Source organism: Triticum urartu, chromosome 3, assembly GCF_003073215.2.
Source record: "Triticum urartu cultivar G1812 chromosome 3, Tu2.1, whole genome shotgun sequence".
Taxonomy (NCBI): Eukaryota; Viridiplantae; Streptophyta; class Magnoliopsida; order Poales; family Poaceae; genus Triticum; species Triticum urartu.
Window position 1 is genome coordinate 71410762 of NC_053024.1, and position 72089 is coordinate 71482850.

The window sequence follows — 72089 nt, forward strand, 5'->3', positions numbered from 1 at the left end:
GGAGCGCCCCCTAGCTCGTGGGCACCTCGTGTGCTCTCCGGACTCCATTTTCTTACACGACACGTATTTTGGTCGGTAAAAATTCTTATATAATCTCCCAGAGGTTTTGACTCATGTATCACGCAAAAATCTCATGTCTTTGTTTCGAGCTGTTTTCTGACAGATCCAGGTCGTCATGTCGTCTTCAAGTGCCCCCAAGGACCAGTTCTTCGAGAAGGTCATCAACCCCTACCTTGCGGAAGTGCTGCAACACCCTCAAATCATGAGATGCGTGAGGGGTTGTTGCACATCCGTGATGTTGAGGGACCAAGGAAGACCGGAAACACGGAGGCAAGGCTTGAGGCATTGGAACAAGAAGTTTTCAGGTGTCAGGAGATGGTGGAGCATGGACTCGATTCCAATCACATTATGATCACGGAGTTCACCAACAACCACAAGCTGGACGTCAAGGACATTGGGGAGGCCATCTTCAAGCTTCATGAGAAAATCGAGCAACTCCAAGCCCAGATCTATGACCTGCAAAATCAAAACTATGAGTATGAATATAGATTCAAGTGGATGAGTTTGGCTACAGACTTGAGGTTTCAGGAGACTCGGTCATCCTTCTATGATGGTGAGCCTATGCCTTGGAAGAAGGACGACAAGCCTACGCCACCAACTAAACCATCAACTTCTTCACCAACAAAGGAGACATAATCACATGGGTATGGGCACTCCCCTTGGCAACTGCCAAGCTAGGGGGAGTGCCCCGGTATCGTATCACCATCACTTCTATCTTTACCGTTTTTCTTAGTTCGATCCTTTTGGTAATATATTGATCTAGTAGAATAAAAGCTTTTAGTATGATCTAGTTGTGAGTTTTGCTTTATGATCCTTCTATGTAATCGAGTCCGTGAGCTATATATAATAAAGATTAGTGTTGAGTCAAGGGCTTGACTATTTTTCCATGATCTTGAGGGAATATAATAAAAGAGATAGAATAAAAAGAAACAAAGAGATCATATGGATCTTATGGAGAGTAATGAGCTCACATAGTAAAAGTATGATGAATAAAAGTTGTTGAGAGTTGACAAACATAGTTTTGGTCATCGTTGCAATTAACAGGAAGTAATAAAGAAAGAGAGGTCTTCACATATAAATATACTATCTTGGACATCTTTTACGATTGTGAGCACTCATTAAAATATGACATGCTAAAGAGTTGACATTGGACAAGGAAGACAACGTAATGGGTTATGTTTTCTTACATCTCAGATAAATTATATTGTCTTGGTTCATCCAACATGGTTGAGCTTGCCTTTCCCCCTCATGCTAGCCAAATTCATTGCACCAAGTAGAGATACTACTTGTTCTTCCAAACACCCTTTAACCAGTTTTGCCATGAGAGTCCACCATACCTACCTATGGATTGTATAAGATCCTTCAAGTTGTCATCGGTGCAAAGAAATAAAAATTGCTCTCTAAATATGTATGACTTATTAGTGTGGGAGAAAATAAGCTTTACGATCGTGTGATATGGAAGAAATAAAAGCGACAGACTGCATAATAAAGGTCCATATCACAAGTGGCAATATAAAGTGACATTCTTTCGCATTAAGATTTTGTGCATCCAACCATAAAAGTGCATGACAACCTCTGCTTCCCTCTGCGAAGGGCCTATCTTTTACTTTTATCTCCTACCTTGCATAAGAGTCATGGTGATCTTCACCCTTCCTTTTTACATTTTATCCTTTGGCAAGCACAACATTTTGGAAAGATCCTGGTATATATGGCTAATTGGATGTGAGTTTTCATGAACTATTATTGTTGACATTACCCTTGAGGTGAAATGTTGCGAGGCAAAACTATAAGCCCCTTTCTTTCTCTATCTCCGAGTAAAACTTCATACCCATAAGTATTGTGTGAGTGTTAGCAATTGTGAAAGACTATATGATAGTTGAGTATGTGGACTTGCTGAAAAGCTCTTATATTGACTCTTTCCTATGTTATGATAAATTGCAATTGCTCCGATGACTGAGATTATAGTTTGTTAGTTTTCAATGAAGGTTATGATTCATACTTGAAATTGTGATTGAATTATTACTCTAGCATAAGATATCATATGACAAAAATTATATAAGTTGTTGTTCTAAAAATGATCATGATGCCCTCATGTCCGTATTTTATTTTTATCGACACCTCTATCTCTAAACATGTGGACATATTTTTCGATTTTGGCTTTCGCTTGAGGACAAGCGAGGTCTAAGCTTGGGGGAGTTGAAACGTCCATTTTGCATCATGCTTTTATATCGATATTTATTGCATTATGGGCTGTTATTACACATTATGTCACAATACTTATGCCTATTCTCTCTTATTTTACAAGGTTTACATAAAGAGGGAGAATGCCGGCAGTTGGGATTCTCGGCTGGAAAAGGAGAAAATATTAGAGACCTATTTTGCACAGCTCCAAAAGTCCTAAAACTTCACGGAAGTCAATTTCAGAATATATAAAAATACTGAACACAAGAAGTTCACCAGAGAGGACACACCCTGCCCACGAGGGTGGGAGGCACGCCCTACCCCCCTGGGCGCGCCCCCTACCTCGTGGGCCCCCTGGTGGCCCTCCGGTGGCCATCTTCTGCTATATGGAGTGTTTCCATGAGAAAAAAATCATAAGCCATCTTTCCGGACGAGACTCCGCCGCCACGAGGCGGAACCTTGGCGGAACCAATCTAGGGCTCCGGCAGAGGTGTTCTGCCGGGGAAACATCCCTCTGGGAGGGGGAAATCATCACCATCGTCATCACCAAGGCTCCTCATTGGGAGAGGGCAATCTCCATCAACATCTTCACCAGCACAATCTCCTCTCAAACCCTAGTTCATCTCTTGTATACAATTCTTGTCTCTAAGTCTGTGATTGGTACCTGTGGGTTGCTAGTAGTGTTGATTACTCCTTGTAGTTGATGCTAGTTGGTTTATTTGGTGGAAGATCATATGCTCAGATCTTATATGCATATTAATACCCCTCTGATTATGAACATGAATATGCTTTGTGAGTAGTTACGTTTGTTCCCGAGGACATGGGAGAAGTCTTGCTATTAGTAGTCATGTGAATTTGGTATTCGTTCGATATTTTGATGAGATGTATGTTGTCTCTCCTCTAGTGGTGTTATGTGAACGTCGACTACATGACACTTCACCATTATTTGGGCCTATAGGAAGGCATTGGGAAGTAATAAGTAGATGATGGGTTGCCAGAGTGACAGAAGCTTAAACCCTAGTTTATGCGTTGCTTCGTAAGGGGCTGATTTGGATCCATATGTTTCATGCTATGGTTAGGTTTACCTTAATACTTTTGTTGTAGTTGCGGATGCTTGTAATAGAGGTTAATCATAAGTGGGATGCTTGTCCAAGTAAGGACAGCAGCCAAGCACTGGTCCACCCACATACCAAATTATTAAAGTACCGGACTCAAATCATATGATCGTGATGAAAACTAGCTTGACGATATTCCCATGTGTCCTCGGGAGCGCTTTTCTCTATATAAAAGTTTGTCCAGGCTTGTCCTTTGCTGCAAAAAGGATTGGGCCACGTTGCTGCACTTTATTTACTTTTGTTACTTATTGCTCGTTACCAATTATCTTATCACAAAACTATCTGTTACCTATAATTTCAGTGCTTGCAGAGAATACCTTGCTGAAAACCGCTTATCATTTCCTTCTGCTCCTTGTTGGGTTCGACAATCTTATCAAAAGGACTACGATAGATCCCCTATACCTGTGGGTCATCACCCGGCTGGGATGGTGCGGACGGCTTCCACCTCTGCCCATTTGGTGAACTTGTCGATGGCGACGTAGAGGTAGCGGTGGCCCCCAGGCACTCGCGGGAATGGACCCACGATGTCTAGCCCCTAGACCATGAATGGCCATGAGAGCGGGATGGTATGGAGGCCCTGGGCCGGCTGGTGCATTTGCTTGGCATGGAACTGGAAGGCCTCGCAGGACCTTACCAGCTCGGTCGCGTCATTGAGTGCCGTCGGCCAGTAGAACCCGCCGCGGAACGCCTTGCCAACTAGGGTACGCAACGATGAGTGGCGCCCGAAGTAAACACCATGTATGTCAGGCAGCAGCTTGTTCCCCTGCTCCCTGGAGACGCATCTCAAGGAAACATCATTTGGTCGTTTTTTGTACAGCTCACCGTCCTGGATGCAGTATGCCGTAGCCTACCGGGCCACACGCTCCGCGTCCTCCTCCTTCTCCGGTAGCATCCCATGCACCAGATATTCCTCGAACTCCTTGGTGCAGCACCCCTCCTAAGGCTCAAGCACCAGGAGCAGACGTCCTCCCGAGGTCGGACAGCAAGTAGGGGCTCCCGAGGCTGGTGGCTGGGGGAGTTCCTCTCGAGATGATGTAGTCTCGGCGGCCGCAGGGGTCACCGAAGGCTTGAAGAGTTGCTCTTCGAAGACACCTGGTTCTTGGGGTAGACGCCTTGATGCCCTCTTGGCGATCTCGTCGGCCTCCTTGTTTGTGCCACGTGGCACATGCTATAGCTCTAGGCCTAGGAATTGCTTCTCCATCTTGCGCACCTCCGCGAGGTACGCCTCCATATGCTCGTCCCTTCGTTCGTACACCTTGTTGGAGAAGTTGACAAGGAGCTGCGAGTCACCCTTGATGGTGAGACGCTTCACCCCCAAGGCTGCGGCTGCCTTGAGGCCGGTGATCAACCCCTCGTATTCCAAGATGTTGTTGGAGACCTTCTCTCCCCACTGGAAGCAGAGCTGCACGGCATAGTATAGCTTGTCTTGGGTGGGCGAGATGAGCACAGTGCCAGCCCCCGCACCTTGTCGTGCGAAAGCGCCATCGAAGTACATGACCCAGCCATCCAGTGCTTCATTTCCCGACGAGAGGGATCGGCTCTCGCCCGCTTAGGGATCCGAAGCGTCGGTCCATTCTGCAACGAAGTCGGCAAGCGCGGCTCCCTTGATAACCCTGGTCATGCTGAACTCCAACTGAAACGCTTATAGTTCAATGTTCCATTCAGCGACACTCCCCACGGCATTGGGGCTCCGGAGCACCCTCTCCAGGGGGTAGGCTGAGACGACCTTGATTGGGTGGCCTAGGAAATAATGGCGTAGCTTGTCTGAGGCCACCAGGAGCACGAGTAAGAGCTTCTACGGCATTGGGTATCGTGCTCTTATGTCCCATAGCACAGTGCTGACGAAATATATTAGGTGCTCGACGTGGGCGGGACCGTCAGTGGAGCTTGTGTCCTCTGGAGGTTGTGGTGCCTCCTGAGGTGGGGGGACCTCAGGAGCCTAGTCGCCCATAGGGGCCTCCGCGGGCGTAGGAGCACCGCCTTGCAAGGCCTGACCATCAGCCGATGTCGTTGTGGCTCGGGTGGCGCTGTCTTGGTGGCGCATCGTCCCCTTCAAGGGTGCGGCATTGCACAGCGGGCTCTTGGCTTAGCGTTCCTCTCGGACGGCCACCAGCGCCACACTGGCGGAGTGAGGGGTAGCGGCCAGATAAAGCACCAGAGGCTCGAGGGGACGCGGCGCTCCCATTACTGGAGGGCTGGTCAAGTATCTCTTGAGGTCTTGAAATGCCAAATCTGCCTCTGGGGTCCATTTGAACGGGCCCTTCTTCTTCATCAGCTTGAAGAATGGCAGGACGCACTCCCCCAGCTTGGAGATGAAGCGCCCCAACAAGGTCAGGCAGCCCGCGAGCTTCTGCATTTTCTTGTGAGTTTGCGGCAGGCTCATGTTGTCTATCGCCTTGACCTTTACTGGGATTGCCTCGATCCCCCTGTGAGACATGAGGAAACCCAGTAGCTTGCCGGAGGGGACACCGAACACGCACTTCTTTGGGTTGAACCGCAAATCTACCTGGCACGGGCTAGTGAAGGTCTCCTACAGGTCCTGAATCAGGGTTCTTGCCTCCCGAGATTTTACCATGATGTCATCGACGCAGGCTTCAGCGTTTCTCCCGAGCTGCTCACCCAGGGCGATGTGCATCAGCCGCTGGAAGGCCGCCCCAACGTTGCGCAGTCCGAACAGCATGCAGGTGTAGCAGTACACCCCGCACGGGGTCAGGAAAGCGGTCTTCTCCACAACCTCCACTGCCATCTTGATTTGGTGGTAGCCCGAGAACACGTCCAGGAAACACAGCAGGTCGCACTCGGCGGTGGAGTCGACGATCTGGTCGATGCGCAGAAGACGGAACGGGTCTTGGGGACGGGCCTTGTTGAGTTTGGTGAAGTCGACACACATGCGTTCCTTCCCGCCTTTTTTTGGCACGACGACGGGGTTCGCCAGCCACTCCGGGTATCGGACCTTGCGAATGACACTTGCCGCCTCCAGCTTGTGAGTTTCCTGGACGATGAAGGACTACTTCTTCGTGGATTGTCGCCGTGCCTTCTGCTTCACAGGGCGCACATTGGGGCACACCCTTAAGTGATGCTCGATTACCCCCCTTGGGACCCCTACTAGTTGCTTGGGTTCCCAGGCGAATACCTCCTTGTTCGTGCGCAAGAACTTCACCAATGCCCCATCTTGATCCGGTCGAGGTTGGCGCCTGTAACACCCCGGATGTAACTTTCCCAATTTGTACTCCAACTCTTGCCGTTTCCGGCGTTAAGTTAATTTATTTCCTTGGGTTCGGGTTCTTTGTCTCCGTGTGTTTTTGTCGTTGTCATGCATCTCATATCATGTAATCATGTGCATTGCATTTGCGTACGTGTTCATCCCATGCATTCGAGCATTTTCCCCGTTGTCGGTTTTGCATTCCGGCGCTTCATTCTCCTCCGGTGGTCATTTCTAGCTTTATTTCATGTGTGGGGATTAAACATTTCCGGATTGGACTGAGACTTGCCAAGCGGCCTTGGTTTACTACCGGTAGACCATCTGTCAAGTTTCATACCATTTGGACTTCGTTTGATACTCCAACGGTTAACCGAGGGACCGAAAAGGCCTCGTGTGTGTTGCAGCCCAACACCCTGCCAATTTGACCCAAAACCCACATAACTCTGCTCCATCATCTAGAGCGTTCGATCACGATCGCGTGGCCGAAAACTGCACCTCATTTGGACTCTCCTAGCTCCCTCTATGGCTATAAATAGACCCCTCTCGAAAAATCCGGATCCTCCTTCGTCCTAACCCTAAAAATCCACCGCGCCGCACCGGACTTTGTCCGCCCTGATCCGGACACCGCCGCCGTCCTCTCCGACGCCGCCATGTGTTCCGCGGGACAACTTCCCCGCCGCCTCGCCCGCGCGGCCCGGGAGGCCCAGGGAGGGCCCCCGCGGCCCGTTCGCCGCCCCGCGCAGCCTAGGCGCCCCGCTGCACGAGCGCCGCCTCCCTCCTCGCGGCCGGCCACCCGGGGCCATCGGCGACGCCGCCCGCCATCGTCGCCGGCCGGCGCCTCGCGCCGCGACCCCGTCGTCCGCCGGCGCGCCCGCCGCCGCCCGACCCCGCCGCGGCCACCGCCGAGCGCTGCCACCGTCGTCCGGCCACTCCGGCGACCGGATCCGGTCAGCCCCGGCCTCCTCCGACCTCCCCGGCGCCGCCCCGCGTCCCCCTCCGGTGAACTCCGGCCAGATCCCGGCGATCCTCGACTTCCGTGCCAAAGTCAACCCTAGATCCGGTGGTAAATTTCGTCAAAGTCCCTAAGATTCCAGATCCATGTGCCCTTCTTCCTGGCCCCGTAACTTTGCATCCATCGCTCCGATTCATGCATATAGCATATCAAAATGTTCATCTCAGAGAGCTCATGTTGATGCCCGAAATACTGTTAGAAGAGGGCTACTTGAGTTAATTGTCAGATCTGCTACTCCATTTTGCTTTTTGTCATTTTTGCCATGATTATTGTGTGCATGCTATGCTCATGTGCTCTACATATGTTTTGTTAAGGGTTTTGTCATCTTTCCAGAGGTGCAACCCATGTACTTTTGTGATGTGTGTGGTGACTTGTGCAAGCTTGCAAAGTGGTGCACTTGCTAATTCTGTTTTCAGGGACTTAGCAATTCCACTAAGTCCTTGATCTGTTTATCTCATGTTGCCATATGTTCATGTTGTTTCCTAGTGATCCGTGCCTATTTTGAGGATGATCAGTAAGGATGTTTTGTTAATCTTGTAGTGCTTTATCTATCCATGTCTTTGTTTGTAATTATGGAGCATCCTAGCTTGAGTCAATCGAGCTCTACTTTTGCTACTTTGTGAATCTGGACAGATTGTCAACTTGTTTGCAATTTTGCCGGTGATGTTGTAGTTGATCCATGCATGCTATGCTATTGTTCTTGCCATGTCTAGCTTTCATTTTGTGCCTTCTTTATGGATGTTTGCTTGTATTTCCATGACTTGCACCGTAGTGAGTGCATCGAGCTCGTAAACATGCCTACTTGAGATATGTTTCAGCATGTGCCAGTTTTTCACTAAGTCTGAAAACTGATTATGTTTTTGCCATGTTCACATGCTTGCAATTGTATTTTCTGATTCCTTTTGGCTCAAGGTCACTAAGGGACTTTTGTTAAAAACTTTGAGTAGCTCCATGCCATGCTTTACTTTGCCTTGTTCAGGTCCTGTAGCATGTAGTTTTGTTGCTCCGAAGAGGGCTACCTGATCTGAAATTCCAGACAAGTGTTAATTTCACTAAGTCTGAGATCTGTTTGCCATATGCATTTTTGCCATGCTTGTTTGAACCTGTTAATGGATGAATTGGCCGTAGCACAGTGCTAGACTTCTATTAAGAATCTTGTATGCATCCCTGCCATGTATTTTGTTGTCATGTTTGGGTTCTGTAGCATGTTCATCTCATTGCATTTAGATGGCTACTTGCTGTAAATCGCAGACTGGTGTCATTTTTGAATCGCTTGCCATTTCCAAACCGTAACTCCGATTCCGGTGTTCTTTATATCATTTTCAAGCGATTTCATCTCATTTTTCCAGTGGAACACTTTGAATTCCAAGTTGAGGCCAGGTTCATGCATTTCCGGTCATATCTTTCATTTTGCAACCCGCATCGCATCCCGCATAGCATATCATCATTGCATCATATTGTTTGATCCTTGTACGTGGTTGATTGTATCCTTGTTGCTTGTTTGTCTTCTTTGGGTAGAGCCGGGAGAAAAGTTCGCTAACGAGGAGCCCGTTGATTTTGCTTTCGAGGATCCAGTCAACTCTGACAGCTGTGCAGGCAAGATGATCATACCCTCGAAATCACTACTATCTTTGCTATGCTAGTTTGCTCGCTCTTTTGCTATGCCAATGCTACGATGCCTACCACTTGCTTGCAAGTCTCCTAAATTGCCATGTCAAACCTCTAACCCTCCATTGTCCGTGCAAACCGTTGTTTGGCTATGTTACCACTTTGCTCAGCCCCTCTTATAGTGTTACTAGTTGCAGGTGAAGATCGGAGGCCGTTCCTTATTGGAATATTTATTTTCTTGTTGGGATATCATTATATTATCTTGTTATCTTAATGCACCTATATACTTGGTAAAGGGTGGAAGGCTTGGCCTCTCGCCTAGTGTTTTGTTCCACTCTTGCCGCCCTAGTTTCCGTCATATCGGTGTTATGTTCTCGGATTTTGCGTTCCTTACGCGGTTGGGTTATAATGGGAACCCCTTGATAGTTCGCCTTGATTAAAGCTTTTCCAGCAATGCCCAACCTTGGTTTTACCATTCACCACCTAGCCTCTTTTTCCCTTGGGTTTCCGGAGCCCGAGGGTCATCTTATTTTAAACCCCCCCCCCCCGGGCCAGTGCTCCCTCTGAGTGTTGGTCCGAACCGGGCAGCCTGTGGGGCAACCTCGGGGAAACTTGAGGGTTGGTTTTACTGGTAGCTTGACCTATCTGAGTGTGCCCTGAGAACGAGATATGTGCAGCTCCTATCGGGATTTGTCGGCACATTCGGGCGGTGTTGCTGGTCTTGTTTTAACCTGTCAAAGTGTCTTGAAGAACCGAGATACCGAGTCTGATCGGAACATCTTGGGAGGAGGTCTATTCCTTTGTTGACCGTGAGAGCTTGTCATGGGCTAAGTTGGGACTCCCCTGCAGGGATTTGAACTTTCGAAAGCCGTGCCCGCGGTTATGGGCAGATGGGAATTTGTTAATGTTCGGTTGTAGTTAACTTGAACCTTAACTTAATTAAAATGAATCAACTGAGTGTGTTACCGTGATGGCCTCTTCTCGGCGGGGTCCGAGAAGTGGACACGGTGTTGGAGTAATGTTTGCGCAGGTTGCTCTCTAGTTTCTCGCTCGCGCTTTGCCTCCTCTTCTCGCACTCTTTTGCGTATAAGCTAGCGACCATACTTGCTAGTCGCTTGCTGCAGCTCCACTCATATTTTACCTTGCCTTACCTATAAGCTTAAATAGTCTTGATCGCGAGGGTGCGAGATTGCTGAGTCCCTGTGGCTCACAGATTACTATTACACCAGATGCAGGGCCTAATGATTCCGCTCCAGGAGACGCACTTGAGCTCAAGTGGGAGTTCGACGAAGACTCTCAACGTTACTATGTTTCCTTTCCCGATGATCAGTAGTGGTGCCTAGTTGGGGGTGAACGGGAACATGTCGCATGTTTGGTTCTCTTTTATTTTGGCGCCGTAGTCAGGCCATGAGTGTTTGGATGATGTAATGTTATTTATGTACTTGATTGACGTGGCGAGTGTAAGCCAACTATGTTATCTCCCCTTTTATTATTATATTACATGGGATGTTTGTGAAGATTGCCTAACTTGCGACATATGCCTTCAATGCGATTATGTCTCTAAGTCGTGCCTCGACACGTGGGAGCTATAGTCGCATCGACGGTGTTATAGCCCCTATCTTTCTCTATGTCCCAGTAAAACTTCATACCCATAAGTATTGTGTGAGTGTTAGCAATTGTGAAAGACTATATGATAGTTGAGTATGTGGACTTGCTGAAAAGCTCTTATATTGACTCTTTCCTATGTTATGATAAATTGCAATTGCTCCGATGACTGAGATTATAGTTTGTTAGTTTTCAATGAAGGTTATGATTCATACTTGAAATTGTGATTGAATTATTACTCTAGCATAAGATATCATATGACAAAAATTATATAAGTTGTTGTTCTAAAAATGATCATGATGCCCTCATGTCCATATTTTAATTTTATCGACACCTCTATCTCTAAACATGTGGACATATTTTTCGATTTTGGCTTTCGCTTGAGGAAAAGCGAGGTCTAAGCTTGGGGGAGTTGATACGTCCATTTTGCATCATGCTTTTATATCGATATTTATTGCATTATGGGCTGTTATTACACATTATGTCACAATACTTATGCCTATTCTCTCTTATTTTACAAGGTTTACATAAAGAGGGAGAATGCCGGTAGTTGGGATTCTTGGCTGGAAAAGGAGCAAATATTAGAGACCTATTTTGCACAGCTCCAAAAGTCCTGAAACTTCATGGAAGTCAATTTCGGAATATATAAAAATACTGAGCGCAAGAAGTTCACTAGAGGGGCCACACCCTGCCCACGAGGGTGGGAGGCGCGCCCTACCCCCCTGGGCGCGCCCCCTACCTCGTGCGCCCCCTGGTGGCCCTCCGGTGGCCATCTTCTGCTATATGGAGTCTTTCCATGAGAAAAAAATCATAAGCCATCTTTCCGGACGAGACTCCGCCGCCATGAGGCGGAACCTTGGCGGAACCAATCTAGGGCTCCGGCAGAGGTGTTCTGCCGGGGAAACATCCCTCTGGGAGGGGGAAATCATCACCATCGTCATCACCAAGGCTCCTCATTGGGAGAGGGCAATCTCCATCAACATCTTCACCAGCACAATCTCCTCTCAAACCCTAGTTCATCTCTTGTATCCAATTCTTGTCTCTAAGTCTGTGATTGGTACCTGTGGGTTGCTAGTAGGGTTGATTACTCCTTGTAGTTGATGCTAGTTGGTTTATTTGGTGGAAGATCATATGCTCAGATCTTATATGCATATTAATACCCCTCTGATTATGAACATGAATATGCTTTGTGAGTAGTTACGTTTGTTCCCGAGGACATGGGAGAAGTCTTGCTATTAGTAGTCATGTGAATTTGGTATTCGTTCGATATTTTGATGAGATGTATGTTGTCTCTCCTCTAGTGGTGTTATGTGAACGTCGACTACATGACACTTCACCATTATTTGGGCCTAGAGGAAGGCATTGGGAAGTAATAAGTAGATGATGGGTTGCCAGAGTGACAGAAGTTTAAACCCTAGTTTATGCGTTGCTTCGTAAGCGGCTGATTTGGATCCATATGTTTCATGCTATGGTTAGGTTTACCTTAATACTTTTGTTGTAGTAGCGGATGCTTGCAATAGAGGTTAATCATAAGTGGGATGCTTTTCAAAGTAAGGACAGCACCCAAGCACTGGTCCACCCACATACCAAATTATTAAAGTACCGGACGCAAATCATATGATCGTGATGAAAACTAGCTTGACGATATTCCCATGTGTCCTCGGGAGCGCTTTTCTCTATATAAAAGTTTGTCCAGGCTTGTCCTTTGCTGCAAAAAGGATTGGGCCACCTTGCTGCACTTTATTTACTTTTGTTACTTATTGCTCGTTACCAATTATCTTATCACAAAACTATCTGTTACCTATAATTTCAGTGCTTGCAGAGAATACCTTGCTGAAAACCGCTTATCATTTCCTTCTGCTCCTCGTTGGGTTCGACACTCTTATCAAAAGGACTACGATAGATCCCCTATACCTGTGGGTCATCACCCGGCTGGGATGGTGCGGACGGCTTCCACCTCTGCCCATTTGGTGAACTTGTCGATGGCGACGTAGAGGTAGCGGTGGCCCCCAGGCGCTCGCGGGAATGGACCCAGGATGTCTAGCCCCCAGACCGTGAATGGCCATGAGAGCGGGATAGTATGGAGGCCCTAGGCCGGCTGGTGGATTTGCTTGGCATGGAACTGGCAGGCCTCGCAGGACCTTACCAGCTCGGTCGCGTCGTTGAGTGTCGTCGGCCAATAGAACCCGCTGCGGAACGCCTTGCCAACCAGGGTACGCGACGATGAGTGGTGCCCGCAGTCTCCACCATGTATGTCAGGCAGCAGCTTGTTCCCCTGCTCCCTGGAGATGCATCTCAAGGAAACATCATTTGGTCGTTTTTTGTACAGCTCACCGTCTTGGATGCAGTATGTCGTAGCCTACCAGGCCACACGCTCTGCGTCCTCCTCCTTCTCCTATAGCATCCCATGCACCAGATATTCCTCGAACTCCTTGGTCCAGCACCCCTCCTAAGGCTCGAGCACCAGGAGCAGACGTCCTCCTGAGGTCGGACAGCAAGTTGGGGCTCCCGAGGCTGGTGGCTGGGGGAGTTCCTCTTGAGATGATGTAGTCTCGGCGGCCGCAGGGGTCACCGAAGGCTTGAAGAGTTGCTCTTCGAAGACACCTAGTTCTTCGGGTAGATGCCTTGATGCCCTCTTGGCGATCTCGTCGGCCTCCTTGTTGGTGCCACGTGGCACATGCTATAGCTCTAGGCCTAGGAATTGCTTCTCCATCTTGCGCACCTCCGCGAGGTACGCCTCCATATTCTCGTCCCTTGGTTCGTACACCTTGTTGGAGAAGTTGACGAGGAGCTGCGAGTCACCCTTGATGGTGAGACGCTTCACCCCTAAGGCTACGGCTGCCTTGAGGCCAGTGATCAACCCCTCGTATTCCAAGATGTTGTTGGAGACCTTCTCTCCCCGCTGGAAGCAGAGCTGCACGGCATAGTATAGCTTGTCTTGGGTGGGCGAGATGAGCACACTGCCATCCCCCGCACCTTGTCGTGCGAAAGCGCCATCGAAGTACATGACCCAGCCATCCAGTGCTTCATTTCCCGACGAGAGGGATCGGCTCTCGCCCGCTTAGGGCTCCGGAGCGTCGGTCCATTCTGCAACGAAGCCGGCAAGCGCGGCTCCCTTGATAACCCTGGTCATGCTGAACTCCAACTGAAACGCTTGCAGTTCAATGTTCCATTCAACGACTCTCCCCACGGCATTGGGGCTCTGGAGCACCCTCTCCAGGGGGTAGGCTGAGACAACCTTGATTTGGTGGCCTAGGAAATAATGGCGTAGCATGTGTGAGACCACCAGGAGCACGAGTAAGAGCTTCTACGGCATTGGGTATCATGCTCTTACGTCCCGTAGCACAGTGCTGACGATGTATATTAGGTGCTCGATGAGGGCGGGAGCGTCAGTGGAGCTTGTGTCCTCCGGAGGTTGTGGTGCCTCCTGAGGTGGGGGGACCTCAGGAGCCTAGTTGCCCATCGGGGCCTCCGCGGGCGTAGGAGCACCGCCTTGCAAGGCCTGACCATCAGCCGATGTCGTTGTGGCTCGGGTGGCGCCGTCTTGGTGGCGCATCGTCCCCATCAAGGGTGCGGCATTGCACAGTGGGCTCTTGGCTTAGCGTTCCTCTCAGACGGCCACCAGCGCCGCACTGGCGGAGTGAGGGGTAGCGGCCAGATAAAGCACCAGAGGCTCGAGGGGACGCGGCGCTCCCATTACTGGAGGGCTGGTCAAGTATCTCTTGAGGTCTTGAAATGCCAAATCTGCCTCTGGGGTCCATTTGAATGGGCCCTTCTTCTTCATCAGCTTCAAGAACGGCAGGACGCACTCCCCTAGCTTGGAGATGAAGCGCCCCAACAAGGTCAGGCAGCCCGCGAGCTTCTGCATTTTCTTGCGAGTTTGCGGCAGGCTCATGTTGTCTATCGCCTTGACCTTTACTGGGATTGCCTCGATCCCCCTGTGAGACACGAGGAAACCCAGTAGCTTGCCGGAGGGGACAGCGAACACGCACTTCTTTGGGTTGAGCCGCAAATCTACCTGGCACAGGCTAGTGAAGGTCTCCTCCAGGTCCTGAATCAGGGTTCTTGCCTCCCGATATTTTACCATGATGTCGTCGACGTAGGCTTCATCATTTTTCCCGAGCTGCTCACCCAGGGCGATGTGCATCAGCCGCTGGAAGGCCGCCCCAACATTGCGCAGTCCGAACAGCATGCAGGTGTAGCAGTACACCCCGCACGGGGTCAGGAAAGCGGTCTTCTCCACAACCTCCACTGCCATCTTGATTTGGTGGTAGCCCGAGAACACGTCCAGGAAACATAGCAGGTCGCACTCGGCGGTGGAGTCGACGATCTGGTCAATGCGCAGAAGAGGGAACGGGTCTTGGGGACAGGCCTTGTTGAGTTTGGTGAAGTCGACACACATGCGTTCCTTCCCGCCTTTTTTTGGCACGACGACGGGGTTCGCCAGCCACTCCGGGTATCGGACCTTGCGAATGACACTTGCCGCCTCCAGCTTGTGAGTTTCCTGGACGATGAAGGACTGCTTCTTCGTGGATTGTCGCCGCGCCTTCTGCTTTACAGGGCGCACATTGGGGCACACCCTTAAGTGATGCTCGATTACCCCCCTTGGGACCCCTACTAGTTGCTTGGGTTCCCAGGCGAATACCTCCTTGTTCGTGCGCAAGAACTTCACCAATGCCTCATCTTGATCCGGGTCGAGGTTGGCGCCTGTAACACCCCGGATGTAACTTTCCCAATCTGTACTCCAACTCTTGCCGTTTCCGGCGTTAAGTTAATTTATTTCCTCGGGTTCGGGTTCTTTGTCTCCGTGTGTAGTTGTCGTTGTCATGCATCTCATATCATGTCATCATGTGCATTGCATTTGCATACGTGTTCATCTCATGCATTCGAGCATTTTCCCCGTTGTCCGTTTTGCATTCCGGCGCTTCGTTCTCCTCCGGTGGTCATTTCTAGCTTTCTTTCGTGTGTGGGGATTAAACATTTCCGGATTGGACCGAGACAAGCCAAGCGGCCTTGGTTTACTACTGGTAGACCGTCTGTCAAGTTTCATACCATTTGGACTTCGTTTGATACTCCAACGGTTAACCGAGGGACCGAAAAGGCCTAATGTGTGTTGCAGCCCAACACCCCTCCAATTTGGCCCAAAACCCAACTAACTCTACTCCATCATCTAGAGCGTTCGATCACGATCGCGTGGCCGAAAACCGCACCTCATTTGGACTCTCCTAGCTCCCTCTATGGCTATAAATAGACGCCTCTCGAAAAATCCGGATCCTCCTCCGTCCCAACCCTAAAAATCCACCGCGCCGCACCGGACTTTGTCCGCCCTGCGCCGGACACCGCCGCCGTCCTCTCCGCCGCCGCCACGTGTCCCGCGGGACCACTTCCCCGCCGCCTCGCCCGCGCGGCCCGCGAGGCCCAAGGAGGGCCCCCGCGGCCTGTTCGCCGCCCCGCGCCGCCTGGGCGCCCTGCTGCCCGAGCGCCGCCTCCCTCCTCGCGGCCGGCCACCCGTGGCCATCGGCGCCGCCGCCTGCCATCGTCGCCGGCCGGCGCCTCACGCCGCGACCCGTCGTCCGCCGGCGCGCTCGCCGCCGCCCGACCCCGGCGCGGCCACCGCCGAGCGCCGCCACCGTCGTCCGGCCACTCCGGCGACCGGATCCGGTCAGCCCCGGCCTCCTCCGACCTCCCCGGTGCTGCCCCACGTCCCCCTCCGGCGAACTCCGGCCAGATCCCGGCGATCCTCGACTTCCGTGCCAAAGTCAACCCTAGATCCGGTGGTAAATTTCGTCTAAGTCCCTAAGATTCCAGATCCATGTGCCCTTCTTCCTGGCCCCGTAACTTTGCATCCGTAGCTCCGGTTCATGCATATAGCATATCAAAATGTTCATCTCAGAGGGTACATCATTTCATTCCATTGCATCATTTTCATTTGAGCTCATGTTGATGCCCGAAATACTGTTAGAAGAGGTCTACTTGAGTTAATTGTCAGATCTGCTACTCCATTTAGCTTTTTGTCATTTTTGCCATGATTATTGTGTGCATGCTATGCCCATGTGCTCTACATATGTTTTGTTAAGGGTTTTTTCATCTTTCCAGAGATGCAACCCATGTATTTTTGTGATGTGTGTGGTGACTTGTGCAAGCTTTCGAAGTGATGCACTTGCTAATTCTGTTTTCAGGGACTTAGCAATTCCACCAAGTCCTTGATCTGTTTATCTCATGTTGCCATATGTTCATGTTGTTTCCTAGTGATCCGTGCCTCTTTTGAGGATGATCAGTAAGTATGTTTTGTTAACCTTGTAGTGTTCTATCCATCCATGTCTTTGTTTGTAATTATGGAGTATCCTAGCTTGAGTCAATCGAGCTCTACTTTTGCTACTTTGTGAATCTGGGCAGATTGTCAACTTGTTTGCAATTTTGCCGGTGATGTTGTAGTTGATCTGTGCATACTATGCTATTGTTCTTGCCATGTCTAGCTTTCATTTTGTTCCTTCTTGATGGATGTTTGCTTGTCTTGCCATGACTTGCACCATAGTGAGTGCATCGAGCTCGTAAACATGCCTACTTGAGATATGTTTCAGCATGTGCCAGTTTTTCACCAAGTCTGAAAACTGATTATGTTTTTGCCATGTTCACATGCTTGCAATTGTATTTTATGATCCCTTTTGGCTCAAGGTCACTAAGGGACTTTTGTTAAGCTCTTTGAGTAGCTCCATGCCATGCTTTACTTTGCCTTGTTTAGGTCCTGTAGCATGTAGTTTTGTTGCTCCGAAGAGGGCTACCTGATCTGAAATTCCAGACAAGTGTTAATTTCACTAAGTCTGAGATCTGTTTGCCATATGCATTTTTGCCATGCTTGTTTGAACCTGTTAATGGATGAATTGTCCGTAGCTCAGTGCTAGACTTCTGTTAAGCATCTTGTATGCATCCCTGCCATGTATTTTTTTGTCATGTTTGGGTGCTGTAGCATGTTCATCTCATTGCATTTAGATGGCTACTTGCTGTAAATCGCAGACCGGTGTCATTTTTGAATCGCTTGCCATTTTCAAACCGTAACTCCGATTCTGGTGTTCTTTATATTGTTTTCAAGGTATTTCATCTCATCTTTCCAGTGGCACACTTGGAATTCCAGGTTGAGCCCAGGTTCATGCATTTCTGGTCATTTCTTTCATTTTGCAACCCGCATCGCATCCCGCATAGCATATCATCATTGCATCATATTGTTTGATCCTTGCACGTGGTTGATTGTATCCTTGTTGCTTGTTTGTCTTGTTTGGGTAGAGCCGGGAGACGAGTTCGCTAATGAGGAGCCCGTTGAGTTTGCTTTCGAGGATCCAGTCAACTTTGACAGCTGTGCAGGCAAGATGATCATACCCTCGAAATCACTACTATCTTTGCTATGCTAGTTTGCTCGCTCTTTTGCTATGCCAATGCTACGATGCCTACCACTTGCTTGTAAGCCTCATAAATTGCCATGTCAAACCTCTAACCCTCCATTGTGCTAGCAAACCGTTGTTTGGCTATGTTACCGCTTTGGTCAGCCCCTCTTATAGTGTTACTAGTTGCAGGTGAAGATCGGAGGCCGTTCCTTATTGGAATATTTATTTTCTTGTTGAGATATCCTTATATTATCTTGTTATCTTAGTGCACCTATATACTTGGTAAAGGGTGGAAGGCTTGGCCTCTCGCCTAGTGTTTTGTTCCACTCTTGCCGCCCTAGTTTCCGTCATATCGGTGTTATGTTCCCGGATTTTGCGTTCCTTACGCGGTTGGGTTTTAATGGGAACCCCTTGATAGTTTGCCTTGATTAAAGCTTTTCCAGCAATGCCCAACCTTGGTTTTACCATTCGCCACCTAGCCTCTATTTCCCTTGGGTTTCCGGAGCCCGAGGGTCATCTTATTTTAAACCCCCCCCCCCCCGGGCCAGTGCTCCCTCTGAGTGTTGGTCCGAACCGGGCAGCCTGTGGGGCAACCTCGGGGAAACTTGAGGGTTGGTTTTACTCGTAGCTTGAGATATCTGAGTGTGCCCTGAGAACGAGATATGTGCAGCTCCTATCGTGATTTGTCGGCACATTCGGGCGGTGTTGCTGGTCTTGTTTTAACCTGTCGAAGTGTCTTGAAGAACCAAGATACCGAGTCTGATCGAAACGTCTTGGGAGGAGGTCTATTCCTTTGTTGACCGTGAGAGCTTGTCATGGGCTAAGTTGGGACTCCCCTACAGGGATTTGAACTTTCAAAAGCCGTGCCCGCGGTTATGGGCAGATGGGAATTTGTTAATGTCCGGTTGTAGATAACTTGAACCTTAACTTAATTAAAATGAATCAACTGAGTGTGTTACCGTGATGGCCTCTTCTCGGCGGGGTCCGTGAAGTGGACACGGTGTTGGAGTAATGTTTGCGCAGGTTGCTCTCTAGTTTCTCGCTCGCGCTTTGCCTCCTCTTCTCGCTCTCTTTTGCGTATAAGCTAGCCACCATACTTGCTAGTCGCTTGCTGCAGCTCCACTCATATTTTACCTTGCCTTACCTATAAGCTTAAATAGTCTTGATCGCGAGGGTGCGAGATTGCTGAGTCCCTGTGGCTCACAGATTACTATTACACCAGATGTAGGGCCTGATGATTCCGCCCCAGGAGACGCACTTGAGCTCAAGTGGGAGTTCGACGAAGACTCTCAATGTTACCATGTTTCCTTTCCCGATGATCAGTAGTGGTGCCTAGTTGGGGGTGAACGGGACCATGTCGCATGTTGGGTTCTCTTTTATTTTGGCGCCGTAGTCGGGCCATGAGTGTTTGGATGATGTAATATTATTTATGTACTTGATTGACATGGCGAGTGTAAGCCAACTATGTTATCTCCCCTTTTATTATTATATTACATGGGATGTTTCTGAAGATTGCCTAACTTGCGACATATGCCTTCAATGCGATTATGTCTCTAAGTCGTGCCTTGACACGTGGGAGCTATAGTCGCATCGAGGGTGTTACAAGTTGGTATCAGAGCCTTCCCCGACCTTAGGAGCCCCATTGCTTGATCGTTTTTAGTGGCCGAGTTGTGTGTAGAAAAATGTTTTGAGTCTTTTAGGAACTATATATCGGAGAGTTTAGGAATTCTTTTTACCTCCCAGTCTCCTCATCGCTCTGGTAAGGCATCCTGACGTACAGTTTTGACTCTTCTCTTCTCAAATTTCACTAAAGAAAATTTTAGGATCACGCGGGTATCTTGGAATCGTTCCGATGGTTTTATGTTGAGAACATTGTCTTGGTGCCTCCTATCAGGGGTTTAGTGGAAGTGTCCCGGGGAGTTGAGCTCTGAGGTGTTGTCATCATAATTTTATCATTGCAGTTCTGGAATACCTGAGTTTAGTACGCCAACATCGAAAATCTCTTTTATGCAGTTCGTTGGTGAGATAACCTCGACGCCGCCCAGTACTGGGGCGGGAGTTCGGGAGTATCGCCATAACTTGTATAACGGATGCTTTTCGAAGGTTGAGGTAGATGGTTTCCGAAGGTTTCTTGGTTATGTGTTGAAGGATGGATACAGCTGGATGTAGGATTTGCTAGACTTGGGTGAGATATTATGCTTCCCCTGTATCCCCAACACCTGATTGCATAACCGGAAAGGTTCGGAAGTTTCATAGGTGGGAATTCTTGTAGCTCTAGTTCTTCTTCCACGGATATTGGTTTGAGATTGGGATTTCTTACCGATTATTCGTTCTTGATCCGTACCTTGTTGATTTATTTCTCTACCTTAATTCTACGTGGCTTCTCAATTTATGGATATGTGACCATTTCAAGAGGAATGCATTCGTTCATTTTGTTCGGATGTGAAGACTATATGTTGCAATTTTCATTCCCTTGGATTCAGCTTCAATATTTATCTATCAATGTGCTAATGGTGGTCAACCTCTTAAGGATGGCTCCTCCAACGCGCACGACTCCGAATCCTGATCCGCCACCACCTCCACCTCCTCTAGAGGCATGGCAAGCTGTGATGGCTGCAACTAATGCAAACACACAGTTGATCATGCAAATTCTTCAAGAGCGCAATCAAGGCAACCAAGGGAATCAAGGCAGCAATCAGAATCACTTTGCTTCACTCAACCAGTTCCTTGCTAACGGGCCAAAGACTTTCAGCAATTGTGTTGAGGCAACCGATGCTGACGATTGGCTTGTGGATCTGTGCAAGCATTTCGAGTGCAGTAACGTCAGGCCTGAGGACTTTGTTAAGTTCGCTTCCTTCCAACTCAAAGATCAAGCTGCAGAATGGTTCCAGCAGTACAAGGATTCCTGAGGTGGACGTGTTATCACTTGGGATGATTTCCGTCGAGATTTCCGAGCTCATCATATTCCTTAGAGCATGGTTGAAAGCAAGCGTGAGGAATTCCGCAACCTGAAGCAAGGCTCTTTGTCTGTCTATGACTACAACAAGTTGTTCTAGAAGCTCGCCCGCTTTGCCAAGCAGGACGTACCTGATGAGAAGAGCATGATATACCAGTTCAGGGGTGGTCTCAGAGAAGAAATTCAGCTAGCTCTTGTCCTCTTTGAGCCCTTGAGGTACGATGAGTTCTACAACATGGCACTGAAGCAAGAGGCTGCTCAGTTGAGGTGTGATGCTTCCAAGAAGCGAGCCAGAGATGTTACTTCTTCTTCCTCTACTCAAGTGGCCAAGCAGCAGAAGTTTTGGCTTCCTCCTCCTCCGTTCCGTCAGCCGTATCAGCAGAAGAGAAAAGGTGGCAATGGTTCTTCCCACCCACCCAATCCTGGCTTTCAGAACAAGACTTCGTCTCAAGCTCCAAGATCGAGTGCTCCATACCACCGTCCGCTTTCAGAGGTCACGTGCAACAAGTGCCAACAGAAGGGTCACTATGCCAACAAGTGTCTCAACCAGAGGCGTCTTCCTCCTCCTCCTCCTGTCAGATCGGCAAGTACAGCTGTGGTCAAGCATAACCCCAAGCACGCCAAGGTCAACTTGATGAATGCAGCTCAGGCAGAGGATTCGTCAGATGTGATCATGGGTAACCTTCCTGTTAATGATATTCCTGCAAGAGTTCTTTTTTACACGGGTGCATCGCATTGTTTTATGTCAAAGCCATTTTTTACCAAGCATGAGTTCGTTTCTTCTCATTTGGGTAAACAAATGGATATCGTTTCTCCTGGCAAACGTTTGAGTGCTAGTCTGGAGGTGCCATATGTTACTATCACATTGGGCGACTACAAGTTCCTTTCTTCCCCAATGGTTCTTGGTAACTCGGATATTGATCTTATTCTCGGAATGGATTGGCTTTCTAAGCACAAGGCTCAACTTGATTGTGCAGCCAGGCAGATCCAATTGACTCGTTCGTCTGAGGATGTAATTGTCTTTGCCGCTTGTGATGATACCATCCGTCTATTTTCTCTCAATGAGAAGGGTGAATTGGATGCTATCTCTCAAATTCCAGTCATTTGCGAATATCAAGACGTCTTTCCAGAAGAGCTTCCAGGAATGCCTCCGCACCGGCCTGTTGAATTCGTTATTGATCTTGAGCCTAGCACGGAACCTGTGTGCAAGTGTCCCTACAAGCTCGGACCTGAAGAGTTGAAGGAGCTGAAGAAGCAACTCGATATTCAAGAGAAAATCGGTCTCATCCGGCCTAGTTCTTCTCCGTGGGGTTGTGGTGTTCTTTTTGTGAAGAAGAAGGATGGAACGGGCCGACTTTGTGTTGATTACCGTCCAGTGAACAAGAAGACCATCAAGAACAAATACCCACTTCCCAACATCAATGAGCTGTTCGAACAACTCAAAGGTGCTCAAGTATTCTCCAAGCTTGATCTCCGTATGGGTTATCATCAGATTCGAATTCGTGAGCAAGATATTCCCAAGACGGCTTTCAGGACAAGCTTTGGTTCATATGAATACACTGTCATGTCTTTTGGCCTCGTCAACGCTCCTCCGACGTTCTCTCGCATGATGAACTTCATCTTCAATGCCTACACCAATGACTTCGTTTTGGTCTATCTCGACGACATTCTAGTTTTCTTGAAGAACAAGGAAGATCATGCCAAGCACTTGCGTTTGGTTCTTGATAATCTCAGAGAACACAAGTTCTACGCCAAGTTCTCCAAGTGTGAATTTTGGCTCAATGAGGTTTTTGTCTTGGCCATATCATCTCTACCAAGGGCATTGCCGTGAATCCTGAGAAGGTGTCTGCAATTGTGAATTGGGAACCTCCTCAGAACGTGAAGCAACTCCGAAGTTTTCTCGGTCTCGCAAGCTATTGCCGAAGATTCGTTGAAAATTTTTCTAAGATTGCGAAGCCTCTCTCTAATCTTCTCCAGAGCACGTCAAGTACGTTTGGTCTCCGGAGTGTGATATTGCTTTCAACACTTTGAAAGAGAAATTGATCACTGCTCCAGTTCTGACTCCGCCTGATGAATCCAAGCCGTACGAGGTCTTTTGTGATGCCTCTCTCCAAGGTCTTGGCGCAATATTGGTGCAAGAGACGAAAGTTGTTGCTTATACCTCTCGCCAGTTGAAGCCTAATGAGAAGAACTACCCCACTCATGATCTCAAGTTGGCGGCAGTTGTACATGCTCTTTTGACTTGGAGACATCTTCTATTGGGAAGAAAAGTGGACATTTTCACTGATCACAAGAGTCTCAAGTACATCTTCACTCAGCCTAATCTCAACCTCAGGAAAACTCGATGGGTCGAAATGATTCAAGAGTATAATCCGAGTATTGAGTATACTCCAGGCAAGGCTAATGTGATTGCCGACGCATTAAGAAGAAAGGCTTACAGCAACAGTCTTATTCTCAAGCCTTATCAACCCGAGCTTTGTGAAGCTTTCCGCAAACTTAATCTGCAAGTTGTTCCTCAAGGTTTCCTCGCCAATCTTCTAGTCTCTCCTACATTAGAAGACTAGATTCGCCAAGCCCAGCTTCTTGATGCTATGGTGAAAAAGGTGAAGATTGGGATTGCCAAGAGCCAGTCCAAGTACAAGTGCTACTGCCTTGATGACATGGATACTCTTTTCTTCGAGGATCGTATTGTGGTACCCAAAGGTGACCTCCGTAAAGTGATCTTGAACGAGGCTCACAATTCTCTCCTCTCCATCCACCCTGGGAGCACGAAGATGTATCAGGACCTTAAGCAGGCTTATTGGTGGACTCGAATGAAGCGCGAGATCGCTCAATTCGTGAATGAATGTGATGTCTGCAGAAGAGTGAAGGCAGAACACCAAAGGCCAGCAGGTCTCTTCCAACCTCTTGCCATTCCAGAATGGAAGTTTGACCACATTGAAATAGACTTCGTGACTGGGTTTCCAAAGTCCATGCGTGGCAATGATGCTATATTCGTTGTCATCGACAAACTCACCAAAGTGGCTCACTTTCTGCCTATTAAAGAGTCGATCACTGCAGCTCAATTGGCAGAACTATATACCTCTCGTATTGTCTCTCTGCATGGTATTCCTCAAGTGATCTCTTCAGACCGTGGCAAAATCTTTACCTTGAAGTTTTGGGATTCTTTTCAGAAGGCCATGGGCACCAACATCTGCTTCAGCACAGCTTTCCATCCTCAAACTAGCGGGAAAGTCGAGCGTGTCAACCAGATTCTTGAAGATATGCTCAGGGCTTGTGTGATCTCCTTCGGCATGAAGTGGGAGGATTGTCTTCCTTATGCTGAATTCTCCTATAACAACAGTTTTCAAGCAAGTTTAGGCAAGGCCCCTTTTGAAATTATGTATGGCAGGAAGTGCCGTACCCCTCTCAACTGGTCTGAAACCGGTGAACGTTAGCTTTTGGGTAATGACTTAATCACGGAGGCAGAAGAAATGTGCAAAGTTATTGTTACTATGATAGTAAGCACCGTGATTTGGCTTTCGAGATCGGAGATCATGTTTACCTCCGGATCTCTCCTATGAAAGGTACTCGTCGCTTCGGTATCAAAGGGAAGCTTGCCCCTAGATATGTGGGACCTTTCAGGATTGTCAGCAAGAGAGGTGACCTCGCCTATCAACTCGAGCTTCCTTCAAACTTTGCAAATGCTCATGACGTGTTCCATGTCTCTCATCTCCGAAAGTGCTTCAAGACTCCTGACCGCACAGTCAACTTCGAGGACATTGAGCTCCAAGAAGATCTCTCTTATCATGAGCACCTAGTTGCTATTCTTGAAGAGACTGAACGCAAGACTCGCAACAAGTCAATCAAATTTCTCAAAGTCAAGTGGTCACACCATTCCGACCGTGAAGCTACTTGGGAACGTGAGGATCACCTCCGTTCTGAGTACCCGGCGTTCTTTCAGTCCTAGATCTCGGGAAGAGATCCTTTCGTAGTGGTGGAGTGTTGTAACACCCCGGATGTAACTTTCCCAATTTGTACTCCAACTCTTGCCGTTTCCGGCATTAAGTTAATTTATTTCCTCGGGTTCGGGTTCTTTCTCTCCGTGTGTTGTTGTCGTTGTCATGCATCTCATATCATGTCATCATGTGCATTGCATTTGCATACGTGTTCATCTCATGCATTCGAGCATTTTCCCCGTTGTCCATTTTGCATTCCGGCGCTTCATTCTCCTCCGGTGGTCATTTCTAGCTTTCTTTCGTGTGTGCGGATTAAACATTTCCGGATTGGACCGAGACTTGCCAAGCGGCCTTGGTTTACTACTGGTAGACCGCCTGTCAAGTTTCGTACCATTTGGACTTCGTTTGATACTCCAACAGTTAACCGAGGGACCGAAAAGGCCTCGTGTGTGTTGCAGACCAACACCCCTCCAATTTGGCCCAAAACCCACCTAACTCTGCTCCATCATCTAGAGCGTTAGATCACGATCGTGTGGCCGAAAACCACACCTCATTTGGACTCTCATACCTCCCTCTATGGCTATAAATAGACCCCTCTCGAAAAATCCGGATCCTCCTCCGTCCTAACCCTAAAAATCCACCGTGCCGCACCGGACTTTGTCCGCCCTGCGCCGGACACCGCCGCCGTCCTCTCCGCCGCCGCCACGTGTCCCGCGGGACCACTTCCCCGCCGCCTCGCCCGCGCGGCCCGAGAGGCCCAGGGAGGGCCCCCGCGGCCCGTTCGCCGCCCCGCGCCGCCTGGGCGCCCCGCTGCCCGAGCGCCGCCTCCCTCCTCGCGGCCGGCCACCCGGGGCCATCGGCGCCGCCGCCCGCCATCGTCGCCGGCCGGCGCCTCGTGCCGCGACCCCGTCGTCCGCCGGCGCGCCCGCCGCCGCCCGACCCCGCCGCGGCCACCGCCGAGCGCCGCCACCGTCGTCCGGCCACTCCGGCGACCGGATCCGGTCGGCCCCGGCCTCCTCCGACCTCCCCGGCACCGTCCCTAAGATTCCAGATCCATGTGCCCTTCTTCCTGGCCCCGTAACTTTCCATCCGTAGCTCCGATTCATGCATATGACATATCAAAATGTTCATCTCAGAGAGTACATCATTTCATTCCATTGCATCATTTTCATTTGAGCTCATCTTGATGCCCGAAATGCTGTTAGAAGAGGGCTACTTGAGTTAATTGTCAGATCTGCTACTCCATTTAGCTTTTTGTCATTTTTGCCATGATTATTGTATGCATGCTATGCCCATGTGCTCTACATATGTTTTGTTAAGGGTTTTGTCATCTTTCCAGAGGTGCAACCCATGTATTTTTGTGATGTGCGTGGTGACTTGTGCAAGCTTGCAAAGTGGTGCACTTGCTAATTCTGTTTTCAGGGACTTAGCAATTCCACCAAGTCCTTGATCTGTTTATCTCATGTTGCCATATGTTCATGTTATTTCCTAGTTATCCGTGCCTCTTTTGAGGATGATCAGTAAGGATGTTTTGTTAATCTTGTAGTGCTCTATCCATCCATGCCTTTATTTGTAATTATGGAGTATCCTAGTTTGAGTCAATCGAGCTCTACTTTTGCTACATTATGAATCTGGGCAGATTGTCAACTTGTTTGCAATTTTGCCGGTGATGTTGTAGTTGATCTGTGCATACTATGCTATTGTTCTTGCCATGTCTAGCTTGCATTTTGTGCCTTCTTGATGGATGTTTTCTTGTCTTACCATGACTTGCACCGTAGTGAGTGCATCGAGCTCGTAAACATGCCTACTTGAGATATGTTTCAGCATGTGCCAGTTTTTCACTAAGTCTGAAAACTGATTATGTTTTTGCCATGTTCACATGCTTGCAATTGTATTTTCTGATCCCTTTTGGCTCAAGGTCACTAAGGGACTTTTGTTAAGCTCTTTGAGTAGCTCCATGCCATGCTTTACTTTGCCTTGTTCAGGTCCTGTAGCATGTAGTTTTGTTGCTCCGAAGAGGGCTACCTGATCTGAAATTCCACACAAGTGTTAATTTCACTAAGTCTGAGATCTGTTTGCCATATGCATTTTTGCCATGCTTGTTTGAACCTGTTAATGGATGAATTGGCCGTAGTTCAGTGCTAGACTTCCTTTAAGCATCTTGTATGCATCCCTGCCATATATTTTGTTGTCATGTTTGGGTGCTGCAGCATGTTCATCTCATTGCATTTAGATGGCTACTTGCTGTAAATCGCAGACCGGTGTCATTTTTGAATCACTTGCCATTTCCAAACCGTAACTCCGATTCCGGTGTTCTTTATATCGTTTTCAAGCGATTTCATCTCATATTTCCAGTGGCACACTTGGAATTCCATGTTCAGGCCAGGTTCATGCATTTCCGGTCATATCTTGCATTTTGCAACCCGCATCGCATCCCGCATAACATATCATCATTGCATCATATTGTTTGATCCTTGCACGTGGTTGATTGTATCCTTGTTGCTTGCTTTTCTTGTTTGGGTAGAGTCGGGAGACGATTTCGCTAACGAGCAGCCCGTTGACTTTGCTTTCGAGGATCCAGTCAACTCTGACAGCTGTGCAGGCAAGATGATCATACCCTCGAAATCACTACTATCTTTGCTATGCTAGTTTGCTCGCTCTTTTGCTATGCCAATGCTACGATGCCTACCACTTGCTTGCAAGCCTCCCAAATTGCCATGTCAAACCTCTAACCCTCCATTGTCCTAGCAAACCGTTGTTTGGCTATGTTACCGCTTTGCTCAGCCCCTCTTATAGCGTTACTAGTTGCAGGTGAAGGTCGGAGGCCATTCCTTATTAGAATATTTATTGTCTTGTTGGGATATCATTATATTATCTTGTTATCTTAATGCACCTATATACTTGGTAAAGGGTGGAAGGCTTGGCCTCTCGCCTAGTGTTTTGTTCCACTCTTGCCACCCTAGTTTCCGTCATATCGGTGTTATGTTCCCGGATTTTGCATTCCTTACGCGGTTGGGTTATAATGGGAACCCCTTGATAGTTCGCCTTGATTAAAGCTTTTCCAGCAATGCCCAACCTTGGTTTTACCATTCGCCACCTAGCCTCTTTTTCCCTTGGGTTTCCGGAGCCCGAGGGTCATCTTATTTTAAACCCCCCAGGGCTAGTGCTCCCTCTGAGTGTTGGTCCGAACCGGGCAGCCTGTGGGACCACCTCGGGGAAACTTGATGGTTGGTTTTACTCGTAGTGTGCCCTGAGAACGAGATATGTGCAGATCCTATCGGGATTTGTCGGCACATTCGGGCGGTGTTGCTGGTCTTGTTTTAACCTGACGAAGTGTCTTGAAGAACCGAGATACCGAGTCTGATCGGAACGTCTTGGGAGGAGGTCTATTCCTTCGTTGACCATGAGAGCTTGTCATGGGCTAAGTTGGGCTCCCCTGCAGGGATTTGAACTTTCGAAAGCCGTGCCCGCGATTATGGGCGGATGGGAATTTGTTAATGTCCGGTTGTAGTTAACTTGAACCTTACTTAATTAAAATGAATCAACTGAGTGTGCTACCGTGATGGCCTCTTCTCGGCGGGGTCCGGGAAGTGGACACGGTGTTGGAGTAATGTTTGCGCAGGTTGCTCTCTAGTTTCTCGGTCGCGCTTTGCCTCCTTTTCTCGCTCTCTTTTGCGTATAAGCTAGCCACCATACTTGCTAGTCGCTTGCTGCAACTCCACTCATATTTTACCTTGCCTTACCTATAAGCTTAAATAGTCTTGATCGTGAGGGTGCGAGATTGCTGAGTCCCTGTGGCTCACAGATTACTATTACACCAGATGCAGGGCCTGATGAATCCGCTCCAGGAGACGCACTTGAGCTCAAGTGGGAGTTCGACGAAGACTCTCAACGTTACTATGTTTCCTTTCCCGATGATCAGTAGTGGTGCCCAGTTGGGGGTGAACGGGACCGTGTCGCATGTTGGGTTCTCTTTTATTTTGGCGCCGTAGTCGGGCCATGAGTGTTTGGATGATGTAATGTTATTTATGTACTTGATTGACATGGCGAGTGTAAGCCAACTATGTTATCTCCCCTTTTATTATTATATTACATGGGATGTTTGTGAAGATTGCCTAACTTGCGACATATGCCTTCAACGCGATTATGTCTCTAAGTCGTGCCTAGACACGTGGGAGCTATAGTCGCATCGAGGGTGTTACAGCGCCTATGGTGAAGGTGGCTCCTGAGGGTCCACCTTCCTCGCACGGCACTTGCTTCGTTTCGGCCCGGTCTTGAGTGAACAGCTGCTTCTTCTTCGCCGGTGCGGCCTCCCTAGCTCCTGGGGTGGCTTCACCGGTCGGGCGCGCTGCCACTGCTGCCCTGAAGGTAAGCTTGAGAGCCTCTAGAGCTTCCTTGGTGTCTCCGGACACGGTGAGGACACCACTGCTGCCCGGCATCTTCATGAGGTTGTAGGCCGGATGGGTTGCTTCCATGAACTGAGCCAAAGCAGGGTACCCGAGAATGGCATTGTACGGGAGGCTGATGCGGGCGATGTCGAAGTCGATGAGCTCGGTGCGGTAGTTGTCCCGAGTACCAAAGGTGGCCGGGAGGCGTATTTGCCCCAAGGGGCTGGTGGACCCGCTGCCGACTCCGGAGAAAGGCTTGGTGGGGCGAAGCCGGCCGTACGGCACGTGAATCAAGTCGAAAGCTTCCATGGAGAGCACATTAAGGCCTCCTCCGCCATCGATGATAGTCTTGGTCATGGCGACGTTGTAGATGGTGGGCGTGCACAGTATTGGGAGTGCCCCCGAGCCGGCAGTGGTAGCGGGGTGATCCCCTGAGTCGAAGGTGAGGTCGGCCTTGGGCGCCGCCCATCCTGGAGGGGCTCCCAGCTGCACAGAGGGGGCGCCGATCTGGCGGAAGAACTGCTTGGTGTGGCGGTCTGCGGGTGGCGCTTGCAAGCCGCCGAGGAGGGCCGCGATGGAGAACAGCGCCAGTTCCGTGAAGCGTGCGACAAAAAGGCCGCGCAGCTCCTCCCAAGAAGCCACAGAGGATCCTGGCAGGTTGAGCAGACAGGCGCGTGGTGCGCCAGCAAGGGCCATGGGGAACCAATTGGCCATGACCTTGTTGTCGCCTCCAGCTTCCAGGACGGCCTCCTCATATGCCAGCAAGAAGGCCGACGGATCCTCCGCACCGTCGTAGCGAGGCAGCATCTCTGGCTTGAACTTGTGCGGCCACTGCACCCGCTTCAAGGCAGGCGTGAAGGCCCTGAGCCCCCTGGCACCGTCGTGGTCGCCCGTCGATCCAGTCGGAGGAGCAGCGCCGGCCATGGGGATAGAGCGGAGAAGTGGAGCCGGTGGAGGGGCGAAACTTCGGCGCACCCCTACCTGGCGTGCCAAATGTCGGATTACGGGTTCCGGCAAACCCTTGAGGTTCGAACACTGGGGTCCACACGAAGATCTCTCTCCCCCTAGCTCAAACTCTCGCAACGATCTCAAAGCCTAGCATGCTGAACCCGAGGAACAAGGGGCACAAGAGTTTATACTGGTTCGTGCTACCATTGTAGTGTAATACCCTACTCTAGTGTGGTGTGGTGGATTGCCTGGTCGGCTGAGGATGAACATGTACAAGGGAAGAACACCCTCCTGAGGAGAGGTGTTCTTGAGCTCGCTGAGCTTGTGTGGTTGCCTTGGTGGAATGGATCCGGTCTAAAATCACATGATCTCCCCCTCCTATGGTGGTGGCTAGTCCTATTTATAGAGGCCCGGGTCCTCTTCACAAATATTAGGTGGGAAGGGATCCCAGAACATCCAATTTGAAGGGGGACAACTAGTACAAGTTATCCTGACAAAAGGAGGTCTTCGCCTGCCAAAGGCTCTGGTGGTCATGCTGTCATGGGCTCCATGATGACCTCTGTCCTGCCGTCCTGCTGGCCTTGGTCTCGTTGCACCGATATGGAAACCTTGGCCTGATGCCTCGGGACTCCTCACCTGCACCTGCCTCTTTAGCACCAAATAGGCAACTGGTACTCTGCGCCCGCTGGCTCCCACCTGGCCTTGGTCATCATGGCTCACATCATTCGAACCTCGCGAGGTGCCCCTCGCCTTGATCTCTCCGCACCTCATGAGCCAGCCTAGCGAGGCTGCCCCTGAGGAGGTCCTGTGTCATCTGCCTCGCGAGGCTTGGCCCATCGCGAGGGTCTTGAGTGGTTGTTGATGAAGATGGGCCGTACCAGGACGCTAGAGGAGCCATGCCCTGGGCCGCAGGAAGGCAAGTATGGGTACCCCCATTCAGAAGCAGGACGTAGTCGTCAGTAGGCATGACGCTTTCTTCCGTTCGCTCCGGATGGAACTCGTCGTGAATGGCAAACCCGGCGATGTAGCTGGCCCGGTCCGCGATCCGTTCGGCCTCCGCCCGTAGCTGGTTCTCCATGCCGGCTCACTGGCCCATCAACGCGTCCAGCGACAAATCTGGATGCCAAGACATCACGAACCTGAGCGCCATCTCAGCACTAGCATGAGCGGCGGAAATGCGCCACTCGTGGAGCCGATCCGGCCCCGACTCCAACCACCGCGCCAGCCGCGAGAAGCTGTTCGGCAGAATGGAGCCTGGCCAAAGGGCCGCCGTCATCGCTGCGCCAGCCTTGTAGAGCCGCCCCATCTGCTCACCCAGGAATCACAGGCGAGCCTCGGCAGCGGTCATGATCTCCGGGAAGGTCCAAGCCACCCGCGGATCAGTCCTGGAGCCGACAACTCCCTCTCGGTCATGCTGGAAACGAATGGCTTCTGCTGCGAACCGGTGCGTCTCCGGAAAAGCCCCTGTCAAGAAGTAAAGAAAGCCAGGAAAAATCACCAAGGACAAGAAGCCGGCATAACAACCCGGCAGAACCCAAGGAGAGCACTTACTAGAAAAGGACTCTTCGAGGTGCTGCTCTTCGAGCAACGTACCACGCCACTCCCGGGTGATGGTGCGGTCACGCTCCTGGAGCGTCTTCTCCAGGTCGGTGACCTTGGCAAGAGCCACCTTCAGCTCAGTGTCCTTGTCCTCGGTCGCCTTCTCAGCCTCCTCGCGGCGACGGGTTTTCCCTTGACAGGTCTCCTCCGACGTGGCCACCAGCGCCTTCAAGCGCTCCACCTCGTCCTAGAGCTGACCCTTGTCATCGGCCAGCTTGCCGCGTTGCTGGTCGGCCTCGGCAAGGGCCTGCTGCGCCTCCACGACCTTGGCAGCCTCTGCCTTGAGGCACTCCACCTCGGCCTCAAGACAGGTCTTGTCACCCGTCAGCCGCTCCTAAACCTGACTGGCCTCGTCAAGCGCCTGGCGGGCTCCCGTCGCCTCTGCCTTCGCCTCCGCCACCTCGGCCCCAAGACGGCCGGTGTCGGCCACAAGCCGATCGTAATGGAGACCCGCCCAAATCAGCCGGGTCCTCCAAGATAGCACCTCAGCTGCAGAAGAAAGATTCAGAAACCAAGCACCACTTTAAGATTTGACCCAACTACTATGCAGTTGACCCGAATCTCAGGGGCTACACCCAGTGGGTGCGCTAGCACGCCCCCACTAAAAAGTGCACGCAAGAAAAATACCTGCGGTGATGCAAAGCTCCTCCTCCTTGGCAGCAAGCCGCTCCTTGAGCTATCGATGCTTCTCCAGAAGCCGGTTAAAGACGCTAACTCGGAAGGAGTCCAGTTGCTGAAAGGAACAACGATCGGCACAAGATAGCAGTTTAATATTCGACCCAACTGCTACGCAGTTGGCCCGAATCACGGGGGCTACACCCACCCAGAAGAAGCAATGAAAAAGAAAAACATAAGACAAGGGAGCACTTACGAACACGGCGCACTCCAGCTCCTGCGCCTGTGATACGTCTCCAACATATCAATAATTTTTTATTGTTCCATGCTATTATATTATCTGTTTTGGATGTTTAATGGGCTTTAATATGCTCTTTTATATTATTTTTGGGACTAACCTATGAACCGGAGGCCCAGTGCCAGTTTCTATTTTTCGCCTATTTTAGTGTTTTGCACAAAAGGAATATCAAACGAAATCCAAACAGAACGAAACCTTCGCGAGGATCTTTCTTGGAACAAACGCAAACCAGGAGAGTTGGAGGGGAAGTCTGGAACTCCACGAGGCTTCCACGATATAAGAGGGCGCGCCCAGGGGGTAGGCGCGCCCCACCCTCATGGGCCCCACGGAGCACCACCGACATACTTCTTTCGCCTATATATACTCTTATACCCTAAAAACATCAAGGAGAGCCACGAAACCACTTTTCCACCGCCACAGCCTTCTGTACCCATGAGATCCCATCTGGGGCCTTTTCCGGCGATCTGCCGGAGGGGGGTTAGATCATGGAGGGCTTCTACATCAACACCATAGCCTCTCCGATGATGTGTGAGTAGTTTACCACAGACCTTCGGGTCCATAGTTATTAGCTAGATGTCTTCTTCTCTCTCTTTGTATCTCAATACAAAGTTCTCCTCGATGTTCTTGGAGATCTATTCAAAGTAATACATTTTGCACTGTGTTTACCAAGATCCTATGAATTGTGGATTTATGATCAAGTTTATCTATGAATAATATTTGGTTCTTGTCTGAATTCTTATATGCATGATTTTATATATTTGCAAGTCTCTTCGAATTATCGGTTTAGTTTGGCCTACTAGATTGATCTTTCTTGCGATGGGAGAAGTGCTTGGCTTTGGGTTCAATCTTGCGGTGTACTTTCCCAGTGACAGTAGGGGCAGCAAGGCACGTATTGTATTGTTGCCATCGAGGATAAAAAGATGGGGTTTATATCATATTGCTTGAGTTTATCCCTCTACATCATGCCATCTTGCTTAAAGCATTACTCTGTTGTTACGAACTTAATACTCTAGATGCATGATGGATAGCGGTCGATGTGTGGAGTAATAGTAGTAGATGCAGAATCGTTTCGGTCTACTTAACACAGGCGTGATGCCTATATTTCATAATCATTGCCTACATATTCTCATAACTATGCGCTCTTCTATCAATTATGCTCGGCAGTAATTTGTTCACCCACCGTAATACATGCTATCATGAGAGAAGCCACTAGTGAAACCTATGGCCCCGGGTCTCTTTCTTATTATATTGCATCTCTTTTTATTTACATCGCATCTCATTTACTATTTTGCAATCTTTACTTTCCAATCTATATAGAAAAAATACCAAAAATATTTATCTTACTATCTTTATCAGATCTCACTTTCGCAAGTGACCGTGAAGGGATTGACAACCCCTTTATCACGTTGGTTGCGAGGTTCTTGATTGTTTATGCAGGTAATAGGTGAATTGCGTGTTATCTCCTACTGGATTGATACCTTGGTTCTCAAAAACTAAGGGAAATACTTACGCTAATTTACTGCATCACCCTTTACTCTTCAATGGAAAACAAACGCATGCTCAAGAGGTAGAAAGAAGGATTTCTGGCACCGTTGCAGGGGAGATCTACGCTCAAGTCAAGACATACCAAGTACCCATCATAAACTCTTCCCCCTTGCATTACATTATTTTACATTTGCCTCTCGTTTTCCTCTCCCACACTTCACCTTTAGTGTTTTATTCGCCCTTTTCTGTTCGCCTCTTTTCGCTTGCTTCTTGTGTGATTGTGTGTTGGATTCATTGTTTGTCACGATGGCTCAAGATAATACTAAATTATGTTACTTTTCCAATACCAAGAACAATGATTTTATTAGCACTCCGATTGCTCCTATTACCGATGTTGAATCTTGTGAAAGTAATGCTGCTTTGTTGAATCTTGTTATGAAAGATCAATTTTCTGACCTTCCTAATGAAGAAGTCGCTACCGATCTAAACAACTTTGTTGATTTGTGTGATATGCAAAAGAAGAAAGTGGTGGATAATGATATTTTTAACTTGAAGCTATTTCCGTTTTCTCTTAGAGATCGTGCTAAAACTTGGTTCTCTTCTTTGCTTAAAAATAGTATTGATTCATGGAATAAGTGCAAAGACGCTTTTATCTCTAAGTATTTTCCTCCCTCTAAGATCATCTATCTTAGAAACGATATTATGAATTTTAAGCAACTTGATCATGAGCATGTTGCGCAAGCTTGGGAGAGGGTGAAATTAATGATACGTAATTGCCGTACACATGGTTTGAATTTATGGATGATTATACAAAAAAATTATGCTGGATTGAATTTTGCTTCTAGAAATCTTTTAGATTTGGCCACGGGAGGCACTTTTATGCACATTATTTTAGGAGAAGCTACTAAACTCCTAGATAATATTATGGTTAATTATTCTCAATGGCACACTGAAAGATCCACTAGTAAAAAAGTTCATGCGATTGAAGAGATTAATCTTTTGAGTGGAAAGATGGACGAACTTATGAAATTGTTTGCTAATAAGAGTGTTTCTTATGATCCTAATGATATGCCTTTGTCCACTTTGATTGAGAATAATAATGAATCTATGGATGTGAACTTTGTTAGTAGGAACAATTTTGGTAGCAATGCATATAGAGGAAACTTTAATTCTAGGTCGTTTCCTAATAATTCCTCTAATAATTATGGTAATTCCTACAACAACCCGTATGGAAATTTTAATAAGATTCCCTCTGATTTTGAGACTAGTGTTAAGAATTTATGAGTTCGCAAAAGAATTTCAATGCTTTGGTTGAAGAGAAATTGCTTAAGATTGATGAGTTGGCTAGGAACGTGGATAGAATTTCTCTTGATGTTGATTCTTTGAAACTTAGATCTATTCCACCAAAGCATGACATCAATGAGTCTCTCAAATGTAACACCCCAAAATTTTTAACCATGATTTGTTTATTAAAATTTTGCCAAGAAATTAAATTTTCATTTTTTGGAATTATCTTTTGATTTCAGAACCACTCTTTTCCTTGATATTGTGGAGTGTTCATACCAAGTGAAAACCTTTCAAAAATATTGTTGGACTTGTTTACCCTCTCAAGAAAAACATTTCTTTTATCAGTGGATTTATTTGCATAATTATTTTCCCTGAGCTTTATTTCTTTAGATATGATTTTTCATATGTTTTGGAGCCTCTTTTGCACTACAACCCTTTGGTAAAATTAGTTATAAGTTTCACCAAAATTTGGAGATGTCATGGGATGCTCCCACATCACTTTTATGCAAAAATATCCTTTAGTCGTTTGGAAATTTTTGAGCTCTACCCCAAATTTTCAAATCTGGTCCAGTTTGTAAAATTGCACTACAACCTATTTAAATATTTCTTTAAAGCTTCCACCAAAATTAGGGGATGTTAGTAGTAGTGTATAATTCAACTTTATGCAGAAACCCATTAATGTTCTTTGAAAATTTTGAGCAAACCATCCTCTTTTCCTCTCTGGTCCAGTTTGGCATTTTCTACTGCAACCCTAGTTTATTTTGCTCTAGTGCCCATGAGCTTTTTCCTGCTTATAGTCCACCCTACCAAACCCTTAAGTCCAGGAGATTGGACCCATTGGAGTATTTTTGGTCCATGCAATAATGACCTTTTCATTCTGTCCAGATTTGGTTTTCTAAAAAACTTGCACTAACAAGTTTTTGTTCTTGACAAACTAACCTTGCCACCCTCTTTCTCATCTAAAGAGACTATGATCTGGAGTTTTTGGCCACCCCAAGAGATGCTTAGATGACCATAGCTTTCTGTCAAGCACCTTGTGTGCACTGTCGGATTTGACATGGTTTTTAGTTCGCACATTGGACCTACTTGCTTTGCCTAACCAGCATGTTCACTAAGCTCCTAGCTACCTCTAACCTAGATCTGTTAATCCCCAGCCCCATCCTAGCCTCCTAGCATGCCTTGGCATTTTGCTGAACACATAGTGTGCGTGCTCTAGGCGCGCCCAGAGCGCACGTTTTGCACGCGCGTGTAGCCGAGCCATCACGTCCTGCCCTGGCGTTTGCTCGCCCACAGGGCCGCGCCCCGGCCTCGCCCGCTCACCAGAACCCTCCAGGCCGCCCCTGGAGCCCCACAGCACCGCCGTCAGGTCAGCCATGGCAGCTAGCGGCCGGCCAAGCAGGCTGCTGCCATGGACGGCGCCTTCCAAGCTACTTTCGCTCGCCAGCTGTGACGCCCCAAGACCGACACGCCAAGTGTCTTCCAGTTATTCCTTGTTGTTGCCATGATCATCATGCCTTGGTTTGCATATTTAAGTTTTGTTATGCGTTCTTGTGTGAAACCCCTCTTCTTCTTATCTCCACCTCTTTTATTCGCCATGCACATACCAGCAACCATTCATCAATTTCACCCAAGTTTCTATCCCATCCAAACTTCTCCTTTCTTCTTTATTCCATTTATTTTTATGCGGCATTTTTCCTGTCCAGAAAAATGTTCTTCTTTTTCCTGATAATCTTACACCATGCTTATAGCCTCTCTGACAAATTTCAGCTCAATTGAACTTGTTTTGGTTGCGTTCAAAAATGGCTCATGTTTGAATTTAATTCAAACTTGGATTATTTTTCTACCTCTAAAAAAATGCCCAAAGAAGTTTATTCAAATTCTGCACAAATCCTGGACTCTGGGGATATTCTCATATCTCTCTCAATCTTCTTCATTATACTTGTGCTTTTCTGTCCTGTTTTCGGTCTGAAGAAAAGAGAAGAAGGAAAGCAGCAGTAGCAACATTGCAGCCCATCTCCCCAGCCCACCTGCACTCACCATTCAACCCAGCCTAGCCTTCCCGCTGGTAATTTCTCTCAAGGTGCAACCCTTCAGCCCCACATGTCATTCTCTCTTCTCCCTCCTTTTTCTTCCACCTCCCTTGCTCGCTCTCTCTCACGGTAAAATCTACAGGGGGCGCTCGCACAAGGCCACGGTGGCGATCCGGCCATGCCCGAGCCCCTATTTAACCTTCCTCCGTGTCCGCACCAACCCCTAGGGTTTCCCTCTCGCCGCCTCCACCCTTTCCCTTCCCCTGTTTCTCCTTCCTCCTCAAGAGTCAGAGACCGAGAGAGCACTGGAGCATCGCGCTTCGTCGCCGGCGTGCTCTCCTTCGTCCCCACGCCCCGCGACCCCGGCCATCTTCTTCCTCGACGTCGGCTACTTTCTCTACGTCATGGATCGGATACCATATCGCCAAGGGAAGCCAAGGCCGCGATGCCCGCATCCTCTTCTTCCCCTGTTTCAACTTCGCGCACCTGAACCCTTCCGCGATCAGTGCATCCTCACGCCTCCGTCGTCGCGTACCCGGCCTCCACATCGTGACCCTCGAGCCCATGGTGAGCAGCCGCTCCTCCCCAGCTCTTCCCCGGCGTGATTTCCATCTTTACCCGTCGTTTTGATCTTGTTTGAGGCATGTTCGCCATGGCCGTTTTGAACCAAGTCGATGCTCTGTTTCCGCGCAACCGCACACCCTACTGCCGCCCCTTGCTGTCACTTGCGCACCTTGCCGGTCGCTGTTTCTGCCCACACACCAGGTGATCGCCGCGCCTTGCCGCACACCCGCACACGGCGCCATCCATTCAGCATGCCGCCATGGACGGGCTGAGCCCCACCTCGTCCATGTCCTCCTCACCACACGCCCAGCCACCCCAGCTACGCATCCACACATGCCTCCTTCCGCAGCTCTCCGCACGCGCACTCCCACGCTCGATCGTGAGTCCGTGGCCCTGCTTCGTCTTGTAGCCGCCATGACCGAGGTGACCTCGAGCTCGTCCTCGAGTCTTCCTGTGCACCTAGCCTTTGCATGCGCATGTTTCGGCACCCCGCACCCTCGCAAGTATCCCGCACCTTCGCAGGTGCTCCTCTGCTCCGACGGTCGCCATCTTGCTCGCCGGCGTCGTCACGCAATTCCTCTGTGAACGACGGAGAAGAAGGCTTGGCCTTTGGTTCCGTTGAAGTTCGGCCACGCCCTTATTTTGCACAAACTTTCATCAGCAGCGCACTGGTCAGGGCACTGATCTGTAAGTGGAAGGTCTTGGGTTCCAGTCCCAGGCGGCCCAAATTTTTGCACTGTTTTTTCTCTCTTCACACACTGTCACTCGGGCCAAATCCTCATCTGGGCCGCTGCACCTTGATGCTTCGGGCCCGTGCATGTTTTTTTTTCTGCCTGTGGATTTGTTTAATTTCCAGTGCATTGCATATTTACATAATTGCCACTTTTTACATTGTCTATAGTTAAATATGCATGCATCCAAACTAATTGAACCATATATGCAAAATGCTTAGAATTTTATCTAGTTTCATAATACGTTGTTTTCATCCATGTTTAAAATGTTTAAATTGATGTTTGCTTTAATTTTGCTCTATTGCCATGCTAAAATGACTTAATTCATAACTAAATAACCGTAGCTCGGTTTCTAATAAACTTTATATGTAAATGGGGTAGAATTTTGCCTAGTTTAACATGGTTGCTTTACTTTGCATGTTTAACAACTCTAAAATTGTGTTTAGGGCAGAACAGTACCATAACTAAAATATGCATATGGGGATTTACCGGAATTGTTGTTCGTTGTTTCCGGCCTCATTTAAACTTGCCTAGATAGGTAGTTTTCTTTTGCTTCACCCTTTTTCCATGTTTAACAACATTTAATATTGTTGGGTACATAAACAAGATCAAACTAAATAACTTGTCGTGGTGTTTCGTCAATATGCAACGGAGTTGCATGTTGAGCTCCACTTAATTTGTAGGATTGTTTGTGCACTTTGCCATGCCATGCTTCATTAAACCGGACATGCATCATACTTGATTGTGCATCATGCCATGATTATGTGATGGTTGTTTACCATGATTGTTTGCTTCTTTCCGGTGTTGCTTCTTCGGGTTGGTTCCGATAACGTCGTGTTGGGAGGATTCGTTCAACTTCATCCGTTTGTCTTCGTCATGGACTCGTTCTTTTTCCTTGCGGGATTTCAGGCAAGATGACCATACCCTCGAAATCACTTCTATCTTTTCTTGCTAGTTGCTCGCTATTTTGCTATGCCTATGATGTGATACCTACCACTCGCTTATCATGCCTCCCATATTGTTGAACCAAGCCTCTAACCCACCTTGTCCTAGAAAACAGTTGTTTGGCTATGTTGCCATTTTGCTCAGCCCCTCTTATAGCGTTGTTAGTTGCAGGTGAAGATTGGAGCTTGTTCCTGTTGGGGATCATAGTAGAAATTTAAAATTTTCTACGCATCACCAATATCAAGATATTGAGTAATCTAGCAACGAGGGGAAGGGGAGTGCATCTACATACCCTTGTAGATCGCTAAGCGGAAGCGTTGCAAGAACACGGATGAAGGAGTCGTACTCGCAGCTATTCATATCGCGGTTGATTCCGATCAAAGCGCCGAACAACGGCGCCTCCGTGTTCAACACACGTGCAGCCCGGTGACGTCTCCCATGCCTTGATCCAGCAAGGGGAGAAGGAGAGGTTGGGGAAGACTCCATCCAGCAGCAGCACGACGGCGTGGTGGTGAAGGAGGAGCGTGGCAATCCTACAGGGCTTCGCCAAGCACCGCGGGAGAAGAGGAGGACTTGGGAGAGGGGGAGGGCTGCGCCAGAACTTGGGTGCGGCTGCCCTCCCACCCCACACATATATATAGGGGCAAGGGAGAGGGGGCGGCGGCCAGGGGGGTTGCCTTGCCCCCAAAGGCAAGGGGGCGCGACCTTTTAGGGTTCCCCCAAACCCTAGGCGCATGGGCCCTAGGGGGGAGGTGCCCAGCCCACTAAGGGGCTGGTCCCTCTCCACACACAGCCCATAGGGCCCTTCGGGGCAGGTGGACCCTCCCGGTGGACCCCGGAACCCCTTCGGTGGTCCCGGTACAATACCGGTAACCCCCCTAATTATTCTAGTGACCGTATGATGACTTCCCATACATAAATCTTTACCTCCGGACCATTCCGGAACTCCTCATGACGTCCGAGATCTCATCCGGGACTCCGAACAACATTAGATAACCACGTACATCTATTCCCTATAACCCTAGCGTCATCGAACCTTAAGTGTGTAGACCCTACGGGCTCGGGAGTCATGCAGACATGGTCGAGACAACTCCCCGGTCAATAACCAACAGCGGGATCTGGATACCCATGTTGGATCCCACATGCTCCACAATGATCTCATCGGATGAACCACGATGTCAAGGATTCAATCAATCCCGTATACAATTTCCTTTGTCTATTGGTACGATACTTGCCCGAGATTCGATCGTCGGTATCCCGATACCTTGTTCAATCTCGTTACCGGCAAGTCTCTTTACTCGTTCCGTAACACATCATCCCGTGATCAACTCCTTGGTCACATTGTGCACATTATGATGATATCCTACCAAGTGGGCCTAGAGATACCTCTCCGTTACACGGAGTGACAAATCCCAGTCTCGATTCGTGCCAACCCAACAGACACTTTCGGAGATACCTGTAGTGCACCTTTATAGCAACCCAGTTATGTTGTGACGTTTGGCACACCCAAAGCACCCCTACGGCATCCGGGAGTTGCGCAATCTAAAGGTCTAAGGAAATGATACTTGACATTAGAAAAGCTTTAGCATACGAACTACACGATCTTGTGCTAGGCTTAGGATTGGGTCTTGTCCATCACATCATTCTCCTAATGATGTGATCCTGTTATCAATGACATCCAATGTCCATGGTCAGGAAACCGTAACCATCTATTGATCAACGAGCTAGTCAACTAGAGGCTTACTAGGGACATGGTGTTGTCTATGTATCCACACATGTATCTGAGTTTCCTATCAATACAATTCTAGCATGGATAATAAACGATTATCATGAACAATGAAATATAATATAATAATAACTAATTTATTAATGCCTCTAGGGCATATTTCCAACAGTTCCATGTTTGGGACATGATTATTTTGTTGGCATATCACAATATCTCTTATTTAATTAATGCATCTACATACTTGGTAAAGGGTGGAAGGCTCGGCCTTATGCATGGTGTTTTGTTCCACTCTTGCCGCCCTAGTTTCCGTCATATCGGTGTTATGTTCCCGGATTTTGCGTTCCTTAAGCGGTTGGGTTATAATGGGAAACCCTTGACAGTTCGCCTTGAATAAAACTCCTCCAGCAATGCCCAACCTTGGTTTTACCATTTTCCACCTAGCGTTTTCTTTCCCTTGGGTTCTACAGACTCAAGGGTCATCTTTATTTTAACCCCCCCGCCCCCGGGCCAGTGCTCCACTGAGTGTTGGTCCAAACTGTCAGCCGCCGGTGGCCACCAGGGGCAACTCTGGGCTGGCCTACGGGATGTTTGGACAATCTGAGTGTGCCCTGAGAATGAGATATGTGCAGCTCCTATCGGGATTTGTCGGCACATTCGGGCGGTGTTGCTGGACTTGTTTTACCATTGTGGAGGATGTCTTGTAACCTGGATGCCGAGCTTGACCGGATTGTCTTGGGAGAAGGAATATCCTTCGTTGACCGTGACAGCTTGTGACGGGCTAAGTTGGGACACCCCTGCATGGATTTGAACTTTTGAAAGCCGTGCCCACGGTTATGGGCAAATGGGAATTTTTTAATGTCCGGTTGTAGAAAACCTGAAGTTGATCTTAATTAAAATACATCAACCGCGTGGTCTCTTCTCGGCATAGTCCGGGAAGTGAACACGGTGTTGGAGTAATGCTTGATGTCGGTTGTTCTAGGATCACTTCTTGATCATAGTTCATCGACCGTGCTTTTTCCTTCTCTTCTCGCTCTCTTTTGCGTATGTTAGCCACCATATATGCTAGTCGCTTGCTGCAGCTCCACATCATACCTTTACCTCACCTATAAGCTTAAATAGTATTGATCGCGAGGGTGTGAGATTGTTGAGTCCCCGTGACTCACAGATACTTCCAAAACCAGCTTGCAGGTGCCGATGTTACCGAGAAGGTGACGCAACCAAGCTCAAGGAGGAGCTCGATGAAGATCTTGTCCTTTGTGTTGTTTCGTTCCAGTTGATCAGTAGTGGAGCCTAGTCGGGACGATAGGGGATCTGTGTAGCATTTGGGGTAGTCTTCTTTTATTTTGGTTCCGTAGTCAGACCTTGATTGTAAGCCAACTATGTATCTTTTTCCCTTATGTATTACATGGGTTGTGTGAAGATTACCTCACTTGCGACATTGCTTTCAATGTGGTTATGCCTCTAAGTCATGCTTCGACATGTGGGAGATATAGCCGCATCGAGGGCGTTACACCAGCTCGCCCCTGAAGCAGTGCCCGCTCGTCTGCTAGCCTCTGCCGCCATCCCCCGCCTCGACACGTCGCGCTACAAGCTACAGAACGGTGGTTCGCCGTTCCTATCCACTTCAGCCGTCGATCCTATCCACGGTCGCCGCGGAACCGACCTAGTCACGCTATAAAAAGGAGCCCCGAGCTCGTCCAGACCCCCAGGCAGCCCCAAGCCATCTCACTAGCGCCCCCATAGCCAGCCATCGACGGAGGGAGGCCGTCTTCCTCATCTCCGGCCAATTCGGCCGCCACCATGCTCCGGTTCAATTCGTCGCAAGCAGGACCTCCCCCATCCATCCAGTGCTCCCATCCTCTTCCCCTCAACCTTGCGGAGCCACCCCACCCCCCAGCTTCGACCAGGAACCACCGTAGCCCAAACCCCCAAATCCTCCTGAAGCCACCTCCGCCGCGGAGCTCACCATAGGTGACTCCCTCCACCCCTGCCAACCTAGCAACCACTGGGAGGACCGCCCGGGACTGGCGGATCCATCCCTGCCCTCGGAGCCCCGTGAGAAGCCACCAATCGCCGGCGTTGATCGCCGGAGCTCCGCCTCCTCTCGGACAGAGGAGGAAGAAAACGCGGGCGACTGGTCAAACCTGACCAGTGGGCCTAAGGGACCCACTGGCAGTGACCCAGCGATGGCCCGCGCTGTTTTTAAGTGAAAGCGTAAAACCCAGAGTACGTCTTCCCTGCCCCAAAAACGTATTTTGATTCTAACCTTTTTCTTTTTCTGTTTTATTTAAAAATAGAGTTTTGATTGAACTTTGATTGGCAATAACTTTTTAAATATAAGTCCAATTGACTTGATTCTTTTGCTGTTGTTTCTCAAATTTTGTTTAGTTTGTTCTCATATTTATTTGAAAATTTTCCAAGCAACTTTTTTGTACGGTTTTGAAACTATGTGTTAATTCGAAATTCTCTTAAATAGGATTTTTGGAGAGAGAAGGCAACTTTCAAAGAGTGCACCCCCACTTGCATACTCTTGAAGGCAAGCATTCTGAATCCTGGCATAATATTGTTGTGTGTTGTTTGATATGGTTCAACACCATCTTGACACGAAGTATTCGTTATTTTGTGTGACGATATGGTCATACTCATGAGTGCGCAAATGAAGATTTCTTGCGGTTAAAATTTGATATGCTTGTGATAGTAATCACCCTCTTATGCCTTTCATGCCCACCGGAAGGAATCCGGGAAAGCCTCTGTCTTGGGTAGACACGAGCTTGTCCCAAGTTCTTCGTCGAGATGGTTATGTCCGGTAAGGCATGGTGGGGTACGATGAGCGGTGATTCTGTCTGATTGGTATGAAATATACTTCTTATGCTTATCATGAAGGTAATGCTTTAGCCTCCTGAGTCGACCATACATCGAGTCTTGTTCCAGTAACTCCCATACTTGTCTCGTACTACCACTTGTCCCTACCATAGGTAGGGTACGGTTCAGTCAGTTGTCAACCCCTTCCTAGCACACACCGTACAGAGAGGCCATGGTGGAAGATACCGGCTACATCCGGTAGGCATGCCACCTGGTCCGGGGGCATGGGTGTTTTAGTTGGAGCAGAAGGGGGTAGCTCCCCTAGTTTGCGCGCGTTATAAATTTTGTGATCCCATGCTAGTCGAGGTTGTAGCCTCCCCACTTAGAGTTTCGCTTCACGGGTGTCGTGGGTGATTCCAGACACCGGCAAGTTAGGCTGGTGTGTGTGCAGTCAGGTGTGTTTTAAATTAAAAGATCGTAGACGGAATTAGTCCCGACGGACTAAAGGAATCCGTTACTCGTGGGTAAAGAGTGCACCCTCTGCAGAGATTATATCTATTCGAATAGCCGTGTCCATGGTTAAGGACTACAGTCTGGGATGGGTCAAGTGTTGGTCTTAGTGTCGGTCTTTGGAGGAACAATTGCTAAACCAGAACATGTATCATGACTTGTGACTCATGATGACTATGATTATTATTATTATGAACTAACCATTTACATTATTTGAATTATTGATCATCCCTGGGACGGTTCTACCTCCTGGATGTTCACTATGATTACTCTCATATAAGCCCTTTATGTGGTGTCACGGAGACGCCCGACTGTGGCATGCTTGTTATTCATTTACTTTATAAGCCCTTTATGTGACGTCACTGAGACGCCCGACCTTGGCCTGCTTGTTATTACTTACTCTATAAGCCCTTTATGTGGTGTCGCGGAGACGCCCGACTGTGGCATGCTTGTTATTCATTTACTTTATAAGCCCTTTATGTGGTGTCGCGAAGACGCCCGACTATGGCATGCTTGTTATTTACTTACTCTATAAGCCCTTTATGTGGTGTCGCACAGACGCCCGACTGTGGCATGTTTGCCGCTTATTTCCTTTATAAGCCCTTTATGTGACGTCGCTCAGACGCCCGACTGAGGCATGCTTTATATTATTAACCTTTCGAGGCGTCTCCTCCGACACCCGATCAGTGCATTCTTTTTTTTTACTCCCTTATTACATATTCATGTTGTATGTGATTAACCTACTTGCGTGCATCCCGCATGTTTGTTTTGTGACTGACGTGAGATCATAGAATAATTCAGAGCATGATTATCATTTGTTATATTATACCTGTGTTCATAATGTTTGCGAGTACATTCAAAAGTACTCACTGGCTCGTCCCTGGCTATTGTCTTGGCTAGATTTCTTGCGTGGAGAGGAGCGTCGCGATGACAACCCCGGAACTTACGCAATGGTGATAGCAGCCTCGTGAAGATAGGAGTTATCCAGGTCAGCTATTGCTGTGGGAAATGGGGTCCCATAGACGCTGATGATCCGCAAACCGCTTCCGCCATCAACCACTAGAAAACATTTGTTGTACTAATAGGCTAGAATGGTCTTGTACTACTCAGTTTGTATTTTGCTTGGAGTTTCTGTATCAAATTGGTGTCTCATCAGCTAACAGTAATCCTGGGGCTGGTGAGCATAAGGGCCATTTTCTGGGAAATTAATATCCTGAAAATCCAATCCCGACAACCTTGGTATCAGAGCCAGGCTGACCATTGGCTAATCCTATCTTGTCCAGGTCAATAAACCTAGGTAAATCAACCGACCAGACCTTAACCTAACCCCGGCCAAGCTTCTCGTGTAAGATAGCCACATAGTGACCCGGACACCTTTTGGCAGTCGATGCCTAACCTATCAGCCTAGCCTGTCGATCACACGCTAGTGACCGACACCTAAAATGTCTCATTCGCAAGCGTGTGAAGGAAGACTCCGTCCCCTTTTTCTATAAAAAGGGCACGCTAGCCTCAACCCAACGCAACACAGCCTATACCCCAAACCGAACTAAAATGCCTGGACCCGTTGTTCACAATGATACCACATCAACCAACCTTGGAGGTTTTGTGACCGTGTTAGCAAACCTCACCCGCCGTGCTTTTGCATTAGAAGAGCCCCCAGAATATGTCGTGTACCAAGGGCCCATGAGTGGTGAGAGCCGTCAATTTTGGGCCACTGTGCACGTCTATGGTAGAAGTCTATTGCCAGAATGCCCCTACAGGTTCACCGGAAGAACAACTTCCTTTGAGCCACAAGCCATTCAACTAGCTGCTCGAGAGGCTATAGTTCAACCAGCACTTGTCACCCAGAGTTAACTGTCGCTTGTTCTACTACTACCCTAGCCATGACGGATATGATAGACCACCCCAGGTTTCCAACGGAGATCACGAGACGGATCCTGCATTGTTGCATCTGGTGCGCTATGTAAGTGCACTAGAGGAACTGTTCGATCAAATTACCCTTGATCTGATCGCAGCCCGTGGAGAACTGATTCGCCGAGCCCCGGCAAGAAGAGGAGATGAGCCCGACGCCGATAACCCAGTCGTACTGCTCAGACAACCGATTGAGTCCTTAAGGTCTGCCCCAGCCATCGACCAAAACACTTTGGTGTCCCCAGAAGTGCTTTGTCGCCTTTCGGGAACACGCTCCAACGGGATCGTGGCCAACAACCCCCACGATGGTCATCATCGCTACCCCGACCCTGCAGCTCCTCAACCCCCTCCAGCTAACCCCGACGGTGAAACCCGTGGAGAAGCCTCGGCATCCACAAGGCATGCCCGCTTAGATATAAACAAGGTAGACTATGTCACTCGAGTAGTACCGAGTCTTAGTATGTCCACTCCCTGTAATTGTGTGATCCTGTATCGCCATAATTAAATATTGTCTGCTCATGTGCCCCTATTTTAAATAATAGCCATGCATAAGTATGTTGGCGTACGATTGCACTTTTTTAATTTCGGACGTAGCTACCAAAAACCACCCCGACGACACCCACAGTAATACGTCACTCTTGTGAGATATGTGTATCTGTGGTATTAACCCCGGCCCCATAAAGCAGAACCGACAGACTAGTTGCCCCTCACCGTGATAAATTGACCCAGCCCAGATGCTGTATAAAAGGCCACCTCGTGACCTTACCAAGCATCCCTCACCTTGTGAACAACTCTCAAGCCATTTCTTTGCCATGCCGAGCCCTAGTATTTATCTGAGAACTCCACATGCAACCCCAGGTAGTTTTGTTAAGATATTGTGGGACTTTACCTGCAGTACCATGAGTTCTATCCATCCACCCCAGTACGAGTTGCTCAAATCGAGGATCACCCCATCCACCTCGAAGTATTGGGCAGTAGTGCACATCCCTCCCGCAAACCCAAACCAAGCCCCAACGGAAGTCTCCTTCGTGGGAAAATCTAGAGCGACCCTGCAAATGGCCATAGAAGCTGCTGCGTACGAAGCGCTTGCTCGCCTTCGATTCGCGATACCCTATGCCAGCGAACGAGGGTATTATTACTTCCCGAGTCGTGCGGCACCCGGAGAAGTAGCATCGTTTCCCGGTGGACGAATCGAGAGAGACCCAGTACTGGCCAACCTTGCCCAGTATGTCAATCCTCAAGAGCGTTTGACCCAGCGAGTAATGGGTTATCTACGGAGGCTCGCTAATTTAAACCCTCAGATCGCCATTGGCAGGCCACTGAGGCCCGACCAGGAGAGATGCATTCATCGACTAGTCAATCCGCTTCCCCCGATAGAAGAAGAGTGTACCCAAGTGCCAGAGACGTTTTCTCAAGACCATGTCTATTTACCGTTTTCATTGTAGTCGTCACTGCTATGTTTATTGTCCCATCATTTATTTATGTATTGCAACTTATGCATGGTATCCTACATTTGTGCGACAAATTAAATAATTGGTTTCAATTAATATGAAGTAGTTTTTACTGCTGTTAATTTTGATTAACTGTCGTCGCTCTCGGTAATTTCGAAAGTAAGATTTTTTTCTGAGTTGTTGCAGCATACATCTCTTCACGACATAGATATTTTTTTATTCTCGCAGCACCACGACAGCGCTCTCACAACCACTCGACCACATGCACTAATTGCAAATCCGTGTGCGCATGTTGCATCTAACTGATTTCCTCCCTAACACACCACAATCTCTGAAGGAAAGATTTGTGGGTTATTAATCGGGTGCAAGTTGCCTGCAGCACACCGACAGCAGTTAGCACCCGACACCAGCACCAAATCCTCATGATCGCCGCCGCCGCGGAGAGCTAACACTCGAGAAGCAGCATCATGACGATCATCAAGGATCATCACGCACAAGAGCATGGAGAACCCCAGCAATGTCAACAACCCTCCGCACACCAGGATCATGTACCAGTCCGGCATCACCTCCGCCATTAGAGCCTCGTCTCGAGCTCCTGCAAGCAGAAATGGAGGAGACGGAAGGAGAAGGACAAGCAAGGACAGGTGCGAGGAAGAATAAAGGAGCACCTCGGTCATTTTATAGCCCGAGATCGGTGTACGGTGGGCGAAGTCCACCAACGCCGCTCGTCGCTCGATCGCCGGTGCTCGGAGGCGAATCCGCGAGCAGTGCCGATAGCGCACTGGCCCGCGAGGTGAGTGCACGCTGCACCGAGAGCTAGCACGCCACGCACTACCGTGGTACGGCCTAGATGCCCTATGCGCTAGACGTCGCCGGTGGAGAAAGCGCGGGAAAGCGCGCGAGAGAGAGGAAGTAGAGAGAGCCAGAGGTAGAAGAAGAGACTGACAATGGGCCCCGGGTCCACCTGTCATCTAGAGAGAGCACTGTGCTCTCGGGTACGACCAGCGTATTTTAGAAATTTAGAAATTTATTCTAAATTCTTGTTTTCCCCAACCATGGATTTTTCCACGCAGCGCCAGTATTCCACACTGTAGTTCTGCACCACTTATTTGCCTATTCACTGTAGCAACATTTTATTGCATGAGTAGGATGGTTATTTTTATGATATTACTTTGAGATAGTAAGAGTAATTCTTTTTCAAAGCAGCCCTTAGCCAATCTCGAGGACGAGATTTTTCTTAAGGGGGGTAGTGTTGTAACACCCCAAAAATTTTAACCATGATTTGTTTATTAAAATTTTGCCAAGAAATTAAATTTTCATTTTTTGGAATTATCTTTTGATTTCAGAACCACTCTTTTCCTTGATATTGTGGAGTGTTCACCCCAAGTGAAAACCTTTAAAAAATATTGTTGGACTTGTTTACCCTCTCAAGAAAAACATTTCTTTTATCAATGGATTTATTTGCATAATTATTTTCCCTAAGCTTTATTTCTTTAGAAATGATTTTTCACAAGTTTTCGAGCCTCTTTTGCACTAAAACCCTTTGGTAAAATTAGTTATAAGTTTCACCAAAATTTTGAGATGTCATGGGATGCTCCCACATCACTTTTATGCAAAAATCTCTTTTAGTCATTTGGAAATTTTTGAGCTCTACGCCAAATTTTCAAATCTGATCCAGTTTGTAAAATTGCACTACAACCTATTTAAATATTTCTTTAAAGCTTCCACCAAAATTAGGGGATGTTAGTAGTAGTGTATAATTCAACTTTATGCAAAAACCCATTAATGTTCTTTGAAAATTTTGAGCAAACCATCCTCTTTTGCTCTCTGGTCCAGTTTGGCATTTTCTACTGCAACCCTAGTTTATTTTGCTCTAGTGCCCATGAGCTTTTTCCTGCTTATAGTCCACCCTACCAAACCCTTAGGTCCAGGAGATTGGACCCATTGGAGTATTTTTGGTCCATGCAATAATGCCCTTTTCATTCTATCCAGATTTGGTTTCCTCAAAAACTTGCACTAACAAGTTTTTATTCTTGACAAACTAACCTTGCCACCCTCTTTTTCATCTAAAGAGACTATGATCTGGAGTTTTTGGCCACCCCAAGAGATGCTTAGATGATCATAGCTTTCTGTCAAGCACCTTGTGTGCATGGTCGGATTTGACATGGTTTTTAGTTTGCACATTGGACCTACTTGCTTTGCCTAACCAGCATGTCCACTAAGCTCCTAGCTACCTCTAACCTAGATCTATTAATCCCGAGCCCCATCCAAGCCTCCTGGCATGCCTTGGCATTTTGCCGAACACGTAGCGTGCGTGCTCTAGGCGCGCCCAGAGCGCACGTTTTGCACGCGTGCGCAGCCTCGCCGCCGCATCGTGCCCCTGGCCTTTGCTCGCTCACAGGGCCGCGCCCCAGCATCGCCGGCTCACCAGAACCCTCCAGGCCGCCCCTGGAGCCCCACAGCGCCGCCGTCAGGTCGGCCATGGCAGCTAGCGGCCGGCCACAGCAGGCTCTTGCCATGGACGGCGCCGCCCGAGCCACTCTCGCTTGCCAGCTCGCCCCTGAAGCAGTGACTTCTCGTCTGCTAGCCTCTGCCGCCATCCCCAGCCTCGACACGTCGTGCTGCAAGCTACAGAATGGCGGTTCGCCGTTCCTATCCACTGCCGTCGTCGATCCTATCCACTGCCGCCGCGGAACCGATCTAGTCACACTATAAAAGGGAGCCCCGAGCTCGTCCAGACCCCCAGGCAGCCTCAAGCCATCTCACTAGCGCCCCCATAGCCAGCCATAGACGGAGGGAGGCCGTCTTCCTCATCTCCGGCCAGTTCGACCGCCGCCACGCTCCGGTTCAATTTGTCGCAAGCAGGACCTCCCCCGTCCATCCAGTGCTCCCATCCTATTCCCCTTGACCTTGCGGAGCCACCCCACCCCTCAGCTTCGACCGGGAACCACCGTAGCCCAAACCCCCAAATCCTCCCGAAGCCACCTCCGCCGCGGAGCTCGCCATCGGCGACTCCCTCCACCCCTGCCAACTTAGCAACCACTGGGAGGACCGCCCGAGACTGGCGGATCCATCCCTACCCTCGGAGCCCCGTGAGAAGCCACCAATCGCCGGCGTTGATCGCCGGAGCTCCGCCTCCTCTCAGACAGAGGAGGAAGAAAACGCGGGCGACTGGTCAAACCTGACCAGTGGGCCCAAGGGACCCACTTGCAGTGACCCAGCGACGGCCCGCGCTGTTTTTAAGTGAAAGCGTAAAAACCAGAGTACGTCTTCCCTGCCCCAAAAACGTATTTTCATTTGAATCGTTTTCTTTTTCTGTTTTAATTAAAAACAGAGTTTTGACTGAACTTTGACTAGCTATAACTTTTTAAATATAAGTCCAATTGACTTGATTCTTTTTCTGTTGTTTCTCAAATTTTTTCTAGTTTATTTTCATATTTATTTGAAAAAATTTCAAGCAACTTTTTTGTACGGTTTTGAAACTATGTGTTAATTCGAAATTCTCTTAAATAGGATTTTTGGAGAGAGAAGGCAACTTTCAAAAAGTGCACCCCCACTTGCATACTCTTGAAGGCAAGCATTCTGAACCCTCGCATAATATTGTTGTGTGTTGTTTGATACGGTACAACACCATCTTGACACGAAGTATTCGTTATTTTATGTGATGATATGATCATACTCATGAGTGCGCAAATGAAGATTTCTTGCGGTTAAAATTTGATATGCTTGTGATAGTAATCACCCTCTTATGCCTTTCATGCCCACCGGAAGGAATCTGGGAAACCCTCTGTCTTGGGTAGACACAAGCTTGTCCCTAGTTCTTCGTCGAGACGGTTATGTCCGGTAAGGCATGGTGGGGTACGATGAGCGGTGATTCTGTCTGATTGGTATGAAATGTACTTCTTATGCTTATCATGCAGGTAATGCTTTAACCTCCTGAGTCGACCATAGATTGAGTCTTGTTCCAGTAAGTCCCATACTTATCTCGTACTACCACTTGTCCCTACCATAGGTAGGGTATGGTTCAGTCAGTTGTCAACCCCTTCCTAGCACACACCGTACAGAGAGGCCATGGTGGAAGATACCGGCTGCATCCGGTAGGCACGCCACCTGGTCCGGGGGCATGGGTGTTTCGTTTGGAGCCAAAGGGGGTAGCTCCCCTAGTTTGCACGCGCTATAAATTTTTTGATCCCATGCTAGTCGAGGTTGTAGCCTCCCCACTTAGAGTTTCGCTTAACGGGTGTCGTGGGTGAGTCCAGACACCGGTAAGTTAGGTTGGTGTGTGCAGTCAGGTGTGTTTTCAATTAAAAGACCGTAGACAGAATTAGTCCCGACGGACTAAAGGAATCCATTACTCGTGGGTAAAGAGTACACCCTCTGCAGAGATTATATAAATTCGAATAGTCGTGTCCATGGTTAAGGACTATAGTCTGGGATGGGTCAAGTGTCGTTCTTCGGAGGAACAATTGCTAAACCAGAACATGGATCATGACTTGTGACTTGTGATGACTATGATTATTATTATTATGAACTAACCATTTACATTATTTGAATTATTGAGCATCCTTAGGACGGTTCTACCTCCTGGATGTTCACTGTGATTACTCTTGTGGTGTCGGGGAGACGCCCGACTATGGCCTGCTTGTTATTCATTTACTTTATAATCCCTTTATGTGACGTCGTTGAGACGCCCGACTGTGGCATGCTTGTTATTTACTTACTCTATAAGCCTTTTATGTAGTGTCTCAGAGCCACCCGACTGTGGCATGCTTGTTATTCATTTACTTCATAAGCCCTTTATGTGGTGTCGCTGAGACGCCCGATTGTGGCATGCTTGTTATTTACTTACTGTATAAGCCCTTTATGTGGTGTCGCACAGAGGCCCGACTGTGGCATGTTTGCTGCTTATTTCCTTTATAAGCCCTTTATGTGACGTCGCTTAGACGCCCGACTGAGGCATGCTTTATATTATTAACCTTTCGAGGCGTCGCTTCCGACACCCGATCGGTGCATTCTTTTTTTTACTCCCTTATTACATATTCATGTTGTATGTGATTAACCTGCTTGCGTGCATCATGAATGTTTGTTTTGTGACTGACATGAGATCATAGAATAATTCAGAACATGATTACACTAGTGCAGAACTGGGCAATAGCACCGGTTCGTAAGGGCCTTTAGTGCCGGTTTGGTAACCGGTGCTAAAGTGTAGGCACTAAAGGCCCCCCCTTTAGTACCGGTTCAGCACGAACTGGTGCTAAAGGGCAACCACGTGGCACGAGCCAGCTTCGGGGGCAGGGAGCCCTTTAGTACCGGTTGGTGTCACCAACCGGTATTAAAAGGTTGGGGGGTTTGGGTTTATGATTTCTTTTTCATTTAATTTTGTGTTTTCCATTTAATTATTTTTTGTTTTCTTGTATTTTACGATACTACATATTGTACACGTTATGCATATATATAAATAGAATTTCTAGTAGAACCGATCATAATATATATATATATCATCGAATGTCTCACAACCACCATTAATTAATTCACACATATATACACACATGTATATATATATACAATTTCTCCTAATTGGTGCCTTCGGAGCCAGTGGCATTAGCCTAGCTAATTGGTGCCTTCGGAGCACGATAACAATTAGAAGTGGTTCGTGGGAGCGGTAGCGGGTAATAGTATTCTCCTTTGGGATCTATGACCTGGTCGAGCAAAAATCCCGCTATTCTCTTGAATTGCTTCTATGCGGTTCTGTGCTAGGAGCTTGTCCCGCACCTCTTTGAACTGTTAAGAAGGAGATCAATATGCATGTGTATTAGTTGTGTGACTAGATATCGATAATGGTGTAAAAATTGTGAATAGTGTTCTGACAATCGATATCGTACCCACTCCTGTCTTTGAGATTTGCTCCTTTCAGACGCCATCATGCGAATGTTCTCGCAAACGTAGTATGCACATAGATCATTTCCCGGCGCCTGCTTCAGGGCCTTTACGAGAATGGAATTTGATCAGATAATAATTAATCAAGCATGATAATTAAAGAGATTGCAGCTAGCTAGTACTACTTAATTAATTACCTTGGGTCGATACCATTTCAGATTTTGTTTCCATGCGCCTGGAGTGGCCCTGATGAACTTTTCCCAAGCCCTGCCCGCCAACAAAGAAAATGAATAAATGGGTTATTAAATAGTTGTTATCAGGAAATGACGAACTAATTAAATAGGCCGAGATATAGTTAATAATGATTGAAATTACCTGTTGACTATCCCCTTCACGATGGTGTAGTCACTTGCTTTCTTAAGTAGTGAGTCTAGTAATTCAATTGTTCCTTCATCAACTTTAATGATTAACAAGATCTAGTGAAATCTGCATGCACACACGTTTGCATTTCTTAATTAAGCAGGCATATGTAAGCAAAAACATGTAGCTAGCTAGTAGGGAAAAACAGAATTTGTAGTACAAGACAGTGTGACTCACTGGAAGTTGTAAGGAAGTAGTATATCTTCATTGTATTTGAGTTCCTTGAAGAACTGTAGCATGCTTTCCTCTACACTTTTTTTGTGATATGGATCTATTTTCAATGTGTATTCATTAATGGTATTTCGGTCAACGAACCCAATGCCATATCGTCCACCTTTTTTCATTTCATAAATCTTCATCCTGCATAATACCACAGAACAGAATATAGTGAGGATAATTACTGGTAATGATTGATAAAAATGATCACTACAGCTAGCTTGAGACATAAATTACAGAAAGAAATCACTTACAGACAATAGCAACTGACGATAGATTTGTCGAGTGCGTCTTTATTGTATAGCTGAAATAGTTCTGAATACTCAATGGTCACAGCTTTCTCATGGTAGTAATGATCCTTGTTGACATTCACCATGAGGGACTCTCGATTGGAAATCTTGGTAATGTCCATGTACCATTGATGCAATTCATACATTCTCGTTGGGAGCTTATTGACCTCCTCTGGCTCGACCAAAGGTTTGCCCCGGGCATATTTCCGTTTTATTTCCTCCTCTCTAGTCGGAGACATGGGCTCGATATCGAGGAGTTGTCGAACAGTGATCCCGATCGATTCAGCCTGCGCGATATGCTCCTCGGTTATTACCACATCGCGCACCCCGGGACTGTTAACGGTTTTCCCACAATAATATTGGGCGCGCCTACTCTCATGTGTTGTTGGCACAACAAGCGGGGGGATTGATTGCGCCGCCTGTTCTCCTAGCTGGGGAAAAGTTTTACCGCTCCTTTTGCCAGCTGATTTGCTCAAGCTCGAGCTCGCCTCTTTCTGTAGACGTGCTCGATTTAACTTCTTGATGTGGCGCTCATAGTCTATGTTAATAGGCTTGGGAGCTGGTGCTCTAGCCATACGAATGAAGTGGTCAATCTTTTCCACAGGCAGTTTCTCCCTTAGCGGCAGTGGCAGTTTCGGTGCAAAATGGGCTTCCACCTCGGCCTTCGATATGGCTACGTTTTACTCCTCGGACTTGTCGTAAGGCCTCTGCAGAAGAGGCGCGAGGCTTGGACCATATTGAAATTGCTTGCCTCCGCCTATACCTCCAGTACTACCTCGACTTGTACCGCTACGCACCATAGCTGAGGCGGCTCTCTTCCGTGATTGCTGAGGCGGCGAAGACGGCTGACGTGGCTGAGTTGGAGGAGGAGGAGTGGCCTGAAGCTGTGCCGGACTTGGAGGAGGAGTGGCCTGAAGCTGTGCCGGACTTTGAGGAGGAGTGGCCTGAAGCTGTGCCAGACTTGGAGGAGGAGTGGCCTGACGCGTTGGTGGACTTGGAGGAGCGGGAGTCTACTGACTCGGTGGCAGACTGCGACAAGGAGTCGGATGACGCGGCGTCAGTGGCCTTCGAAAGATGATGCAATCCTTTCTCAATAGGATGATACGATGATTAGCCTCTCCTAGTGTGTGCTCATCGTCACCTCCAGGAATGTCAAGCTCTAGCCCCGAATATTGGTCCACCACCTCATCAACCAAGACACGAGCATAGCCCGCTGGAATCAGGTTGCAATGGAAGGTTGCCTCGGGGGGATTTGTAAAAGCAAGGGCGTCCGCCACCTTCATGGATATGTTGTTCATTTTGAAGTGTAGCTCGCAGTTAGTGTTCTCCATGATGTCATCCACTGGGTAGCTATCCAGCAATGCGTCGCCCGGGGCGGAACCCATGCTGCTTCTCGACATGGATGGGACGGTGCTATCCAATGGTGGATCATCCGCTAGCTGCTGAGACCCCCTTTGCTGGCTAAGTGAGTCGATCTGCTCCTGCTGCCGCTGGAATTTGACTGCCAAGTCCACGTGCGCTGATTCTAGGCCTTGAAGGCATTCATAGTCTAGCTTCCTCTGCTCCTCCTCCATCTTCCTCTTCTTCTCCTCCGCAATCTTCTTTCTCGCACGGGTTCTGTAGTCGGCATTCCAGGACGAAACCCCCTCATACCACGGAATAGCGCCCATGCCTCGTGTTCTTCCCGGGTGTTCAGGATTTCCCAGGGCACGCGTAAGCTCGTCGTTCTCTCTGTTGGGCTCGAACAACCCCGATCGAGCCTCTTCTATTGCAACAAGTAGTTTATCTTCGGCTCCGTCTAGACATGCCTTCTTCGAAACTTTGCCTGTCTTAACTTCCCCCCATGCGCATAGAACCAAGTCATGCACCTGGGGGCCAGCTCAATGTTTCTGGAGTGACACCTGCATCCAGCATCTCTTTCTCAGGCTTATCCCACTTAGGCATTCCCACCGCATAGCCACCTGACCCCGGCTTATGGAACTTATCCTTTTTTGCGGCATTGGTCTTGTTTATTCTCGACCGTTCCTTAGATAATTCCGAATCCTTGAATTTCACGAAATCGTCCCAATGAGCACATTGGTTCTCTAGTGTTCCCTCGAATACTAGAGTCTTCCTTCCTTCATTGACGTACTTGGCCCATTCACGAATCTTGTGGTTCTTGAATGCAACCGCCATCTTCCTAAGAGCAGCGTCCTTGACTTTCTCCACATCTGCATCTGTGAAATGATCTGGTAGGGTGAAATGTTCCATGAGCGTTTCCCAAAGCAGAAGTTTTTGTCTGTTGTTGACAAAAGTAACTCCTGGATGTGGCTTTGCTGGCTCTCTCCATTCATTAAGGGAGATCGGGAGTTGGTCCTTCACAAGAACTCCGCACTGACGAATGAACTTGCCCGCAATCTTCTTAGGCGCTAATGGTTCGCCATTAGGTCAGATTGCCTTGATATTGTACTTTACGCCCTCCTTCAGCTTTTTGTTCGGGCCTCGTTTCGTCCTGTTGCTTGAAGATTTGCTCGATCCGGATGGCTAAAAGAAGAAAGATCGATTCGTTAATATATCTTCAAGTCATTTAAAACATGTGATGATCACCAGATGCCTGCTTATATAAATATATATACCTCGCCGGTCTTTGTTGTTTCAAGATCAACATTTTCTTCATCATGTTCATAGTTCATGACTTCATTAATTCGGTCGTCGCGATCGAATATCATATCACCCTCCCCGGTGTTGTTTAGATATTCGGAGCCGTCATAATCTTCCTCATTCTGATCATCATCTGGCCCACGAGGATTGCATATGATATTGAACAGGGCCTCTTCTCCCTCTCTGCCGGTATTGTCCGCCATAGGTTTTGTTTAACTAATCCAAAAGAAATATATTCAAATTACAATGCATGGATGCAATCAATTAATAAGGAAAAACTGAATCAATCATAGTACATAATAAGCATCATCGAATATAATCTTGAATACGTCGTCTCGAATAATAGATATAATCTCGAATACATCGTCTCAAATAATAGATATAATCTCAAATACATCGTCTCGAATAATAGATATAATCTCGAATACATCATCTCAAATAATGGATATAATCTCGAATACATCGTCTCAAATATTATATATCGAATACATCACTGGCTAGGTAGCTAATAAAGATCGAATACTACAGAAGAATCTAGGACACTCGCGGTTCCTGCGGCGCGGGCGGTGGACACCCAAAAAGAAGGAACCCTCACAAGATCATAGCTGAAGTGAGATCCCTAAAGAAACTGCCAGGTATTGGAGAACCTGCCGCCCTCTAACGCAACCATGTAGCGATGGACGTGCTCGTCCTCCTCCCTGACACGGCGACGTACCACCTCCGGCGGGGTCGGCTCCCTCCGCACCGAAACTGGCCCACGCGAACGCCACCAAACGAGATCAGGGTCGACGACGGGACCCGGGGCCGGGTTCCTCATCAAGCGGCGCACCCCTCTAGGCAGCACCTCCCAGTGCCAGCCCGGCGGAGCCCAGTCCCGGACATGGGTCAGCCGGACGTCATCGCGGACGGGTCGACGGCGAGGATGCGGGCCGGGCATCGTCGAGAACAAATACTAGCTATATGCCCGCAAAAAGTAACATTTTTTTAATGATTGGATTTTGATAACTAAAATTTCTAACATTTCTATATAACTAACATTCCTATAACATTTCTAACAATGCTATATAACTAACATTTCTATAACATTTCTAATATTTCTATAACTATAAAATAGAAAAAAAATTATAACATTTCTATATATATAACTATCATTTGTATAACATTTCTAATATTTCTATAACTAAAAAAAAGAAAATTTTCTAACTTTTTTATAACTAAAAAACAGAAAAATTTCTAACAATTCTAACTTTTTTATAACTATTTCTATAACTAAAAAATAGAAAAATTTCTAACAATTCTAACTTTTTTATAACTATTTCTATAACTAAAAAACAGAAAAAATTTGTAACAATTCTAACATTTCTAACAATGCTATATAACTAACTATTTCTATAACTAAAAAAAAGAAAAATTTCTAACATTTTTATAACTATTTCTATAACTAAAAAACTAAAAAAATGTGTGTGTGTGTGCTCACTGGCGACGCGAGAGGCGACGGGGGGCGGCGACGGCGACGGCGATGGGCGCAGCGACGACGGGGATGGCGATGACGGGGACAGGGACGGGGCGGCGAAGACGGGGACGGGGACGTACGGGGCCGCGACGACGGGGACGGGGCGGCGATGACGGGGGACGGGGACGACGCGGAGACGGGCGGGACGGGGCGGCGGTGACGACGGGGACGACGGGGCGGCGACGACGGGGACGGGGCGGCGACGGGGGAGGCGACGAGGGATATGGAGACGGGGGCGGCGGGCGACGGGGCAGAGGAGAAGAAGCAGATGAGAAACTAAATTTTTTGAAGTGTTTAGTTATATAGGATGGACCTTTAGTACCGGTTGGAACCACCAACCGGTACTAAAGGCCTGTTTTGGCCAGGCCAAGCGGCGGGAAGCGCACCCCCTTTAGTACCGGGTGGTGGCTCCAACCGGTACTAAAGGCCCCCCTTTAGTACCGGTTCGTGCCACCACCCGGTACTAAAGGGGGTGTGCTGGCGCAGGTGCAGTGCGGCAAGTTTAGTCCCACCTCGCTAGCCGAGGGGCGTCCGCACTGGTTTATAACCCCCGTGCGGTAGCTCTCTCGAGCTCCTCTCCAAAGCAGGCCTACTGGGCCTACATGTTCTGTGCTGCCCTGTGGGCCTACTGGGCCTTTGCGGGTCTGCATCCTAGCCCAACAATAGGTTGGGTTTCTAGTCGTATGTAGGCCGCTCTGGCCTAGTAGGCGGGCTTTTTTATTTTTTTGCTTTATTTATTTTTGAGTTGTTTTTTTGTGTATTTAGAGTTTCTTTGTGAATATTTTTGCTTTAGGTACAAAAAATTACAAACTTTCTGTTAGTACCCGTAGTTTTAAAATTTGAATAGTTTAAATTTTGAATTATTTGAAATTAGTGTGAATCACTAGTTTCTGAATAACTTAACTTTAAAAATCAGTAAAGGCATGAAAGAATTTGTTTGCACATAAAATTTCTTCGCGTTTCAAATGCCAAAACACATAACTACCCTAATTATTACAGCGATTCCCTCCTGGGTGTGAAACACAGAAGAAAGTGATGATAGTGAAGCTGATCACATCCCAGATCTTTGGGTGTGAAACTTTTTCTTCGCGTGTGTCCCTTTGCGCCATAACCATGGAAAATCTTCATCATTTAAGGGGATGCTTGGGTCAATATTCACTGTGAATGGAGCAATTTCATCAAACTTTTCATAATCTTCTGACATGTCTGTCTTGTCATCCACTCCCACGATGTTTCTCTTCCCAGAAAGAACTATGTGCCGCTTTGGCTCATCGTACGATGCATTCACTTCCTTATCTTTTCTTTTTCTCGTCTTGGTAGACATGTCCTTCACATAGAAAACCTGTGCCACATCATTGGCTAGGACGAATGGTTTGTCTACATACGCAAGATTGTTGAGATCCACTGTTGTCATTCCGTACTGCGGGTCTTCCGTTACCCCGCCTCGTGTCATATTGACCCATTTGCACCGAAACAAATGGACCTTCAAACCACGTCGATAGTCAAGTTCCCATATGTCCTGTATATAACCATAATATGTTTCCCTTTCCCGTCTTGGTTTCTGCATCAAAGCGGACACCACTGTTTTGGTTGGTGCTCTTCTTATCTTGGGCGATCGTGTAAAATGTATTACCATTTATCTCGTACCCTTTGAAAGTCATTATATTCGAAGATGGTAACTGGGACAGCAAGTACATGTCATCTTGAATAGGGGCGTCATGCATGGTATGTGTCTTCAACCAGCTGGCGAAACTCCTGGTTTGTTCACGTGGAATCCAGTCATCAGACCGCTCCGGGTGTTTGGAGCGTAGCAAATTCTTGTGTTCATCCATATATGGAGCCACCAAGGCGGAATTCTGTAGAACTGTGTAGTGTGCTTCAGTAAGAGAATGTCCGTCCATACATATTATTCGTTCCCCTCCTAGCGTGCCTTTTCCATCCAGTCTGCCCTTATGCCGCGATTTAGGAACACCAATCGGCTTAATGTTAGGAATAAAGTCAATACAAAACTCAATGACCTCCTCATTTTCATGGCCCTTGGAGATGCTTCCTTCTGGCCTAGCACGGTTATGAACATATTTCTTTAAGACACCCATGAACCTCTCAAAGGGGAACATATTGTGTAGAAATACAGGACCCAAAATGTTAATCTCTTCGCATAGGTGAACTAGGATGTGCGTCATGATGTTGAAGAAGGATGGTGGGAACACCAACTCGAAACTGACAAGACATTGCACCAAATCATTATCTAACCTTGGTATGATTTCTGGATCGATTACCTTCTGAGAGATTGCATTGAGAAATGCACATAGCTTCACAATGGCTAATCGAACGTTTTCCGGTAGAAGCCCCCTCAATGCAACCGGAAGCAGTTGTGTCATAATCACGTGGCAGTCATGAGACTTTAGGTTCTGGAACTTTTTCTCTGCCATGTTTATTATACCCTTTATATTCGACGGGAAGCCAGACGGTATCTTAATACTGAGCAGGCATTCAAAGAAGATTTCCTTCTCTTCTTTGGTAAGAGCGTAGCTTGCATGACCCTGATGTATGTCGTCTTTTCCGTGCATACGTTGCTGGTCCTCCGGTGACTCAGGTGTATCTTTTGTCTTCCCATACACGCCCAAGAAGCCAAGAAGGGTCACACAAAGATTCTTCGTCACGTGCATCACGTCGATTGCGGAGCGGACCTCTAGGTCTTTCCAATAGGGCAGGTCCCAAAATATAGATTTATTCTTCCACATGGGTGCGCGTACGTCAGCGTCATTCGGAACAGGTTGTCCACCAGGACCCTTTCCAAAGACCACCTTCAAATCCTTGACCATATCATGTACATCAGCACCAGTACGGTGGCGAGGCTTCATCCGGTGATCCGCCTCACCTTTGAAATGCTTGCCTTTCTTTCTTACGGGATGCCTGCTCGGAAGAAATCGACGATGTCCTAGGTACACATTCTTCTTACAATTAGCCAAATATATACTATCGGTATCGTCCAAACAGTGCGTGCATGCGCGGTATCCCTTGTTTGTCTGTCCTGAAAGGTTACTGAGAGCAGGCCAATCATTGATGGTCATGAACAGGAACGCCTTTAGGTCAAATTCTTCCCCCATGTGCTCATCCCACGCACGTACACCTGTTCCATTCCACAGTTGTAAGAGTTCTTCAACTAATGGCCTTAGGTACACATCAATGTCCTTGCCGGGTTGCTTAGGGCCTTGGATGAGCACTGGCATCATAATGAACTTCCGCTTCATGCACAACCAAGGAGGAAGGTTATACAAACATAGAGTCACAGGCCAGGTGCTATGGTTGCTGCTCTACTCCCCAAAAGGATTAATGCCATCTGCGCTTAGACCAAACCATACGTTCCTTGCGTCATCTGCAAACTCCTTCCCATACTTTCTTTCGATTTTTCTCCACTGCGACCCGTCAGCGGGTACTCTCAACTTTCCGTCTTTCTTACAGTCTTCTCTGTGCCATCACATTGCCTTGGCATGCTCTTTGTTTTGGAACAAACATTTCAACCGTGGTATTATAGGAGCATACCACATCACCTTGGCAGGAATCTTCTTCCTGGGGCGCTCGCCCTTGACATCACCAGGGTCATCGCGGCTGATCTTATAGCGCAATGCACCGCATACCGGGCAAGCGTTCAAATCCTCGTACTCACCGCGGTAGAGGATGCAATCATTAGGGCATGCATGTACCTTCTGCACCTCTAACCCTAGAGGGCAGATAGCCTTCTTTGCTTCGTACGTACTCTCATGCAATTTGTTGTCCTATGGAAGCATATCCTTTATCATTACCAGCAACTTTCCAAATCCCTTGTCAGATACACCATTCTCTGCCTTCCATTGCACCAATTCCAGTGTGGTGCCCAGCTTTTTCTTGTCACCTACGCAATTCGGGTACAACAATTTTTTGTGATCCTCTAACATGCGCTGCAACTTCTTCTCCAAATCACTTGCGCAGTTTCTCTTTGCATCGGCAATGGCCCGACCTAGATCATCAATGGGCTCATCCGATGCCTCTTCTTCAGCTTCTTCCCGCATTGCCGCTCAGCTTCTTCCCTCATTGTTGTATCATCATATTCAGGGAACCCATGGCCAGGATAGCTGTCACCGTCCTCTTCTTCTTCATTGTCTTCCATCATAACCCCTCTTTCTCCATTCTTGGTCCAAACATTATAGTGGGGCATGAAACCGGACTCAAACAGGTGGACGCGAATGGTTCTTGACGTAGAGTAATTGTGACCATTCTTACAGCCAGCACATGGACAAGGAATAAAACCATCCTCTCCCTTGTTTGCCTCAGCCGCAAGCAGAAAAGTACGCATGCCATTAATGAACTCGGGAGAGCATCGGTCATCGTACATCCATTGTCGGCTCATCTTCAATACACAACACCGAAAACATCAAATTAATACAATACATAAAGTTCATACATAAAGATCATACAACACTTAAATGCAACAAACAAATAACTCTCTTGCTAAAGAATTTAAATGCAACAACAAATGCGATCAAGATCGCAACTAAGGTAACAATTGATCCAACAGCATAATGATACCAAGCCTCACTATGAATGGCATATTTTCTGATCTTTCTAATCTTCAAGCGCATTTTCTCCATCTTAATCTTGTGATCATCGACGACATCGGCAACATGCAACTCCAATTCCATCTTCTCCCCCTCAATTCTTTTCAATTTTGCCTTCAAATCCCCGTTTTCTCTTTCAACTAAATTTAACCTCTCGACAATAGGGTCGGTTGGAATTTCCGGTTCAACTACCTCCTACATACAAATATCTATGTCAACTTGATGGGCATAATTTGTCATAAACACGAAATGCAATGAATAGTTTTAAAAGAGAATATACCACATCCGAATCATAACCCGGACGAGGGCTGACGGGGACGGATATCAAAACCATGGCACTATGTATAACAAACAACGTATAGGTAAATAATTATACGAGTAACTATATATCCAAATCACACAAACATCAAATTTTTATATAAAACTTCATGAACAAGAGGCTCACCACAAGGTGGTGTCGGTGACGGGACGTTGCGAGCGATCGACGGTGGTTACGACGGAGATTTAGAAGGTACTAAGTAAACCACACCTACATATGCAAACTAAGTGTGATTTTTGACCTCAAATTGCATATAAATCAAATACTAGCACATATATATAATTCCTCCCAAATTACTAAATTCAAAAATCAATCACTATATAAAGCATTGAACGAGCTAATCTAGCAATGAGAGATGAAAGGAAAAAGTTGCTAACCTTTGTGATCATTTGAATGGATGGGGGCCTTCAAATCTTGACAAATTTTGGGCAAAATGTGTGATGAGCTTGAGAGGAAGAGGGAAAAGAACAGAGAGGAGAGGGGAAAGGGGAAGAACAGAGCGAGCTCGGGTGGACGAACGGTCTATGTAGGACGACCTTTTGTACCGGTTCGTGATACGACCCGGTACTAAAGGTGCTGGAGGGGCCCCAGACTGACAACATCCTGCCACCACTCTCATTAGTACCGGTTCGTGGCACGAACCGGTACTAATGAGAGCGGCCCGGCTAGCCGTTGGAACGGGCACTAATGGACACATTAGTGCCGGCTCAAATTCAAACCGGCACTAATGTGCTTCACATTTGACCCTTTTTCTACTAGTGTTATCATTTGTTATATTATACATGTGTTCATAATGTTTGCGAGTACATTCAAAAGTACTCACTGGCTTGTCCCTGGCTATTGTCTTGGCCAGATTTCTTGCGTGGAGAGGAGCATCGCGATGACAACCCCAGAACTTACGCAATGGTGATAGCAGCCTCGTGAAGATAGGAGTTATCCAGGTCAGCTGTTCCTGTGGGAAATGGAGCCCCATAGACGCTGATGATCCACAAACCGCTTCCGCCATCAACCATTAGAAACCATTTGTTGTACTAATAGGCCAGAATGGTCTTGTACTACTCATTTTGTATTTTGCTTGGAGTTTTTGTATCAAGTCGGTGTCTCATCAGCTAACAGTAATCCTAGGGCTGGTGAGCATAAGGGCCATTTTCTGGGAAATTAGTATCCCAAAAATCCGGTCCCGACATCAAAGCCATGAGAATTTCCATTGATGAGTGCAAGTAAAGAACCGCTAGGATGCATGCTAAAAAGGATTGCTTTGCGAAAGCGTGGTCTTCTAGTTTTCATGAGAATAATGATGAAGATCTAAAAGTGATTGATGTGTCTCCTATCAAATCTTTGTTTTCCAATATGAATCTTGATAAAGATGGGACTGGAGATGATTCAACTTTAGTTAAAAGGCGTCCCAATGATTTAGAGTTTTAGATCTTGATGCTAAAATTAATAAAAGTGGGATTGAAGAGGTCAAAACTTTACATAGCAATGAACCCACTATTTTGGATTTCAAAGAATTTAATTATGACAATTGCTCTTTGATAGATTGTATTTCCTTGTTGCAATCCGTATTAAGTTCTCCTCATGCTTATGATCAAAATAACGCTTTTACTAATCATATCGTTGATGCTTTAATGCAATCCTATGAAGAGCTTGAACTAGAAGTTTCTATTCCTAGAAAACTTTATGATGAGTGGGAACCTACTATTAAAATTAAGATTAAATATTATGAATGCTATGCTTTGTGTAATTTGGGTGCTAGTGTTTCTACAATTCCAAAAACTTTGTGTGATATGTTAGGTTTCCATGAATTTGATGATTGTTATTTAAATTTGCACCTTGCGGATTCCACCATTAAGAAACCTATGGGAAGGATTAATGATGATTTTATTGTTGCAAATAGGACTTATGTGCCCATAGACCATTCCTTAGAACGATTGGTGCAATTATTGACATGAAAGAAGGAAATATTATATTCCAATTTCCATTAAGGAAAGGCACGGAACACTTTCCTAGAAAGAAAATTAAATTTCCTTATGAATCAATTATGAGAGCCACTTATGGATTGCATACCAAAGATGACAATACCTAGATCTATTCTTGCCTTTATGCCTAGCTAGGGGCGTTAAACGATAGCGCTTGTTGGGAGGCAACCCAATTTTATTTTTGTTCTTTACTTTTTGTTCCTGTTTAGTAATAAATATTTTATCTACCCTATGTTATTATTGTGTTTTTTATGTTTTAATTAGTGTTTGTGCCAAGTAAAGCCTTTAGGATTTTCTTGGGTGATTGTTGTTTGATCTTGCTGAAAAAAACAGAAAGTATGCGCTCACAAAAATAATTTTAATTTTTTACCAAGAGCGATAAAATACCAATTCCAACTGCAGTTGATCAATATACAAATTATTTAGGTCGTCCTAATTTTTCAGAAGTTTTGGAGTTACAGAAGTATTCGAAACCTCCAGATTGCTACAGACTGTTCTATTATGACAGATTATGTTTTTCATGTGTTGTTTCCTTATTTTGATGAACTATGGCTAGTATCGGGGGGTATGAACCATAGAGAAGTTGGAATACAATAGGTTTAACACCAATATAAATAAAGAATGAGTTAATTACAGTACATTAAAGAGGTGGTTTGTTTTCTTATAGTAACGGAGCTCATGAGATTTTTTGTTGAGTTTTGTGTTGTGAAGTTTTCAAGTTTAATTTTTGGGTAAAGCTTTGATGTACTTTGGAAAAAGGAGTGGCAAGAGCCTAAGCTTGGGGATGCCCAAGGCACCCCAAGGTAAAGTTCAAGGACAACCAAAAGCCTAAGCTTGGGAATGCCCCGGAAGGCATCCCCTCTTTCGTCTTCGTCCATCGGTAACTTTACTTGAGGCTATATTTTTATTCACAACATGATATGTGTTTTGCTTGGAGCGTCTTGTATGATTTGAGTCTTTGCTTTTTAGTTTAACACAATCATCCTTGCTGTACACACCTTTTGGGAGAGACACACATGAATCGGAATTTATTAGACTACTCTATGTGCTTCACTTATATCTTTTGAGCTAGATAATTTTGCTCTAGTGCTTCACTTATATCCTTTTAGAGCACGGTGGTGGTTTTATTTTATAGAAGTTATTGATCTCTCATGATTCACATAATTATTTTGAGAGTCTTTTAGAACAGCATGATAATTTTCTTTGGTTATAAAATTAGTCCTAATATGACGGGCATCCAAGATGGGTATAATAAAAACCTTCATATAGAGTGCATTAAAAACTGTGAGAAGTTTGATACTTGATAATTGTTTTGAGATATAAAGATGGTGATATTAGAGTCGTGTTAGTTGAGTAATTGTGAAATTGAGTAATACTTGTGTTGAGGTTTGCAAGTCCCGTAGCATGCACCTATGGTAACCGTTGTGTGACAAATTTGAAGCATGAGGTGTTCTTTGATTGCCTTCCTTATGAGTAGCGGTCGGGGACGAGCAATGGTATTTTTATACCAATCTATCCCCGTAGGAGCATGCGCGTAGTGCTTGGTTTTGATGACTTGTAGATTTTTGCAATAATTAAGTGAGTTCTTTATGACTAATGTTGAGTCCATGATTATACGCACTCTCACCCTTCCACCATTGCTAGCCTCTCTTGTGCTGCGCAACTTTCGCCTGTACCATAAACCCATCATTTACCTTCCTCTAAATAGCCACCATACCTACCTATTATGGCATTTCCATAGCCATTCCGAGATATATTGCCCTGCAATTTTCCACTGTTCTGTTTATTATGACACGCTTCATCATAGTCATATTGCTTTGCATGATCATGTCACTAGTAGAAAAAGGACCTAATGTGAGACACATTAGTCCCGGTTCGATTTTGGCCCGGTACTAATGGCACCATTAGTGCTGGTTCGAACGGCTATGCATTAATGTCGGTTTGTGTTGAACCTTTAGTACCGGTTCGTGCCATGAACCGGCCCTAAAGGGGTGGTGGCAGGCTGGCGTCAGGTCGGGGCCCCATGATCACCTTTAGTACTGGTTCGTGGCACAAACCGCTACTAAAGGGCTAACCTTTAGTACCGGTCCGTTCCATGAACCGGGACTAAAGGGGTCTGACCTATAGTCCCGGTTGGAGACACAAACCGGGACTATAGGGCAATTTTCAAACTCTACCACCCCCCGGTGTATCGCCATTTCAGTTTTGAAAAAAATCAAAAGAAAATGATAAAAACTTCAGAAAATAAAATCCTTCGGGAGGTAGTTATATTACTACACCTACTAGTTATGAAAATTTGAAAACTTAAATTTGGACATGTTTTGCAAAAAGTGTAGGGAAAATGTAAAACAGATATAACTTTTGCATACGATGTCGGAAAAAAACGTATAATATATAAAAAAAATTCAGCACGAAAATACGTATCCGATTTTGACGGCCTATGGCCTGTTTGCAATTTTTTAGAATCCTCAAATTCCAAAAGGAAAAAAAGATATGCTCAAATTTTAGTTTTTTTAATTTTGGTCAAACTATGGTCAAACTACTTATTCTAGAAGTATTAATGTTACTACATAATTATTCAAGAATATTAGTTTTACAAAATAATTATTTCAATTTTTTGAATTTGGTCAAATCTGGTCTAACTATGGTCAAACTGTGGTCAAACTATGGTCAAACTTATTCAAGAAATATTAGTGTTACTAAATAATTACTGTTTTTAGAATAATAGTTTCAAACTCAAATGGTGAAACGAGTGACCTAATGCTCAAGCTAAACGGCTGAGGGTTAATAGGATTGAAAGTTTACATTTGTCAGGAAAACAAGTGCAGACTTGGAAAGTAGGGGAATAGAACTCCGAAGTTAAGCATGCTCAGGCTGGGGGAGTGAGAGGATGGGTGACCGACCAGGAAGTTAGATGATTTGGAATGAGTGATCCACACTTCAGCAGTAAGAGGGGTGATTAGAGACTAAATCATCAAATAATTCAATTCAAAAAATTGAAAATCGAAAAAAATCAAAAAATATGTCCAAAATTTTCAAAAAAAATTCAAAAAAACCTTTAGTACCGATTGGTAACACCAACTGGTACTAAAGGTCCCCCATGCCACGGCGCGAGCTCACGCCACATGGTGGGCCTTTAGTGGCGGTTCGTGCCGAACCGGTACTAAAGGGGGGGGCCTTTAGTGCCAACACTTTAATGCCGGTTACAGAACCGGCACTAAAGGCCCTTACGAACCGGTTTTAAAACTTCGTTTTCTACTAGTGTAGTTGACATCATATTTGTGGCATGACCACCATTCATAATTTTTCATACATGTCACTCTTGATTCATTGCACATCCCGGTACACCACCGGAGGTATTCACATAGAGTCATATTTTGTTCTAAGTATCGAGTTGTAATTCTTGAGTTGTAAGTAAATAAAAGTGTGATGATCTTCATTACTAGAGCATTGTCCCATGTGAGGAAAGGATGATGGAGATTATGATTCCCCCACAAGTCGGGATGAGACTCCGGATGAAAAATAAATAAATAAGAAAAGAGGACATAAAAAAGGAGAAGGACCAAACAAAAATGAGAGAAAAGGAGAGAAGGGGCAGTGTTACTACCCTTTTTCCACACTTGTGCTTCAAAGTAGCACCATGATCTTCATGATAGAGAGTCTCTTATGTTGTCACTTTCATATACTAGTGTGAATTTTTCATTATAGAACTTGGCTTGTATATTCCAATGATGGGCTTCCTCAAATTGCCCTAGGTCTTCATGAGCAAGCAAGTTGCATGGCAATCCCTAATCACTCACATTGATATCTATTGATGAGCATCTCCATAGCCCATTAATACGCCTACTTGATATCAAACTATCTTCCTCCTTTTTGTCTTCTCCACAACCACCATTCTATTCCACCTATAGTGCTATGTCCATGGCTCGTGCTCATATATTGCGTGAAAGTTGAAATAGTTTGAGAATGCTAAAGTATGAAACAATTGCTTGGCTTGTCATTGGGGTTGTGTATGATGGGAGCATTTTGTGTGAAAAAAATGAAGCATGGCCAAACTATATGATTTTGTAGGGATGAGCTTTCTTTGGCTATATTATTTTGAGAAGACATAATTGCTTGGTTAGTATGCTTGAAGTATTATTATTTCTATGTCAATATTAAACTTTTGTATTGAATCTTTCGGATCTGAACATTCATGCCACAATAAAGAAAATTACATTGAAATTATGTTAGGTAGCATTCCACATCAAAATTTCTGTTTTTATCATTTACCTAGTCGAGGACAAGCAGGAATTAAGCTTGGGGATGCTTGATACGTCTCCAACGCATCTATAATTTTTTATTGTTCCATGCTATTATACTATCTATTTTGGATGTTTAATGGGCTTTAATATGCTATTTTATATTATTTTTGGGACTAACCTATTAACCGGAGGCCCAGTGCCAGTTTCTGTTTTTTTTGCCTATTTTAGTGTTTCATAGAAAAGGAATATCAAACGGAATCCAAACGGAACGAAACCTTCACGAGGATCTTTCTTGGAACAAACATAAACCAGGAGACTTGGAGTGGAAGTCTGGAACTCCGCGAGGCTTCCATGAGATAGGAGGGCACGCCCCCCACCCTTATGGGCCCCACGGAGCTCCACCTACGTAATTATTTCGCCTATATATATATACTCTTATACCCTAAAAACATCAGGGAGAGCCACGAAACTACTTTTCCACCGCCGCAACCTTCTATACCGTGAGATCCCATCTGGGGCCTTTTCCGTCGATCTGCCGGAGGGGATTCGATCACGGAGGGATTCTACATCAACATCATAGCCTCTCCGATGATGTGTGAGTAGTTTACCACAGATCTTCGGGTCCATAGTTATTAGCTAGATGGCTTATTCTCTCTCTTTGGTTCTCAATACAATGTTCTCCTCGATGTTCTTGGAGATCTATTCGATGTAATACTTTTTGCGGTGTGTTTGCCGTGATCTGATGAATTGTGGATTTATGATCAAGTTTATCTATGAATAATATTTGGTTCTTCTCTGAATTCTTATATGCATGATTTGATATCTTTGCAAGTCTCTTCAAATTATCGGTTTAGTCTGGCCTACTAGATTGATCTTTCTTGCAATGGGAGAAGTGCTTAGCTTTGGGTTCGATCTTGACGTGTCCTTTCCTAGTGATAGTAGGGGCAGCAAGGCACGTATTGTATTGTTGCCATCAAGGAAAAAAAGATGGGGTTTATATCATATTGCTTGAGTTTATCCCTCTACATCATGCCATCTTCCTTAAAGCGTTAATCTGTTCTTATGAACTTAATACTCTAGATGCATGCAAGGTAGTGGTCGATGTGTGGATTAATAGTAGTAGATGCAGAATCGTTTTGGTCTACTTAACATGGACGTGATGCCTATATTTCATAATCATTGCCTACATATTCTCATAACTATGCGCTCTTCTATGAATTGCTCGACAATAATTTGTTCACCCACCGTAATACATGCTATCATGAGAGAAGCCAATAGTGGAACCTATGGCCCCCGTGCCTCTTACTTATTATATTGCATCTCTTTTTATTTACATCGCATCTCGTTTACTATTTTGCAATCTTTACTTTCCAATCTATACAACAAAAATACCAAAAATATTTATCTTACTATCTTTATCAGATCTCACTTTCGCAAGTGACCGTGAAGGTATTGACAACCCCTTCATCGCGTTGGTTGCGAGGTTCTTGATTGTTTGTGTATGTACTAGGTGACTTGCGTGTTATCTCCTACTAGATTCATACCTTGGTTCTCAAAAACTAAGGGAAATACTTACGCTACTTTGCTGCATCACCCTTTCCTCTTCAAGGGAAAACCAATGCATGCTCAAGAGGTAGCAGTCTGCTC